The sequence below is a fragment of the Vigna unguiculata genome, chromosome 1 (assembly GCF_004118075.2).
Source record: "Vigna unguiculata cultivar IT97K-499-35 chromosome 1, ASM411807v1, whole genome shotgun sequence".
NCBI classification, from domain to species: domain Eukaryota; kingdom Viridiplantae; phylum Streptophyta; class Magnoliopsida; order Fabales; family Fabaceae; genus Vigna; species Vigna unguiculata.
In genome coordinates, this window is record NC_040279.1 from 26,793,665 (window position 1) to 26,846,251 (window position 52,587).

Consider the following 52,587-nt stretch of genomic DNA (forward strand, 5'->3'; position numbering starts at 1 on the left):
CAGGTTGGCTCACTTTGACATGTCTACACTCACCTTTAGATAATTGCCATGCCATGTGTCCATTTTGACACGCCAACAATGTATATTTATTTTATTTTATTTTATTTTATTTTGTTGTCCATATTGTATATTATAAATTATAAATTTTATAATTTTAAAGTAAAAAATATTGATGTTTAACGTTATAAATTATATAATTTAAAACATCTCGGGATAATACAATCCATAACTAAAATTAAAAAGTTATAAATTGAAAAATAAATTTAGAAATTTTAGATATATGCAGGCACAAGATGAATTATAGGGTGCAAAAAGAATTTGTCTCATAACAGGCCAAAGATCTCTTTTTAAGGCCCAAGGAAGCATGGAAGGCAGTACATAGCAAAGAAAGCAAGTTAATTTTAGTTGGGGGGACTTTTCCTGCACCCCTCGTATTTTCTAATATTTCAATTATACCCATGATGAAACTAATAGAAAATGATGATGTAAGATTTTTATCATGTTTTAATTATAGTAGATATTTTGAAAATATTTCAAAATATTAATTTTACACATTTTAGATCATATAAAATAGAAATTTTAATTTACATCTCAAATTATATAATTTATAATGTAAATTTATGTCTCAAATTATATTATCTGTAATATAAATTTACATGACAATCCAAAATATAAATTATATTTTGAATTGTACAATTTAAGTTCAAATTATATTATCTGTAATAAAAATTTATAAATTAAATTATACAATTGGTAATATAAATTTAAAAGATGCAAATTATATTTCAGATTATACTATCATAATGTAAATGTACATTCCAGATTCTAAGTAAATTTTACGTTTCATTATGTATATTCGTAGAATCCACCATAGTGTTTTATTTTAATGCATCCTCCTCTTCTGACGTCTTCATCTCTTCTCTGTCTCTTCCAATCCCTATTTCCATGGCTCTCATGGAGGAGAGCCACACTCACATGGCGCAAAGGTAGAAGAAGAACTAAAATTGGTATTTACTTGGTATCTACTGTAGTGGTTATTTTTCTATTCTTTTGACATTGTCTGGATTCCTATTGAGAGACCTAGAAGAAGTGGCACGCGTGTCATGCACACGTGAGTGAAGGTTAGTGGCGACACCATGAATGGTTTTTTGCCGCGCATCTTGGAATAAGGAAAGTAAGTGAAGCATGGAGTATTGGGGTGAAGCTCGTACAAGAAGAAGATGAAAGGCTTTTTTCTTTTTTTTTTTTTTTATTTCAAGGTTCCTTTGATCAGAAATTGGTAAAAAAGGATCTGTTAAGTTTTATTTTTTTTTTAAGTTGGTCGTCAAGTCTTTGTTGGGAAAGACGACTTTCATGCTGAGGTCGTCCTCTGTCCTTTCCCAGACTGTTTTGCTTTTTTTTTTTTTTTAAAGTAATGTTATTGGTTTTAAGAACGACCTATGTTTGATTGAAAAGTAAAGTTCTTGTAATATGATGACTTTATTTTTTATTTTTTTTTAACTTTTCGGTTTTAATCATTTTTAATTTTTTTAAAAATTTTTATTTTTCATTATTATTTTTTAAATATTTCAGATTATTTTTTCCTTTTTTTTAAGTTAACCGTTTTGATTTTTTGTTTTGTTTTTTGTTTTGAACTTTTTTTAATTTTTCAGTTTTCGTTATTTGTCTTTTTTTTAATTTATCGGTTATCAATGTGTTTTTGAATTTATAATTATTTTTTTTACAAATTTTTTAGTTATAAAAATTATATTGATTGTATTTGTAATTATTTTTATTCGTACAATAAATTAACTTAATAAAATAGATTAGATAATATAAAATTATATAATAAAATAAATTAAAATTGGATAAAGCAATAAATTACTGACGATAAGGACAATTTCCCTTATCATGTCCTTTATTTCTACAATATGAACATTTACTTCGTCTGTTGGAATTTGATTGATCCATTTCATTATGGATTCTATTAGTTGGTGGTCTTTCCCGTACCCTACGATGCATGTTTGGATCTGGAATGAAATTTGGTCCGATGTATGTGGACTAATATTCTTTATTCTTAACCGGATGAAATTGTACTTCATATGCTTTGTTGATGTTGTAGAGGCTATAAACTGGATGAATGTATGAGGTTAGATCTACATGGGAGAAAGAGCACACAACTATTACGTGATGACAAGGCAGTCGAAGAGCTTGAAAGTGACCACAATCACACCACCAATCATTTAATTTAACCGTAATAGACATTTGTAGGCAGTGATCATGTGGAGAAAACATCTCTTGAACTTCAAATTCATTATTTTCTCTTGAATATCGACGGGCTTGACACATTCCAACTTGTTGATTTTTTCTAATAATATCATTAATTTCCTCAGGATACTGGTGGCCTGCTCGTAACATGGAGTCTACCTTAACCCCTCTCTCAACAAACCATGTTGCGGTCCTTTCAAATGTTACTTTAATTAAAACACAAATTGGTAATGAACGAGCTTTTTTTAAAACAGAATTCATACATTCTGCTAGATTTGTTGTCATGTGTCCGAATCTACTACCCCCATCGTAGGCCTGAGTCCACTTTTGTAGTAATATTCTATCAATCTAAGCTGCCACTTCGGGTGAATGGGATTTCAATGCCGCCAATTTTGCATCCAATAAGGATTGTTTAACTTCGTAAGCTATCAGCAATTATATTAGTTAGTTTAATTTATGAATACCATTTTCGATAAAGAGATAATATGGTGAATGAAAAAAAAAATTATTACCCATATTCTTTAACCGGCTTTTCAACTCGTGATTCTTGAACTTTTTATTGAAGTTTGAAGCAATATGGTGTATGCAGTATACTGATTGCAGACCATTTGCTTTCCATTCCACTTCTTCAGATTATAGTGCTGCCAATATGCCTTTCCCCCTGTCCGTTATCAAATAGAGATTTGATTGTGGTGTCACGTACTCCCTTAAGAGTTGAAAAAACCAGATTAAGGCCTCCTTTGTTTCTCCTTCCACTATCGCGAAGGTCAAAGGGAATATATTACATGACCCATCTTGAGCGAGCGCTGTTAACAATGTTCCTTGATATCTACCTGTGAGAAATGTCCTATCTACTTGGAGAACAGGCTTGCAATAATTAAACCATTGGATGCATGGTCCAAAAGACCAAAATACTCGTTCCATAATATAGTAAGAACGATCAGGTTGACCATTGACAACTATAGGAGGTCCTGTGCATTGAATTATTGTGACGAGGTTACTTTCTTGTACAACTTGATACCATCGTGGAAGTTCATTGTAAGACTCTTCCCAATCTCCAAACTCCTTAGCAAGTGCCTTTTGCTTACCATTCCAAGCTTTGTCGTATGAAATTGAATATCCTAAATGATTTTTTATTTCGGTTATCAAACTTTTGATAGGTATGGAAGGGTTTTCCTTTACGGAGTTCATGACAATATAACCAATTTGGTTGGAATCAAGATAGACATGATCTGCAGGTTGCATGGTTGACAAACATGTGTGTGAAACGTCAATCTTCCTTATTTCCCATTTGAAACTACGCTTGCTATAAGAAGCTCGTAAACGCCATGGACAACCTTTTTTGTAGTTGATACATTGACATATATATATATATATATATATATATATATATATATATATATATATATATATATATATATATATATATATTTATCAGATTTGCTCTCAAGAACCACAAATCTAAAACCATTATCAATATGGTATTGCTTTATATATGACACTGTCGACTCCTTTGTGTCGAAACACATGTCGATACTTAGTTGTTGTTCACTCACTAGAATTGAAGTTTGAAAGGAAGTGTGACTTGAGGAGCCACTTTGACTTGATGACCCCAAGCCATTGTAGGGACTGTGTACTGGTTGGGTAGTTGGGCCCAAGAACTAGGTTGTGAATATTGCTGAGATTGATCCCACTGTGAGTATTGACAATTATTTGGAGCTGGTTCACCTATGGTATCCATCTCATCTTCACTAAACTTAGAAAGAATATCAAAATATTGACTAGAGGGATCAACCATTGTATTAAAGTTTCACCAAAGGAGAAAGAATAAAAATTATGGCTGAAAAAGTGTTGTGTACGAATGGATTTTCTCACATAAGTAGGTTATTTGGAATGGGTGTGCATCACAAATGTTTGGCACTTCAGCCATGACACCACCGTCTGCCTATTATCCAGGATCTTCATCATCAATGTCATTCTATCCTCCGCCAATTGTTAGGTTTATAAGGAGGGGGTATCACTGGGGAGATACAACACCAATGAGATCTGAGCCTAACCACATAACGTCTGCCTATTATCCAGGATCTTCATCATCAATGTCATTCTATCCTCCGCCAATTGTTAGGTTTATAAGGAGGGGGTATCACTGGGGAGATACAACACCAATGAGATCTGAGCCTAACCACATAAGACACTGACACCACTCTCAACCCAAAACCTTAAGGCAATGGGTTTATGGATCTTTATTCTTATATAGTGCTCTACTTTCTCATTTCTGGTCAATGTGGGACTTAGACTCACACTTGAATTTCTAACAATCTCCCCCTCAAGGGTGAGTCCCTTCAACCACATTGGTACACACGAGTACTCCTTTTCTGCCCTTTTCTGTACCGCCGTTATTCTTAACGGGACACGCTTTACCTAGAACCCTTACTTGGGACCTTTGCTAGGAAGACTTTCGATACTAGGACCATACTGCACTCGTCTGAGCCGGTTTTAACCATCGACTCTGATACCACTTGTCAGGTTTTATAGAGGGGGTATCACTGGGGAGATACAACACCAATGAGACCTGAGCCCAACCACATAAGACACTGACACCACTCTCAACCCAAAACCTTAAGGCAATAGGTTTATGGGTCTTTATTCTTATATAGTGCTCTACTTTCTCATTTCTGGTCAATGTGGGACTTAGACTCACACTTGGATTCCTAACACCAATGCCTTCTCAAACTCCCCAAACAACGGTTCACCATCCCTAATTTTCTCAAAGTCATCAACATGAAGATGATGATCATGATGAACCACACCAAGAACAACCACCAACACGACCAACCAGACCTAGAAGATGACCTCCATGTGGAACTAGAGGACACATATGATTTTCTACTAACTTAATTGTTATATTTTAATTATTAATCAATGTTAAAATATATTAATTTATGTTTATTTTTATTCTATTATTTTTTTACTCTTTATTCTTCCAATAAGTTTAAACTAAAAAATAATCAAAATTCATTTATTACGAAAAAAAAGTGAAGTCGTCATGTATGAGGACAACTTCACTTTTTCCTAATAGAGAAAACGTTCTTCCAGAGGACGACATCACCTTTTAAAAAATAAAAAAAAATAAAGAAACTGGTTGGGGGAAGGACGACTTCACCTTCAATGTCGTCCTCCTCCCTGACTTGACCCATTTTTGAAAAAAAAAAACAAATAACGAACCCATTTATACAAATTCGACTTCCCATGGACTCCAAAATACAAAAAAAGTCGATGAAAGGTGAAGCATGGAGCATTGGGGTAAGGATGGTGTAGGAGAAAGGAGATGAAGGGAAGGGGATAAATGCTCAAACGGTAATTTCAGGAAGCCTATGAAGGTGCATTAAGAAAACATGGGGTGCAGCAAGCAATCACTTTGAAGTTATGTTTACAAATCTTTTTATCTCCCAAAGATCACCGTAGAAGAACACTTTCCCTTGAACTTCTTATACAAGGAAACATCCTTAGGATTTGGAAGTCTAGCTTCTCTCATAAGCTTTGGAGAAATTGAAAACCTCTCCTTTATTATCTCCAACATAGTTCTTCTGTGTTCTTGAGTCATCATGTTTTTGTGTTGCTTTGATTACCTTGATTTTTGTCTTAGTGTCTTTTACACTCTTATGAGAAATTTTACATTTTGATTTTTGAATCTTCAAAGTTTGATTCCTTTTGTATGTTCAACATTCTTTTAGTTGTTATATTTTTTATTTTTAATTCAACGAAAATATCAAAACTGTGAGCTTTTCCTTTTGTTTCATGTGTTTTAGTTCATATTTTCTACTAGATCATTAACAAATTCTTAGTTAAGATGCTAATTGTTTGAATTTAATTGTTTTACAACAATGAAAAACACAATTGCTTATTGAACTTTAAAATTGAATTAGTAAAACAATTGAGTTGTTTTCTTGAACTACAAGCCAAAGACAAAGTCTATAAACAAAAGAAATCAAGCAAAAGAAAAGAAAAACAAATCAATTAATCAATGCTATTTTGCAAATATAAACATAAAACAATCATATGCTCTTTAATGAGAACTTTTTAGATTAAATTCGTGTTCAGTGACACATTTATTTAGTTTCAAATTAAATTTGTAATTTTATGTTGTGTTTGTGTTTCATTTTGTTTTGTTTTGTTACTCAATTCTAAAACCTTTCTTTGGGGATTTTCTTTTGAGTGTTGTCTTTCAAATCGCCTTTAATTTTAGTTTGTCATTTCTTTGAAAATCTTTGAAGCATTGTAATCTATATTTGCTCTGAGCTTACCAATTCTAATTGATCTATTGTTGACTTTATTTTTTCAAAAACTTTTATTGGAGTTGTTTTAGTTAACTATTATTTCTTTAATCACCTAAGTCAGAAAGTAACATATCGGGTGTTTGGAGCATCTCATTCAGTGACATGAGAATATATCAAAAGATAACATAAATTGTTGAGAAATTATAAAAAGAGTTGGTTGTTTGGATTTTTCTTGAAAATTGAAAAAACTAATTGGTTGTCGAAGTTCTAACAATTGTCGGAAAATAAATATGCACCAAATTTATTTTGTAATTTTTGTTTATAATTGTTTTCAATGGATTTGTTTCTATCACAACATTTTATTTTTCTAATATTTGTTCTAATTAGTTAGATGTTGAGAAATATTTGACATTACCCGATCTATCGAAGTGAATTTCCATAATAATCTATCACCTCGTATTGAGAGACATGCACATGCATAAATATGACAATAATAATCTTCTATCCATACAAAGTTCTCACACAACCCAATTAAAACATGTAGATTATAACCATAAGATAATATTCCATATATGCATATCAAAGAAAATTTTTTCACCAAATTTTGTTATATCTTCACAAATAAGATACAAAACATCTTTAAACAAGTTAAAAAATGTTGAAACCATTAAAACAGTTCAAACAACTAAAATAGTTAGGTCTCCTCATCCAGATACCATAGAGTTTAATCTAACTCCTTTTAATTTTCATCTGAACTCATGTCCCCCCCTTCAAATAACTCCTAAAGTTTCACTCTCTAACTCACTTGAAAATTATAGACTTGAATACCAAATTATTCAAATGCTTCAACTTACACCCAATTCGCTCTACTTATGAACAACGTTTAACCTAAAAAATCACTTTTATCTCCTATAAAATTTAAGATACAAAATAGTATGATAAATTGATTAAGATTTTAATAACAAATACCACCTCATATCTTACCCAAATAACTTATAAAAATATTAGTTATATATATATATATATATATATATATATATATATATATATATATATATATATATATATTACACTTACATATAATATTTTATATTTTAAAATATACTATATATTGTATTGTGTATACATATCATTAAAATATTATTTTAACTATACATATTATTAAAATATGTCTTTATCTCTTATCATATTCTAATAAAATTAATCTTTTAAATTATTACTAACGAACATATTTTTTAGTTAAAATATTTAATTTTAGTCATATGTTTTTTTAATTGTTATAATTTTTAAAATCTCACGTTATAAAAGACTAAGATAAGGCAAAGGATTTGAGAAAAATATAAATAAGTACTTTAAGCAACACTTTTAAAAAGTACTCTTAGAATAGTTTATGATTATAAAAAACTAGTTTTATCTAAACTTTTCGGTTTTAAAAAATTAATAAACTTAATAGGGTGTTTTAACTATTGGTAAGATCATAACACTCCTTATAGAAAACATTGAACTCATTATTTTAAAAATAGTGAAACATTTTAACCTTCACCGATTTGTTGACATATTGTACACCATGAAGCTAAAGTTATCAATCATGAAATTATGGTAATTAAATCATGATAGTTTGATGAGAACCAATTTGTCCATCGTCTACTGAAATTATTTCAAATAATAGTACTTAGTTTTGAAAGTATTGAAACCCTAAAACCCCTTAGGGTTTCTCGTTTTCCCTTTCTATAGCTGATTACTGATTTAATCAGGCCACAAATCATGTGACCCATGACATAAGTCAATTTTCTAGTTTTTACAAAATTAAACCTATTACTGTAAAACTGCCTAACAATTCTACTGTTATTGCTGAATTTGCTGGAACTAAAATTTTTTCAGAATCTTTCATCATTTTCAATGTGCTATACATTCCTGAATTTTCTTTCAATATAATATCTATTCAAACTCTCATAAAGGACTCAAATTGTAAACTAATTTTCTCTTGTGAGCAATGTCAGATACAGGACAATCATTCATACAAGATGATTGGGCATGCTAGCATGATAAGGGGGCTGTACTACCTTGATGAAAACACCTCTACTTCACGAGATCATGTTTTTGTTAATACTACTATGAATTACTCTAAGAAAGACATAAATGTATGGCATTACAGACTTGGACACCCATGTAATAATGCTCTAAGACAAATTTGTAGAGCTTTTCCTTATGTTCATGATTCTTGTAAAAACATATGTGACATATGCCATTATTCAAAGCAACATAGATTGCCTTTTCCTCACAATACTACTACTTCTGATAATTGTTTTGACTTGATTCATGTTGATATATGGGGTCCTATCTCTATTCCTTCCATACATGGGCATAAATGTTTTCTTACTGTTGTAGATGACTTATCTAGACATACTTAGGTTTTTCTCATGCATTCTAAGGGAGAAACCAGAAACCTTCTGTTAAATTTTGTCATCTACATTAAAAACCAGTTTAAGAAGGATATTAAGACTATCAGATCTGACAATGGTCCTGAATTTGAGTATGATGATCTTTATAATAAATATGGTATTATTCACCAAAGGAGTTGTGTTCATACTCCTCAGCAGAACTCTGTTGTTGAAAGAAAATATCAACATATTTTAAATGTTACTAGAAGCTTGCTTTTCCAGTCTAATATACCTAAATGTTATTGGTCTTATGCTGTTAATCATGTTGTTCATATAATAAATAGAATACCATCTACTGTTTTGAAAAATAAATCCCCCTATGAAATGCTTTATTCAAAATCTCCTACTTATCTTGATTTGAAAACCTTTGGATGTTTAAGTTTTGCCTCTACCCCTGATATAAATAGAAATAAACTTGATCCTAGGGCAAGAAAATGTGTTTTATTGGGTTTAAAAATGGAATAAAGGGATACATCCTGCTTGACTTAAAATCTAGAGAGATTTTTATAAGTAGAAATGCTTTGTTCTAAGAAACCATTTTTCCCTGCAGCTCTACGGAAACCACCATTGTTGAGAAAAATAATCACATGAATCAGGATTTTAGTTTCTTGAATGACTCCTATATCAATATCAGGTAGGACCATATTGCTCTTGATAATTCTGCAGGAGAAATTCAAGAAAATGACAGCATTACTGATGATGAAGAAGACATGACAACTGACAACTCCAATCTACAGCAGACTGAACCTGAACAGATTATGAACCAACCTGCCCAAGCTCAGGACAACCAAGACAATGCGACATATGAACAGAGTGACACAGAAGACAGCATTCAGGATTTGAGAAGATCCAGAAGAGACAGAAAGCTTCCTCACTATCTAAAGGACTACCAGGTTAATGGTTCCTTAACTATCAATAACTCCTGTCAGCTTAAGCCTACTAATCAAATTAAGGGCAACTACAAAACTGCTTATCCTATTGATTCTGTTGTTTCTTATGATGGTTTATCAAAGGAGCATCTTCACTACACTTTCACCATCACTGCCAACCATGAACCACAATCATATACTGAAGCTAGCAAAACTAAGGAATGGAGGGATGCTATGAACAGGGAAATACAAGCTCTAGAAAACAACAAAACCTGGTATCTCACCAATCTCCCAAATGGAAAGAAGCCCATAGGTTGCAAATGGGTTTTCAAAACCAAGTATAATTCTGATGGGAGTATTGAGAGGCATAAACCTAGATTGGTTGCGAAGGGATATTCCCAACAAGAGGGAATAGACTACTTTGATACTTTCTCTCCTGTGGCTAAACTCACAACTGTAAGGATTATTCTAGCCTTAGCAGCTGCTAAGGACTGGTGCATATATCAACTTGATGTTGATAACGCCTTTTTACATGGAGATTTGAATGAAGAAGTCTACATGACACCTCCACGAGGGCTGAACTTCCCAAACAAGGACAAGTTTGTCGACTAACTAAGTCCCTATATGGCCTCAAACAGGCCAGCCGTCAGTGGTTTGCTAAACTCTCCTCTTTCCTCTTAAACCTTGGTTTTGCTCAATCTAATTCTGACTACACTCTTTTTATACATAAAACTTCTAGCACTTTCACTACTTTGCTTGTGTATGTAGATGACATTATTCTAACAGGGAATTCTATGGAGATTATCAATAAGACCAAAAGTACCCTGCATCAGACCTTCAGAATCAAGGACTTGGGGAAACTAAAATATTTTTTGGGTTTTGAAATTTCAAGGACCAAGAAAGGGATCCATATGTGCCAAAGAAAGTATGCCCTGGACATACTAAATGAAACTGGAATGACTAACAGCAAACCCTGCCAAACCCCCCTCATGAGTGACACTAAACCTCTTTTTGCCACCAATAATACATCCTACAATGTTGATTCCTACAGGCGATTGATAGGGAAACTACTCTATCTCACAAACTCTAGACCTGACATCAACTACTTTGTCCATCTTCTCAGTCAATTTGTGCAAGCACCTACTGCTTACCACCACCAAGCTGCCCAGCATATCCTAAGATACATCAAGGCCGATCTTGGTCGAGGGTTGTTTTTCCCTAGAGACACTAGTCTACAAATTAAAGGCTTCAGTGATCCTGATTGGGCCACATGCCCTGAAACGAGACGCAGTATCACTGGTTACTGTGTATTCCTTGGAGAGTCCCTCATCTCATGGAAGTCCAAGAAACAGAGCACTGTTTCTCGATCATCTTCTGAAGTTGAGTACAGGGCTCTCGCAACTACCTCTTGTGAGATTCAGTGGATTAGCTATATTCTTCATGACCTCTGCATTCAACTTGATCCGCCTCCAGTGCTCTACTGTGATAATCAGGCCGCCAGACATATTGCTCAGAATCCCTCATTCCACGAACGAACGAAACACATTGACATTGACTATCATGTGATTCGCGAGCGCCTTCAGAACAACCTCTTCCGCCTTCTTCCTATCAGCTCTAGTGACCAGCTCGCCGATATTTTTACGAAAGCATTTCACCGTACCAACTTCAAACTCAACGTTCACAAGCTTGCACTAATGCAGTAAGGGCTTTTTGCCCCGATTATTTTCCTCATTTTGCCTCGGGTTCCTCGGGTCTGGAACCGAGGCATATTGGGACGAGACCTAAAGGCACCCCTTTTGGCCTCGGTCGTTACCCGAAGCCATAAAGTTCCTTTTATATGCCTTGGTTCTAAATGAACCGGAGCCATAGTGTTCCGTAACGCGTCGCTGACGAAACGCAGCAGCCACCACCATCTTCCTCACCATGACGTAACCGCGCCACCTGCAACGAACCATAACCACGGCCAACCTCCATGGAAGCCACCGCATCACGCTCAGCAGCACCACCGTGACCGCGAGTTTCGGCACCGCAATAGCAGCCTGCGTTCTGCAACAGCAACAACACTGTCTGGACCTGCAACCACCAAGGCAACACCTACAACGTTCACCATCAACACAGATCCACTGCCTGCACGCGAGCCAGATTCGAACGATCCTCAATGCTGCGCAGATCTACAACTGCGACCAACACCTCCATTGCAGCAGCGAGAGCAAGATGCATTCTCCGCAACGCTCCAACACTGATTTGCACCATTAACGCTCACGCATAACTTCATTGCGTCGCGACACACAACCTGCAACAACAACGTCAACGAGCCATGGAACAACCATGCCAGAGGGAGAAGAGAAAGGGTACTGTTGCAGATAAGGGGCACGGGGAAGAAGAAGAGAAAGGGGGCTCACGAATTTGGTGCCCTAATTAAACCATATGGCCTTGGTTATTAATTGAACCGAGTCATATAGCCCTATTTGGCACTGATAAAGACCCACCCGAGGCCAAAGAGGTAACAGCTAGTGGATTTTTGGCTTCGGGTCTGCGTAACCGAAGCATATGAGGCTCCTTTGGCACCGATTTTTGGCGAACCGAAGCATATATCTCTCTTTTGCTTCGGGTTAGGCTGAACCGAGGCATAAAAGTTGTCTGAAATTGCAAAAAATGCCACCGCGCCATTATATGCTTCGGTTCCTAGACAACCGAGGCATATAAGGCGAGGTAAAAATCAATTTCTGCACTAGTGTTGGGATGTTGAGCATCCACCATCCAGCTTGAGGGGAGGATATTGAAACCCTAAAACCCCTTAGGGTTTCTCGTTTTCCCTTTCTATAGTTGATTACTGATTTAATCAGTAATCTAGGGTTTCCTTTGTAAAAAACCCCATTTTCCCCTTTTCTATAAAAATCCGCTTGGATTTTTCCCTTCAATGTAACAATAAACAAAAACAGTAATAGAAAGCTTTGCTTACCTTCTCTTGCTCCTCTCACGAGCACTAGATCTGCCCCTCGCTGCAGATCCACTTTCTCTTTCGTCATCCACCATCTTCTCTTCCATTCCTTCCCCTCTCGCGCTCTCAACCATGGCCACTATCTTCTCTCTCACGGATATAATAAAAGGAATGGTTGTGGTACTTCAATAGAAAGTATGTTGATAGAACTTTAATTTTATCTTTGGAATAACCGTTTTGGGTTCTGTTTGAAGGGGTATTTTAGTAATCACAAAATCTATGTAGTCATGGTGTTATAGAGTCACCAAAATGAGATAATAATTTTCTATTTCTAGAACAGATTAGGAAAAAAATTGAAATTATCCAAACCAATATTCCAAAATTAATGCTAAATAATAAATAAAACAACTGGTTCTTGTTGAGAGTTGAACATAAGATCTTTCATTTACCAAGTGCTTTAACAAATTAAATTATATAGTTATTTGTTTATTTTTCTATCTTTAACTCATTTTAACACTACAAGAATGCGCGGTTTTAGCGTCGAAATTATGACGTCGGATCAGTGTAGGACGCAAAATACGACGGCCAGACCCACGCAAAATCGACGGTAACCAAAAAGTTATTTAGAAACAAAAATTATCTCTTCGTAGAAATGAAAAAAATATTAATTTTAGATTCTCGTCGGTTTGGCCGACGCAAATCAACCAATAAGTTGCGTCGGATGGCCCACGCATAACAAATTAAATTGTTTGCGTCGGCTGGCCCACGCATATACTACTGAGATAAAAAAAAATAAACTTTAAGTTAAAGTATAGGGGGAAAACATCAGATTTCACTTTTCCCCCTTCCGCTTTCCCCTTCCCTCGAGTCAGCCTCGACATTTCCCTTTTTCTCTCTGGCGTGCGTTTTCTTCCATGAGTGACGAAACTCCATCGAGGCAAGTGGGCGACAAGAACAATACTCCAATGAGGCTAGCTTCTTCAAAGACGCCACCTACTGCGAGGAGGCGAGGTTCTGTTACGATGCGAGCTGCTCTCACAAGACGAATGTTGTGACGAGCGTGGAGGTTTGGGCGAGAAAGGGTGCGCCGACGAGCTTCGTCGCAGATTTAGGGATTTTCGTAAGCACGGTTTACGGATTTTTGTTCGAACCCAACAGATTTTTGAAGCATCCAGGTTAGTTATTGTATTCTTGTTGATTGAACTTCACTACATTGTTGATTGAATCCCTATTGATTGAGTAATTTTTTGGTTATGAGATCCAAATTAGGTTTTTAGAATAAGCTTTTTAGGTGGACTTGTCTTCTGTGGATTTTAGACTTGTAGATTTTTGTGGGACTGTAATTTGATCTAATTAAAGTCACAATTTACTTAATTTTGTGTTTGCAATTTCGCTTCTAAATGATTCAAATGATACCCTGAATTATTGTTTGAAATGTGTCTGGATGCAGGTTTTGGTATTGTTGGATGCAGATTTTGCGATGTGCCTGGAAATAAACATTTGCGTGGGCTAAGCCCACGCCAACAATTATAAGGGAAATTGTTTGCGTCGGCTAAACCCACGCAAAGCCCTCTATTTTAGATATTTTATTTAAATCATTCGTGGGCTTGACCTACGCATAGGGAATCATTCGTGGGCTTAGCCCACGCAAAATTTTGAAAAATTTTCAGGTGTTCGTGGGCTTGACCCACGCATACGAACTTATTATTTTATTTTTTATATGTTTTCGTCGGTTGAGCCGACGATAAACAAGCAGCAAATGTTCGTCCCTATTTGGCCGACGCAAACGAGTTTTGCATCCAGGAGATGGGCGTGGTCCATGTTACCGTCGCTGGACCGACGAGATCATGCTCTTTTCGTCGGTTTTACACTAGTAAAGTCCGATTTTGGCCGACGAAAAAAACTTACATTCTTGAAGTGTAATTTATTCTACTAAAGTAAATTTCCTATAAAAAAAACTTGAGTAGATAACTAATAAACCAAAAAGGCAATGTATCTTTTTTTCCTAATGTTTGAAAGGAATATATGGGTGATTTTTCTTCATTTCCTATACTTACCATTAAAAACAAGTATTTTTTAATTCTATTCTTTTTTTTAGTGCCTTTGGAACCTCTATGTTTAGAGGGTTGTATATATTGTCCAACTTTTATATGACTGTTACTTATTTTGGTTCATTTGTTAAGTATTCTACTAAATGCCAATGAGACTTGGGATAAAATCTTGTTTTTTCTTTTTTTAATCAACAATATTATATTTATATATATTTATGCGAGACACTTGAGTTGAGATACCTCAACCTTAATGATCTTTAAAAATTAATAAAATGGCTAAAAAGAATGGTTGAGAGTGAGAATAATTTCTTTGACTTAGGGCTCATGTTCTTTATTTTTATGAGGTTTTATATTTCTCTTAAATTTCATTGTCTTTTTAGAATATAGCAACGAGAAACACTTAAATTATTTTTTGAATTAATTATTATTTTATTAGTTTAGTGTCACAATTTTATTTTTTAGATTCTAATGTATGAGCATTTTAGTTTGTGAATATGTTTCTGTCGGTAGTAGGTTTTAAAAGGTATTTTTTATTTAACATAAATTTTACAAGGAGTAGATGACCAGTCAAATAAATAAAAATAAATTTTTATTTTACGTGTATATTCATACTTAAGATTTTTAGAATATAACTAGTACAATATCAACAGTTTGTCCTACTTAATTAATGTTACATCAAATTTAACATTTTTATTTAAACATAAGATGACATATAAAATATTACAGGTGCAATATTTGAAATTTAATTTTTCCAGAGTTATTTATAAATTTTGACATTTTGTAGGTTTTTGTTACAGAATAAAATTTTCACTAACCTATAACAAAGGTGTTTAAATTTGTCTGGATATTTCTGAAAGAATTACAACTAAAATATTATTTTTATAGGAATTATGTTTATTACGAGTAAAAATATCATTTGAAAAAGCTTTTATATATATATATATATATCCAAAGGTTTTGTATATCTTTGGAATAAATATTATTTATTCATTTATAAAATAAAAGTAACTATTTCAAGTCTTGAAAAACAAAGAAAAAGTATTTTAAAGTATCAAAACAAAAATCAACAAATTTTATTAAGATAAAAACAAAAATGAATTTTTTTAAGAAGAAAAATATATTTTTTTATCGAGACTAAAATTATAAAAACTATTTTACAGATATAAAAAACATATCTGAACAAGAAATGGTATCCTTGTGTCATTAATAGGTTGGATGAAAAAAAAAAACTTTTTGAGAAAAAAAAAAGGAACTACACATACTTTAAAACAATATTATCTTTCATGATGATTTTCCTAATTATTTAGAACAGATCTTTAAAAGTTGTAAACATATTTGCTGAGTTCTAATTATCTGCCTTTTAAGATTTTATATACAAATAAGAAACGACAAACTTTCTTTATCCTAACTTGGTAAACAAACTGCACAAGTACAAATAAATAAATAAATAAATTAATTAATTAATAAAAAATAATGATATAATTAATTAAAGAATATTAATTATAGATTTTTTTTACAAACTTAATAATTAAAAAAATGAGGGATTAATTTATATTATTTATTAAAACTTAGTCAAAATAATAAAAGTTGTAGATATTAATACATAATTTAGTGGGTTTTAGTTATGATTTTATAATTTTCAGAAGATGTGTTAAAAGGAATGTTTCAAATAATGCACAAATCTGTAACCAGCTCTTCATACATTAATTAATTCCTTATTCTTGATAATAATACTTTATATTTTTTTATATATCAATATAAGACATTTTTATATTTTATACTATTCATTCTGTTGTCCATTCAAAATTGCCAACAACAGAATGTTTCTATATTATCAATAAATTAAACCTTTGTATATTGGGATTAAAGTTTACTTTGTAGTACTTATGCAATAAAGTTATTAGTTTGATATGTTACTTTGATGAGAAGGTGACAATAAATATATAATAATAAGAGATTTGTTACTGATAGTTGTATATTTTGTTAAAGTGTTATAAGTATTATAATTTTCTTAAACTATTTAAAGGATTTAAAGTTTTTCCTTCCTGGCATAATAGATAAGCATGATAATTTATTTTTCCTTTTATAGGTTTTTTTCTTGCTTATAAATATGGTCTATTTGTTAGACAATAATGTATCATCATATAATATTTGTTAAGAATGGCGTCTTGTTCTTCAAAAGCTTCATTACATGTCATGTTCTATTTCTTATTCGCCATTTATTTTCTTAGTTTTGAGCATTGCTGTGTTGATGCAAACTCAACCCTAATTGTTCATAATGCTACTACTGTTTCGTCAAAAACAATTCCAATTCCTGACACTTTCCTTGGAGTATTCGTTGAGGTACTTTTATATATATATAAAGATGGTCATGATTACACTTTCCTTGCATCTCTATGTTTTATTTTGTGAATTATGTCAACTACCTCTGTTTGATTTTTAGTTATATAATTACTTATGTAATCGCATACGAATTAAATTTTCTGTATAAGTTAATTATTATGTTTATTAACTTATATATAAACATATACAATTTTTAGTTTAAAACTGAATTTTTAACTATCAAGAAACTTTTAAATAAAAGATTAGTTATAACAAATCTAATACATACAAGAAAAAACCAATTGCATTTGAATTTCCTAAAAGTAACCAATTTCATTGAAATTATTTTTGCAGGAGATTAATCATGCTTGTGCCGGAGGACTGTGGGCAGAACTTGTTCGCAATAAAGGTTATTTCCTTAATTCTAAGTTTTCTTAATCTTGTTTTTTCATTCCATATCGAAGTAAATTAGATTTCAGTATATTTTAACCGATTTTTGAATTTTTCTGCTAATAATATTAGGATTTGAAGTTAGAGGCCCGAACAATACCTTGAATGTTTGGTCAATTATAGGAAATGAATCATTCATTTCTGTATCAATTAATGATAGCTCATGTTTTGAGCGTAATAAAGCTGCATTACAAATGGAGGTGCATTGTAATGATAAGAACCCTTGTCCAAGTGGTGGCGTTGGTATTTCTAACCCTGGTTACTGGGGCATGGTAAGCAAAATTATAATATATATTTCATATTCACACATGCACGTATTTTTCTTAAAAAATAAAAAATGATATATTAACAAACTCACATAACATTGTGCTTTTATTTCCATAAGAAATTGAGAAAATGTTAATAGTTTATTGTATGAATGAATTTTTGTCGTTCTAAAACTGCTCCTTTCGTGATCAGAATATCGAGCAAGGAAAAAGGTATAAGGTGGTGTATCATATTAAATCAGAAGGAGAGGAAGGAGACTTTAATTTTCAACTTTCATTCACAGGTGTTGGTGTTATAGAGGTCTCATCAAATATAACGTAAGTTGATATTTTCACATAATTAAAAGACATTGTTGAAATTATTGTCGGAGATCACACTTAAAATCAGTGGTACAAAAGATAATTCCAATCTTATTTTACAAAACTTATCGTATCATTCGTGATTGAATCGTTGAAAATAAAAGTGAAGTTAAAAATATTTGTTGTGATGGTTCAGGCAAGTTCCTGAAGATGGAAAATGGAGAAAGGTGGAGACAGAGGTGGAAGCAAAGGCTACGAATCACTATTCAAGTCTTCAAATAACGACAAGCAAGGGAGGGAGTTACCTGTTTGACCAAATCTCAGTCATGCCATTGGACACTTACATGGTTAGTAATTATTAATCTATTTTGTTTTATTCTTCTTTTTCTTCACATGAATTAAATATCTTCTCTTCAAACAGGGTCATGGCTTCCGAAAGGATCTTTTTCAAATGGTGGCAGATTTGAAACCAAAGTTTATGAGATTTCCTGGTATGTTCAGATTCTATGTGATTTAGATATATATCGAGGTAGCAATATATAAGATTCACTTAATAATTATAAAATGTAATTAACTCTGTTTATCCTTGTCCATTGCATTAATTAGGTGGCACCTACGTTGAAGGATATCATCTGCAAAACAAATATCAGTGGAAAGATACAATTGGAGCATGGGAAGAGAGACCAGGTCACAACAATGATATTTGGAACTATTGGAGTGACGATGGAATTGGTTATTTGGAATATCTCCAAGTGAGTATTTATTATTCTTGGAAAATAACATTTTGATAATTAAATTTTGAAAATTTTCTTCTACAACTTAATATCTTTTAAATAGTTTTGAAATATAAAAAAAAATAAAATAATGAAAAATTATTTAGAAAATGTTATTTGAGATTATAAGAGAATTGTCAAAATTTAGTTAAAAAATCAATTTTGATTGTTTTTTTAAAACTATGATTAAAATTTTCCTACTTTATTTAAATAAATATAATGATTTAATATTTGTTTTGCAGCTAGCAGAGGACCTTGGTGCATTGCCCATATGGGTGTTCAACGCTGGTATATTATATAGATGTTCTTCTTGCCATAGCTCAGATTCATTCCCAACAACATAAATTTTTTGATTTTATCTTTGTTTTCTAACTAATTGTGTTTCTGATTTAGGTTTCAGCCGTAATGAACAAATTAATCCATCAGATTTGGGACCTTACGTGCAAGTATAATTTTCTTCTGATACTCATTTCTTTTTGGTATTCTTGAAACTGTATATACAATTGAGTGCTCATGTTTTGAAATCTTTGTATTAAAAGGATGCCCTTGATGGCATTGAGTTCGCAAAAGGGTCTCCTGAATCAAAGTGGGGTTCTGTTAGAGCTGGATTGGGACATCCTAAACCATTTGATTTGAGATATGTTGCCATTGGAAATGAAGATTGTGAATTTTCCAATTATCAAGGTATCATTCTATGACCACATATATGTCACGATTCTAAATTTATTGATTTAACTACTAAAATTTTTTATACTTTTTTTTTTTCTTTTTTGCAGCAAATTACCTTAAGATACATGATGCTATAAGATCTGCCTACCCAGATATTAAACTCATCTCAAATTGTGATGCTTCTGTCACACCATTAAAGCATCCAGCTGATTTGTTTGATTTTCATGTAAATATTAATTCTTGAACTTTCATTTGTTGCTTCAAATATTTGTGTTTTTTCATTTGTCAACTTATACTTCTCAATGTTTTGTTTTTGTTAGACTTACACAACCTCCAAAGACTTATTTTCCATGTCTACTCAGTTCGATCGCACCGCACGATCTGGTCCAAAGGTTTGATCAATTTTTAGTTTTAATGAACTCTATATTCATTGTTGATTTATGCATAGTTTGATATACGTGAATATATATAATGAATATAGGCTTTTGTGAGTGAGTTTGCTGTATGGAGAAAAGACGCTGGAAATGGAAGTCTCCTGGCTGCTGTGGCTGAAGCTGCATTTCTTATTGGCCTTGAAAAGAACAGGTTTAGTTCTTTTTTTTTCTTTTAATGTTTTTTTTTTTTTTTACATTAACCATATTCTAACATGTTTTTTTTATGTTTCTGATGCAGTGATATTGTCGACATGGTTGCTTATGCACCACTTTTCTCAAATATAAACGATAGGAAGTAATTTTCTACCATTTACCACATTTTTTATCTACCCAGAAGATTTTATTGGCTGGAATGTATAAGATGAGGTTGATGAAATTATTGTGTGTGATTTTTCAGATGGATTCCCGATGCAATTGTGTTCGACTCTTATCAGATGTATGGAACACCCAGCTATTGGGTGCAAAAGCTTTTTGTTGAGTCTAGTGGAGCAACATTTCTCCCCTCAACACTCAACACTACTTCATCTAATCAACTTATTGCATCTGCAATTAGTTGGAAAGATTCTACAGAGAATAAAAATTACATAAGAATAAAGGTAAGATTCTGAAACAATATAAAAACATGTCTTTAATTAGATTAGCTTTGATAAAGAAATGTATGTTTGAGTTGTTGAATTTGATCTGCACAGGTAGTAAACTTCGGAAGAGGCACAGAGACGATTGACATAAGCATAGATGGGTTCCCAGTGGGACAACAATTTGGTTGTACAAAGACAGTGCTTACATCAGACAACGTAATGGATGAGAATTCCTTCGCACAACCTACCAAGGTACCTTTGCTTTTTTCTCAAAACTCTGTTGAATACAAAAGCTAACATCAATTACTGACATTTGTTAATGATTTTTTTTTTAATGTGATTTATAATTTATGTTGTTTTCATTTTAAACGCAGGTGGTGCCACAAACGAGTTCGGCGGTGAATGTTGAAAGCAAGATACAAGCAATTCTCTCACCCTTTTCGGTCACATCATTCGATTTCTTAATTTTATGAAGATAATTACGACATAGATTAAGTCCGTTCCAGCGGAGAGAGATTTTATGCCCTTTTTATATTATCAATAAATTGTAATATATGGCCTATTCCTTTCGTTTCAAATATTTACGATGCCTCATTTTATTTCAATCCTCTTCCCTCCTTTTCTTTATCTATTGTCTCGGGCTTTTAAATAAGAAAAATATCAGTTATTAAAGCACAATTGCATTGGATTAAGTTAATTGTCGATCCATTATTTGAATTTTTTACTGATTTTTTTTTATTGCTCTTTTGTTGTACTTTCAAATCAAAATATATCGATGATCATTAAATTTAAAATTTTAAAATATATTAAAATTATCTTTAAAGTATTAAAATAATATGTTTTTAATATTCAGTAAAAAAACTCAACAGATATATTGGAATCTAATATACATTCAAACGAATGTTATTTTTTAATAGTTTCATCGGTTTAGAATTGTCAAAAAGTTAAGTGTCATAATTACTTAAAATATTATATCAGATTTTGTTTTATCTTTGTTTTCACAATTTTTATACAATGAACTATCTTAATTTATTTTTAATTATTATATTATGATAATCAAATTATTATTGTCATTGGTTTAATAAGTTATTACTTTTTTTTCATAATTTTGATTGAGAAATAGAAGTTTGAAGTTTCAAGAAGAAGGAAGTCAATTATGGGAGGTTTCGTTTAACAAGAACTTATGCATCTAAAGGTCTAATCCTTATTAACTTTTATAAAGAGTTTAAATAGTAACATACATCGAACAATCATGATAAGAAAATGTTTTATTAGCAACCAATTGTAATGATTAAAAATTATTAATCACTTTAGTGACCATTTTAGATACAAATTTATAAAGTATAAAATTATTAATTACTGAAATAGTAACTATTATGAATAAAAAATTATAATTGATCATTAAATTGGTCTTTAAAATTAGCTATCATTGTTTTGGCTATTAAAGAAGATTGGTCACTAAAAATTAGCTCCCTCGATTTTGGCTACCAAAATGAATTAGGTTCTAAATTGGTCTCTAATTAATTAATGACTAATTTAGTGACCAATTATAATTATTTATTTATAAAAGTAACTATTTTAGTAACCGATAATTTTTTATTTTTTAAACTAGTATCTAAATTTGTTACTATAGTGACCAACAACTTTTGATAACTAAAATTAGTTAATAATGAAGCATACATTTTCTTGTAGTGAAGCTAGTAAGATAGATATATGTATTATTACATGAAGTTTGTAATGCATGTCTTGTGTGAGCTATAGCTTATCATATCATTAGCTCAATGAACTTTTACACATTGAGATATCTTTTGTAACCAAAATCGTAATCATAAAGGTATTCTAGAGATAAAATCAATCTGATTGATAAATTTGTAATATCATATACGTTTTGAATGACTAATGAAAGGATTTTTTTATATAAAAAGTTTATATTTTACAATACTTATATCAGAACATAAAAAAAAAACATAAGAAATTTGTTGTGATTTATAATATAATCATGCTTTTATTATTGTATGTTTTTGAATTGTTTTCTTATGAAGCGAAGATAGAGTTACAAAATATGTAAATTTTTCTTTAAAGATTCCATTCAAATAACACAACGCATGATCTACATGTTTGATATTGAATATTGAAGAAAATCCAAGAAAAATAAGATTAAGCATCGATTATCTTCGACAACCTAAATAAAGGATTCAAACTAAAAGTTGAAACACACATAAGCGCTTTATATTTTTCTAGTGTTCATAAGTTGCTAAGTATTATTTTGTGGTTGAGTTAAGTCTTTGCGTTTATTCAAAACGTGAAGTAACTTAATGACTTTAAATTATATTTTATATTAGCACTAGTGCAGAATGGGCTTTTTAACTCGCCTTATAGGCCTCGGTTACAGCGGGACCGAAGCCTATAAGGAGGCGGTGGCATTTTTGAAATTTTTCTCAGCATTTTGCCTCGGGTCCCAAATCAACCGAAGCATATAACCAGTTTTATGCTTCGGTTCTCAACCAACCGAAGCCTATAACCCATCTGTGGCCCCCAGATTTACAAAATTGCCACTGACAGCACACACTTTGGCCTCGGGTGTCAAAGGACCGAGGCCTATAACGGAAGATTTGGCTTCGGGTGGCGAAGAACCGAGGCCTATCGTTCTTTCTGCCTCGGGTGTTTACAGAACCGAGGCCATATCCTTTATTTATGTTCCCAAATCGCGCGAACCCTCACTGTTCATCATCTTCTCTCTCGCGAAGGGATCCCCCACCGTGCCCTCCGTCAGGCGACCTCTCCATCGCCGATTGCGCCTCCGTCCACGAAGTTTAGGTCGTCGGTCTTGCTCCGCCACCGAACAACAGGCGAAAAGGAGGCAGCCACCGTCGCGCCACCGTCGAAAAGGAAGCAACCACCGTCGCACCACAGTCCAGCCCTCGTTGCGGCCTCCGTCGCGCCACCGTCGCTCCTCTGTTGCGGCCTCCTGCGCGCCACCGCTGCCTCTGGTTGTGCGTACGTCGCGCCCTCCGTCGTGCATTCGTCGCCCCACTTCGCCACGGTTCCCCACAGCCACCACTTGGCGACAAACATTGCACTGCTGCTCCGTGTGACTGCTCCGGCGAGTATCTTGCGCCTCATTCGCCATTTCCAACCACCGTTGCACCGCCAATTCTGTCCGGGGTAAATTCAAAACGCGTTATTTTTTCTTTCGTTTTGTATATTTTTTTATGATTTAGGTAATTGTTTTGCATTTTGATGACATTTTTGGTTGATTTTTGCGTTTTTCTTTTGCTATTTTTACGGTCTCTTATTTATTTTATTACCTCTTATAGCTCTTGAAGACCTCAGTATCGTGGGTGTGCATCATCTTCCATTGTCATTCAATTTTCACACTCCCAGGTTCTTAATTCTATTATTTTGTAAGATTTTGTTGTTTATTATGTATTAGTAATATGTTATATATATATATATATATATATATATATATATATATATATATATATATATATATATATATATATATATGTGTGTGTGTGTGGTTTATTATTTACTTAAATATTTGTTTGATTTGTGAGTTAGCCTTAGTTTCCCGTTTGAGATTCAATACGAAAATTATGTATTGTTCCCGAGTTTTTATGTTGAAAAAACTACCTTTTTTTTTTAAAATTAGATATAAGGGGATACAATACTAATAATTTAAATGTATTGAATCTTGAATTGTCCGATTGGATAATTTAAGAAGATTAATCACTTTCTAGTAATTTATTAGTGCATATATATATATATATATATTTTAAAATAAAGATCTTAAAATTCATGAATATTTGTCAATTGTGTTTTGTATTGATCTTCGGGTGCATATTTGATTGTGGTTTATAATCACTTTCATTTCGTGTATCCTGAAGGCCAATGCGAAATGCTGGCAAAATTTCGTGAAATTTAAGATTTGTATTTTAAAAGTAATATGTACCAATAAAATAAAGAAAGTGAATCTTCTTAAATGGGATAGGGTCACACCTTCATTACGACATGAGCATTGATTCAAAGATTACTGAAATTAATCACACAATTTCAGTATGGATCGAGATTGGATTAATTTACCACGTATTAGCACTGAGTATGAGAATGGAGTAGAGGAATTTATAAAATTTGCGCAACGTTATGAGGGGAGAAGTGATGATGAGGTGAAGTTCAGATGTCCTTGTGTCAATTGTTTGAATGGAAGAAAATTGAATGCAACTCAAGTTAGGGAACATCTTATTTGTGATGGTTTCCTTAGAAGTTATACAATATGGACATGGCACGGCGAATTAATACACATTCCAACTGTTTCTCGGACTGAATATCTTGCTAATTCTTCCATGAAAGAGCGACAGGAAGAGCGACGGGAAGAGCGATGGGAAGAGCAATTTGAAGAGCAAGTAGAAGTAGAAGAAGACAATATGGAGGACATGATACGGGATGTTGGTGCAGAAGCTTTTGCACAAGCGCATGTGTATGAGACGATGTCTGCTGATGCGGAAACTCCGTTGTATGTTGGTTCAACTAAGTTCACGCGAATATCAGCGGTTTTAAGACTTGTGAATTTGAAAGCGACCAACAGTTGGACAGATAAAAGCTTCACAAAATTGCTCGTGCTCTTGAATGAAATGCTTCCCGAAGGAAATACTCTACCCACTCGAAACTATGACGCCAAGAAAATTCTTTGTCCGATGGGTATGGAGTATAAAAGGATACACGCATGTCCTAATGATTGCATATTATACAGAAAAGAATTTGAAGATTTGAAAAAATGTCCAAAGTGTGGGTCATCACGGTACAAGCAGAAAAGAAACAGTGAAGATAATGGTCAAATAGAGAAGGAAGGATCTGCTTTGAAAGTAGTCTGGTACCTTCCAATCGTGCCCAGACTTAAGCGTTTGTTTGCAAATCCTAAAGACGCTAAAAACCTTAGATGGCATGCAACTGAGAGAAGATGTGACGGACTATGGGGCTGAATGATCTATATGGGTTTATAGACCCCCAACTCACCCATGAAGGCAACAAGTTTGATGACATCCAAGCATATGTGACCAAATGCTTTCAACGTGGAAAAGAAATTTATTTTGTCCCTTATGTTGCTGGGTAAGTCATTTTTGTTAACTTATGAATATAATCAGTCATTTTAATGCATACCAATGAATTTATTTTCTTATCAGGCGTCATTGGCAGTTACTTGTGGTTTCCCTAAGGGAGAACCTTGCTGTGTGGTTTTGCTCTTTGCATCGCCCTCCCCCCAACCATCTTAGACAAGTGATAGATTGGTAAGAACCTCAATATCAATCTTATGAATATGACATGTTATATAAAAATATCCTAACTTATTCCCTATATCATAGTTCAATTGCTGCACATAACATGTTGTTAGGGAGATCAACGGCTAAGGCAAAAGGTCTTGTATGGTGTTCTCTCCAGGTTTGATATTCCTATCCATATCTTCATGATTATTTACTTGATTTTCTTCCTTAATTAATTGTAACGTTGTTAATATAATGTAGTGTAATAGACAAACCGGCTCATATGAGTGCGGTTATTATATAATGCAATGGATGACAACCACTGTGCATGCTCGTATTACAACAAATTGGAAAACGGTAATATATATTTGAATTAAAATGAATACTTTGCAATATTTCCTTTTTATATACTAACTTAACTTAATCTATTATTTTGTAGACATTCAAGAGTCCTGCAGCAATTCCCGCAAAGTCCATCAAGTTTGGTAGGATAGCATGTGCCAAATATATAATTGAAATGTACAATACTATTGATTAGAACATGTATCTTGATTGTAAATGATTTGTAATTGTCTTTTAAATGAATTTGAATTGTGGATGTGTTTTAAAATATTTTGTTCTGGTCTATTCTGGTCTGTGCTGGGTGCTGAACAAAATTTGTAGGTTTAAATGTGGGAATAACACCAAAACAGAAACTGCATTTAAAAAAAAAACAGCATATAAGGCCTCGGTTCATACCAAAACCGAAGCAAAAAGCGTGCTTTTGGCCTCGGGTGCAACCAAAACCGAGGCCAAAAGGGTATCGAATTTAAAAAAAAAAAAAAAGCCCATATGGCCTCGGGTGCAAGCAAAACCGAGGCCAAAAGGGTATTGAATTTAAAAAAAAAAAGCCCATATGGCCTCGGGTGCAGTGAAAACCGAGGCAAAAGGCAGGGTCTATGGCCTCGGGTGCAGTGAAAACCGAGGCAGAAGGGGTCTCTGTGGCTTCGGTTCTTAACCGAGGCCAAAAGCTATGCTCTTTTGGCCTCGCCCCAATATGCTTCGATTCCCGAACCGGTGCAGAATATTAAAAACAACCGCTGCCAAAGGCCCTTCCTGCACTGGTGTAGAGTTCTTTGTTACTTGTTTTGAGGACGTAGTCATAGAAGGAGTTATTAGCCTAACCTTATTCTGGTTTGGTTATGTTCTGTTAGCTTAGTTGGTTTAGTTAGGTTTTCTGCTTCCTTTATATTCCCTTTTTGTAATTGTACCTTTTCTGATCAATCAATTAAAGAGTTTTCTTGTTTATGTAATATGGTATCAATAGAACAATAACTCTCTCTCTTTCTCTCTCTCTTCGTTTCTCTTTCTAGGTTTTCCTTTTCTCCGCTCTTTGTCCTTCTTTTTGTTCTTGTGCTTTTCTATGGGTTCCACTGTCTGTAACACCCCAATTTTATTGGATGTCAGATGAGTTATAAAAGAATATATACTTTTAGCAAAACGATTATTTTTGCACCGTACTAAAGAAAAACTTAGAATTTGGATTTATTAAATATCATAATTCAAAACTTCGATTGTCAAAACCTGTTCAAATACCAACGACAAATAAAATAAATTACACATCTTTAATATTTAATTTAAATAATTTAATAAAAACTAATGAAATCCCGAGTTCACCCCTTTCTCTCGTCAATCTACTCCATGCCCGAATCATCTGTATGGTCACCCGCTCCCATATCACACATACGTCATACGATCATCACACAAATAACAAACACATACACAACAAATAGGAGTAAGCTAACTATAAACAAGGATATATAAACAAAATTTAGGAAAATAAGACATTTCGAATAATATTAAACTTTGCAACCAAGTACTATACTTAAGCACCATAATCACAATCAACAAAATTTGCATTACCCCAAATATGACAACATTCAAAATTATGAATACCCCTGTTATCCCCACAAAATGAGTTAGATTTCAAGAACTTTTATAATTTATATATATATATATATATATATATATATATATATATATATATATATAATAAAATGTACTTTAATTATTTATAATATCAAAACCATATTATTTATATTACATTTCAATCAACACCTTTAAATTTCCAATCTAATATAAATTGGAATTGTAATTATAAAATATAATTACGTAACCACTCACGTAAAAAAAAACAAATAGATACCATTATGAATTATGGAAGGATATAAGTAGCACGCATCCCAATGACACCATAATAATACTTTAATGCACCTTAAACCTCTAGTGGGACCCATACGTATAAAAAAAAACCTATTAAACAAAAACAACCTTCTGAATACCATGGAATCCTATACCCCTCACGTGAAATAATTAAAGTTGGTTGTACCACACATTTAAAAACACCCACCATGTACCATAATATAAACACTCCAGTGTTGCACCATTTCAAAACCAAAGGACTCATTATGCAACTGGCGTAACCTAATCGTGTGGACTTAAGCATTGGCATCACACTCACATTAATCAAAAACGACCAAAGAATTTTTGAAACCAAAATGATGAAGTTCTGAAACCATTTTACATGAATTATGTGATTGGGTAATGAAACAAAATGCATGAGTCACACACTGCACCATAAAATACAAAGAGTAACTCTCTATGCATGCTATGGGTTTTTAAATGCTCATGCAACAAAGCTTCAAAGAAGAGTTGAAAAGATGAAACCCCAAACAAAACCTGTTGCATCCCAAAGTCATAAGAGAGGAAAACTAAGTCTCATGCACTACAAACAAACCACTCATGGCCCTATCATTCACCAACATCATGCTCACACAACATAAAACACGAGCTTGGGTTGATCATGCAAGGAGAACCCACCTCTACGTAAATTAGAGTGGATAAACATCCACTTTCTTGTTGCATATCGTAGCCCACCAATCACCAAGATTAAAACACAATTAGAGAGCAAAGGAACAGAACCCACAACAGGTACAATATCCATCATTACACCCGTTACCCATTCAACACCCAGAAAACTCTTAACAATACCACGCGTAGCAAGGAAACATATAATATTCTAGAATCTATGACAAGCATAAAACACAACACAGATCAAGGTCAAGCTTCCCCTACCTCATGAAGTAGTTCTTCCAACACTTCTCTCTTGTTGACTCACTTCTCTTCTCTACAGCTTCCCACGATTCCTTCTCTTGCCACTCTCTTTTTCTCTCTTTCTACACACTCAAAAACCCTAAAAAATGTTTCCTCTGCCGTCGTCACTCCACTCTTTAAGATAACCTTAACCTTCAAAAGTGTTTTTTTTTCTTTATGCTTATGGTCTCCCCAATTAACTAAAGATTTAGGATTTAAAAGACCCAAAGGTTCGGTGTTCCCTATTTTCATGTGGTAGCAGTGAGAAAATAATAATAATAAAAAGGGTTAAATATGTTTTTGGTCCCTTAACTTTCAGTGAATTTTGGAATTAGTCCATTTTGAAACTTTGGACCAATTTAGTCCTCCATCTTTTGAAATGCGTGAATTTAGTCCTTTTAATCAAATTTTGTTAAGTTTATTTGACATTTCAAGTGCGTTTCATAATAGTATTTGATTTAACATTAAAGCAAAAATGTGTCAAACAGTATAAACAACTCAAATACAATTCTGAAATGCGTACGAAACATCCAATAAACCTACCAAAATTTGATTAAAAGGACTAAATCCACATATTTCGAAAGATCAATGACTAAATTGGTCCAAAGTTTCAAAATGGACTAATTCCAAAATTTACTAAAAGTTAAGGGACCAAAAACATATTTAACCCTAATAAAAATTAAAAACAGCCACATGACCCAAACCCAAAAATAATAATTTAATTAAATCCCTAAAAAAATACTAATTTGATTAAATTAAAACAATTAAATCTGAACTAATTATGTCTTTAATGGCTAATCAACTCCCATAAATCCCCTTGTCTATGTCCAGATTCATAGAACTTATCCCCAACTTTTCATCTACTCAAATTTGTCCCTAAGGCAAAAATATAATATTTTATAATTTTATTCTAGCCAAGGTTCAAACCTACAACCTTCACATTACAAAGTATAATGCACAACCATTCAACCAATTCATATTTCATGATAATTCCTATACTTCTAGGATTATATTATCACTGCATATGGTCCCGCATATTATTAAAATAATAAAACAATTAAATTCACACACTAATAGTATCCATAAAACTCGAACCCAAATCTTCTCATAATAGTCAAGTACTTTCAACCACTTGAGCAAATACTATTCCTTATTTTCTCTCTCCACATTAATTAACTTAGGTATTTCCGCCCTTGTATTTATTAAATAAATATTTATTTATTTATTTAATTTTCCCGGATCTTACATTGTCGACACCAACAATTCATTCACCACTGTTAAAGAACCCCATCAAGATCCTACCCATCCCCTTTTCTTACACCATTCGTAAAGACCTGACCTTCTTCTTACTTCTTAATCCTTAGATAACACAAATTACATCACTTGGAGTCATGTGATAAGGGTTGCTCTCTCAGTCAAGAACAAACTTTCACTCATCAATGGAACCCTACCCCCACCATCGGACAATGATCCTTCTTTCCCAGCTTGTTCTAGGGGAAATAGTGCCGCCATCTCGTAGTTATACAACTTAGTTTCGAAAGAGATTGTACAAGCATCCTCTTCACTTCCACCGCTCATGAGATATGGAAAGATCTTCAAACTCGATTCTCTCGCAAAAACGGCCCTCGCATTTTTCAACTCCGATGTCATGTCCTGTCCTTACAACAAGTTTCTGATAGCGTGAGTACCTATTATCCAATAAAGATAGGTTTGATTTAGTTAGGTTTTCTGCTTCCTTTATATTCCTTTTTTGTAACAATACCTTTTGCTATCAATGAAGTATAGAGTTTTCTTGTTTCTGTTATAGGAGATTAAGACAAGACAAAAAATGAGTGATTTGTGTATTCATTGTAACAAAAATTTTATTTGTGTAGTTAGTGTCATAATTCATTTAATTCTTGAATCTCTTAAGTTATATTAAGGGATAATGAGAAAGTATCTTATATGTTTAGATGAACTGGAATAAAATTATTCTTTGTTGTTTTTGCATTGTTTATTCACTAGATGATCTAGAACTGGCCATTGTTAATTGTTTGAATTTCCATGAGTAGTTTAGGGCTTTCCAACATATCATGGTTAAAAATAATCGATATTTCCAAGTTTTTCAAGATTTCTAGTGTGGTGTAGAATGATATATGTTGTTAGCTCAAACTAAGATTAATGATGATAATTCTGTTAGAAATATACCATTTGTGTGGGAGTATACGAATGTTATTTTTGGATGGTATTTATATAGTATAAGACGAGAAGAGGTCACCTATTCAAGACAATATAATCATAGAATAACTACTCAATGGAATGTCACGTTTAAGACAGTATAAAACACTAATCAATATTAAGACATCTTGTACCTACTAATCCAGACCCCTCTAGGTAATGGGCTATTAGAGTACCGTAAATAAGACATTATTTACAAGGTACACATTATTTATTGATTATATTATCTTATTTATGCTCTGACGTATTATTGATTTGAATGTTGAAGTATCTTTGTAAGTACCCTAACTCATCACTTATATATGTAAAGAAGAAGAATGAGACATTACAAGAAAATGTTAAATTATTGACAAGATTTATCAGCAGAAAAAAAAACATCAATAATTTTGATTTATCAATGAATTTTACTGATGAATCTTAGAATTTTAATTATCGATAAAATATTTTTTAATAATGAAAATCTATCAATAAAATTTGTCGATAATATTTTTCAATAAATTATAATTTTTATTACTAACAAAAATATATGTCAGTAACAATTTATAATATTTACTATCAACGAATATTTTTGTTGCTAAATTTTGTCGATAAAATGAGTACCAAAGTTTTCGCGTTGGACTTTGATCGTTTCATGGTAAAATTATTCGGTAAATCCATCGATAATGGATTGTTTTTAAAGTTTGTCGATAATTGAATTTCTAAAAATATATTGTTAATTTACTTTTTATAAAATAGGTTGGTAAATTCATCGATAATCGTACTTTTTAAAATTTGTGAGTAAATCTATCAATAAACTGGACATCAATTATCCTACAAAATCTAACTATGTATTTGTTATAAATTAATTAGAAATGCTTAAAAGGAAAATGAGAAGAAGAAAGAGGAGGTGGATAAAAAAGAGAGGAAGTAGAGAAGAAGGAAGATGCGAAAAGAAGGTGATAATGACAATTGTGTAGGTGATACTGTGGAGGTGATATCGACAGACAACGACAATCATGAATGCAATGAAAGCAATTTTTGACGGAATTTCATTATTATAAAAGACTTTGTCTACTGATAGTTTTTTTTTTAGTGTACATCCAATTACAATTCTTTATTTTCATTTATGCTCAATGTTGCAATTTCTATCTGTTTAACTAAAAAAGTTGTGGTACCAATTACTTTAGAGGGTGAGAATAATGTATTTGTGATGTAAGGTTGGAATTGGTGCTTACTATATGTCAGATAATGTTATTATTTCTGCATGTTGCTTTGTATGCAAAGTTTTACTTTCAAATATATGTTTGTGCTTGCTGAGCTGGGATTTCTTGCATTTGTAACATGAGGCAAATTGATTTAGTTTCATGCTTCTCTGTCGCTTTTGTTGGACATTATATTTGTAGTAACAAATCAGAATATACTTTATATGACTTGGATAGAAGGTTTAATTAGTCAACAAAGCATTTTGCTAATTTTGGATTACGATTAGGACTACCATGGTGTTTTTGTTGTAGTTATGAGAACTTTATTTGTTATAGTTTGAAACATGTATTAGTTGGTTCATTAAGTTATTTAAAATTATTGTTTTATCTAAATCTGATGGAATTTTGAACACTTGCATAGTGAAAACAGACCTGGATTTGCTTGGATCCATGATGATAGGTAAAAAACAGTTTCTCTCTTTGCAATAATGAAATATACTTTCATTTGGTTATTTGCTAATCATAAGCTTTTTTTGTTTAACATGAATGTTATCGTTCTTATTTAAAATTTAAAGTGATCAAATTTCCACTGTCCTTGTTTAGAAGTTATGAATGAACTCCTATATGATTTTACTTAATTGTGTAAATTTTCTACGACTATATATATGTACTTGTTTGTTTACACGGTGAAAGGAGAATTCTTTATAATGCTTGATTTTTTGTTTTTTTTTTCTCCGAGAGCTACTACTACCTTGCTTCTAGTATTAGTTTCTTGACAAATTTTACCCATAAACAAAAAACATTTAAGTATTCAAAGCAATAATCATTACAATAAAACATAACTTAACCAACCAAATTATGATGGTTTAGTTGATTGTAACACGATACAAAAGATTAATTTTTTTTTTTTTAATTAAAAATAAAAATTATTTGTAACTTAGCAAATAATTATGTTATTGTGAAATTAATATTGGTTCAGCCGACACTAATAAGAATTAGTATCAGTATAGTCTGACACTAATAAAATTTGCTTTTGGATGTTAATAAAATTGATTTAGTATATCTAAACCAATGCGGGTTATTTTGTTTTTAAAATATTTGTGTTAGGCTAATAGAGTATGTTTAACGTTAAACGTTAAAGTTCACCGTGATACTAACTATTTTTAAGTTTTTTAATAAGTAAAATTATTTTCATTAGTGTTAGACTAACATCGATTTAGTCAAAACTAAGTAAAATAAATATTAAAATAAATAAGACTATTCTTCAAATAACTAAATATTGAAAATAAATATAATTATTTTTGACCAAGTTATCTTAATCTTATTTATTTCTAATATATTTATTTAAATTATGGTTCACTAATTAAGTGATAATTAATTTATATGTTATGAATGTTTACCAGTGATATATTTAAACCTTATATCTATTATTACAAAGTATATACTAGTACTAGAGGTAATTTTAGGTTTAGAATTTGTTGAGCTGAAAAAGGATGGTAGAGAAAAATGTAAAGGGTGCAGAAGGTATCATCATCATCCTATTTATTGTAAACCAGTAGATGCGTCCATCGTGATTGAGATTAAACCTTAGAAAGGAAAATACTCAAAATGTTGGACGAATGTGATGAACAAATGATGATGGAAAAACAATTTTGTAGTAAAAGAGTATAACAAAATTCCAAATCTTTTTTGTTCCTTTAAATGTGTCATTTTGTTTGGTAGATGTCCATTTTCAATTACATAAACCTTTAGCTTAATCGTGTATGTAAGGTGGGTTCTCCCAAATGGCCATGCCTACAGTGACTACTAGACCAACTCACATGCATACAAGACCACAATTTGTGAAAACGATGTCTGAGATTAGACAAAAACTGTTCTTGTTATCTTCTTCACGCTGTTTCAGACATGGAACCCTACACTGGTTGGCATGTATAAAATTGTTATTCATTCAGAATCATATATCATTGATGCTTAACTGGCAAGATGTACCATTTGTAAGTTTAGTCACAAGAATGAGTAGTCACAAGCATTTATCAAACACTTTGAAGTATATCAGCATCTTATTATTTTCCTGAGTTCATAGGAAAACACTCTGTTCACCTTTTTTAAACTACATCACAGTTTTAATCATGAATTTTAATCCAACTGTTAACCATTTTTAGGTATTGATCTCAAGTATTTAGATGCATCTCATGGTGCACTGTTGTACTGCTAAAGAAGAGGTTATTGAACTCAAAAATTTAACATTTTGAGCTTCATTTTGGAGTGAATAAGAAAAGGAATCATTTGAAAATAAATTTCAAGGTACTCGGCATAATGAGTACCTTGAAACTTTGTTCAAACAGATCTTCAAAAATTAAACAATTCACTTTTTTTTGACTGATTATGTACACCTTACACGACTTTGAAATTATATATATAAATATAAAAGGTAACATGTAGCATGTGACCTGTTTTTGTTTTATACACTTTTGAGATTACATACAATAGAAGTTACTCATAACAGTGACAAAAATTGAAAGGTGACCTGAAAAAATGAAGAAGAGGACAGAAGACAGAGCAAGAGATCAGAAAAATGGAAAATGTGACTATAAACTAAACAAAATTCTGTGTAACTATTTCTTTATGTTAAATAGACTAAACATTTAGTGTGTGTGTCACCATTTCGATGGATGTTCATTCTAATTTATGAATAACAAATATTTGAGGTTTGTCAGTGTTATACATACCCCTGAAATTTAAGCTTAATTCTAATTTGGTTGCAATATTTTATAAAATCCGTAATTGTGATTCTAAGTTTTTTTTAAACAGTTTAAATCTCTTATCTAATTATCTGTAACTTTGGATTTTAATTTTTTAACACAATTTTGATTATTTAAGTTTTAAATATTCACAACCATATGAAAAAATTCAGCTTCATCATCCATTGTTTTTGGGTCTATCAGAAAGAGAATGGAGAGAAACTTGACACCAGTAACTTCAAAAATGACAGTAATTGCAGTGGGAGGGACACCATCAGCTTACTCAATATAAGTAAAAACTCAAAAAAGTTAAATATCAAAATTACAATTAGTCTAAATTTGATTAGAAAACAATAGACATACCATTTAAACTTAACTTAAAATGTGTTGTTTTCATTCTTTTAGTTTTGGAAATGTATTTGGCTTTGTGTAAACGTCGGAATGATTTACATCAGAGATGAGAATAGATGCAATTTGGTGAGGAGATTCTTCAACCCAATACATTTCATCTAATGAAAAAGTAAGGGTTGGTAAGCTATGTGCTGCAGAATTGCAAATTAACTCTGTTTGAGAGTTTGCATGGATTGAGAGAAAGATGCCATTATCAGTGACAGCTCCTTTCTATCCAATTTTTATTTTATCAAGTCATATCAAATATGAAGTGGGTACTCCAACCAAATAACAAAAAGTTGGGAGATGTTGACCAGGTATTTGTATAAAGTCCTCATATTACCTACATGTACTTTGTGTAGATGCATGTTGATTTTTGGACAAAAATTTTAAATGTGGGTTGTTCATATTCGATCTATACAACCTACACTCTGAGCTGGTTTTACTTGTGGATTCTGCAGACTATGTAGTCACCAAATCTAATAATACAATTTTCATTATTTTCATTGGTTATATTTTATTTATGAATTGAGCAAATTATTGTTATGTAAGTAGATGTCAAAGATCATATAGCTGTATCCAGGCCAATTCGTATTACCCGCACTATATATACAGGTTTTTTATAGAAATGTTTTGCTTGTAAAACTCTGGTATAAGACAAACAATATGTCTCATGTGAAAATGTGATATAGATGAACTCAAAACAAAACCAATCAAGAACATAACTAAAAGAATGAATAAAAGTAGTATTTTCTATTACATTTCATACCTTTTCCTTTTAGGTAGTTTGGAGGAGCATATTTGTTAGGAATGTTCATTCCCTATATAATGTGACTTGTTAGACAAAAATCTTCACCACCACAAAATTTGTCACCAAACCTTTGCCAAAATGGTGTTTTTTTCTCTCAGGCCTTGGTTTGGTGTTATGCTCTATTCCCTCCTCATTCATTTTCTTTCGTTTCAACATTGCTGTGCTGATGCGAACTCAACACTGGTTGTAAATGCTTCCTTTGGTAAGGGGAATCCAAGGAGAATTCCTCAAAGTTTTCATGGAGTGTTCTTTGAGGTATGCAACCTTCCTTCTCCTCACAAGCCAATTATTCTTACTCCTAATAACATGGATGGTGGTGTTTCTTTCTTCTTAGTGTAGTTTAAGCTATTTTCCAAGCATAAACACATCATATTTCCCTTCCTACCAAGATCTGCCAATGACCCCCTTAAAATTTGACAGTTATCTGAAAGACTTGGTTTACGGCAAGACCTTTGATGCTAAACAGGTTTTTAGATAATGTACAATAAACTGTATGATATCAAGATATTGTATGATAAAGGCTACTCGTTTAACTTCATTGCAGACATGCATGACAATTTTTGGCTCTCATCATGAAAACCTGACTTTAAAATTGTTTGTGGATTGCAACAGACCAATCTCATTTATCATCCAAATAGAAAGAAAAAAAAGTAAAAAAAAAAAAAAACTAATCTCATTTCAATTTTTATAAATTCATCAGTTTCTTTGAATTTAATTTTCAGGAGATAAATCATGCTGGTGCTGGGGGACTGTGGGCAGAACTTGTAAGCAATAGAGGTTATTTCCAAATCTATAAACTTTTCTTTAGATTTCAGTATCTTTTTACGTATTTTTCTATTATTTTTCTTTAGGCTTTGAAGCTGGAGGACCAGACAACACCTTAAATATTTATCCTTGGTCAGTTATTGGAAATGAGTCATCCATTTCTGTATCAATAAACCATACCTCTTGCTTTGAGCGTAATAAAGCTGCATTACAAATGAAGGTGTATTGTGGGGGTCTCAAACCTTGCCCATATGGTGCCGTTGGTATCTCTAATCCTGGCTACTGGGGCATGGTAAGAAAAATCATATGTACTTCTCATTCACACACACATTATAACTTTTTTCATCATATTTTACTTCTGTTTGTGTTATGTAAGTTTAAATCTTTAACATATATAATAATGACAATGAAAAAGGCTCATATAAATCACACTGTGTTTACATGGAGTAGCTTTTTTATGTTCAGAATTTGGAGCAAGGAAAGAGGTACAAGGTGGTCTACCATGTTAAATCAGAAACAAAGTTTGATTTTCAACTTTCATTCACGGGTGTTGATGTTAAGACAGTGGCATCAAATACCAGGTAAATTCCTTTTTGTTTAGAAGACATTGTAGAGATTCTATAGCCTATGCTCAATAAGCCATAAATCCACATTTCGTATTGATTAAAATGACTCATACATGGTCCTTGACAGGCATGTTTTTGGAGATAAAAAATGGAAAAAGGTGGAGACAATAGTGGAAGCAAAACATACTAATCACTATTCATGTCTTCAAATAACCACAACCAGTGAAGGGACTTTCTTGTTAGACCAGGTGTCAGCTATGCCATTGGACACTATTATGGTTAGTAGAATAAACAATCACAACTTATAAATCAATAAATGAAGCTATTCATTACTTTAAGTTCATAGATTTAATGTTTATGTCATCATTTTAGTGCTTATTATTCTATAAAATTTCACCCTAAATTCTGGTATTTCGTCTAGTAATGTATGAGTAACTAAGCTTGGTACCTGACCATTTTGTTGTTACTGTATTATTGTTTTTCCTTTAAATCCTTTTTCTCTCGAAACAGGGCCATGGCTTCAGAAAGGACCTTTTTCAAATGGTGGCAGATTTGAAACCTAAATTTCTCAGATTTCCTGGTATGTCCAAACTGTATGATTAAGGTTTGCTATACAACTTCATATTGTTGTTGGGTACCTAAAGCTGAATTCTTACCTAAGTAACTCAATTGAGTATATTGATAAATCAACTTATGGATAATTATAAGTAATATAAAAAAGTTGTATCATGGTGAAAGATCTATACAAGGTGAAGTTATTCCCTCTCTATATTATTTCATATTCAAAGTGATATCATTAGGATTCATATCTTGAACCAACTAGTTCAAAGACACATGTGTCAACAAATATTGGTTTCTTCTCAACTCTTAGAACGGAATAATATTTCATTTTTCTAAACTTTGTGTAAAATAAAATCTATTAAGACCTAACACTATTTGTCAATATTACTGCATTAGGTGGTACGTATGTTGAAGGTGTTCATCTGCAAAACAGATATCAGTGGAAAGATACAATAGGACCATGGGAAGAGAGACCTGGACATTTCGATGATATTTGGAACTATTGGAGCGATGATGGAATTGGTTATTTTGAATATCTTCAAGTGAGTATATATCATTCTCTAACAACTATGATTAAATTTTCCCTACTTTAGTTGAATAAATATAATGACTCAATATTTCTTGAACAGCTAGCAGAGGACCTTGGTGCATTTCCCATATGGGTGTTCAACGCTGGTATATTATATAGATGTTCTTCTTGCATTAGTTCAAATTCAATCCCAACAACCACCACTATTTGAATTAATTTGTCTTTGTTTTCTATTTATTTGAATGTCTTATTCATAGGTATCAGCGTTCGTGAAGAAATTAATGCATCAGCCCTAGCTCCTTATGTGCAAGTACAGCTTTTTTTGTCTGCCCTTTTCTTCTTAGCATTTATGAATTTATATACACACACATATTTATTATTATTATGGAATTTTTGAATCAAAAGGATGCCCTGGATGGCATTGAATTTGCAAGAGGCTCTCCTGAATCAAAATGGGGTTCTGTTAGAGCTGCAATGGGACATCCTAAACCATTTGACTTGAGATATGTTGCTGTTGGAAATGAAGATTGTTGGCATTTTAATTATCAAGGTATGCAGTTTAATTGCTTTTCATTCTCTTTTGAGCACACACTTGTAAGCCATTCATGAAACTTCCTGTATGTTAATTGTAAAAACTTGTTTTCTATGACTCAACGCCTTTGATATTTGCAGAAATATAAAGATTGATGTATTAAACTATTAACACTTTTTTCTTATTTTATTCTAGGAAACTACCTTAAGTTTTATGAGGCTATAAGATCTGCCAACCCAGATATTCAAATTATCTCAAATTGTGATGCTTCTACTGCACCATTAAAGCATCCAGCTGATTTATTTGAGTTTCATGTAAAGATAACATTCTCACATTGTTTCTTGAACTTTTATTTTGTTGATTTTACTTTAGCAAGTGTATTGATGTTCTTTTATTTGGTTTTCAAATTATCATCCTTCTTACGTTTTACTTTTATTAGATTTATACAGACTCCAATGACATGTTTTCTAAGTCCACTCAGTTCGATCACACATCACGAGCTGGTCCAAAGGTTTGATTAATCTTGATTTTTAATGAACACCCTTCTAATTCATTACTTATGGATTGTTAAGTTATGCATTGTCTGTTATGTGAGTACTCAATATATATGGTTTTACAGGCTTTTGTGAGTGAGTATGCTGTGTGGAAAGAAGATGCTGCAAATGGAAGTCTTTTGGCTGCTATAGCTGAAGCTGCATTTCTTATTGGACTGGAGAAGAACAGGTACTCTATAGCCTTTTTTTTCATTGTATATTGGTTCCGTTTTATGAAGGTTTTTTAACATTAACCATACAAAGTTTTTCATTTATATTATTTTTCTGATGCAGTGATATTGTCCAGATGGTTTCTTATGCGCCACTTTTCTCGAACATAAATGACAGGAGGTGATTTTCTCGTACTTTTTTTCTGTGAAATCTTCTAAACTTAAGGCACTTCGAAAATTTCTTGTGATAAACTATTTGTAGACTCCAACATGATTCTCAGTAACATGAGACTGTGTAAATGTGTCATTACAGATGGATTCCCGATGCAATTGTGTTTGACTCTTATCAGCTCTATGGAACTCCTAGCTATTGGGTTCAGAAACTTTTTATTGAGTCCACTGGAGCAACATTTCTTGACTCAACACTCTTTACATCTTCATCTAATAAACTTATTGCATCTGCAATTATTTGGGAAAATTCTGCAGAGAAGAAAAACTACCTAAGAATAAAGGTAAGAGGTGCCCTTTTCGACTAAATTGAAACTGATATTGCTATATCCAAAATGTCCTTGAACGTGAAAGACTACAAGCATATCTTTGATTAGATTAACACCAACTGATTTTCTTATCTTTGATCAGCATTTCTATTTGCTGAAGCTGCTTTTCACTAGCACTATATTCACTAGGAGTTATTGATTTTTATTTTGTACAGGTAGTAAACTTTGGAAGCGCCTCAGAGAGCCTTGGCATTTATATAAATGGGTTGAATTCAAATGTGCAACAATTTGGTTCTACAAAAACAGTTCTTACATCAACCAACTTAATGGATGAAAATTCCTTCTTGGACCCCAAGAAGGTACTATTTGGCTTATTAGTACTTGCTATATTCATTACATAGTTATCAGGCCATGTAAACTAATTCATGTCATTTATCATTTGTTACCTTCATCTTAAACACAGGTGGTGCCACTAACAAGTTCACTAGAGAATGCTGACAAGTACATGAATGTTACACTCTCTTCCTATTCAGTGACATCACTAGATTTGCTAATATGATCAGAAGCTAGTCACAGCATAGGAATAGTTTCACTAAAACAAAATGAAGACAATATTTTTTATAATATTATCAAGATATGTGATATATTGTCAAAGAGTGGCAAATGTTATGTGGCCTTTCCTTTCTCCCAAGTTGTGCTGCATTGGACCTGATATTCATGGAAGAGTTGAACTAGTGGAAATTTATCTGGAATGTTAGACATAAATTAAACCTGGAAACCTAAACTTGTTGGTATGAACAAAAAATATATACAGATAGCGATTGAAAGTAGAACTTCATCCATATGTCAATGATGCTTAACTGCCAAATGATGTACCATATATAGTTGAAATCAATGTTCTGAGGTATTTGTTTAGACATGAGAATTTATCAAATCTATGATATTGTTTATTGGCTACTTGTTAGTATCTGCAACTTTCTTTTTTTTTTTTGTGATAAAAAAAAATACTTCGTTCACCATCTTTAAACTACCTGATAACCCTATGGCATATTGGTGAATATTTTTCTTTTTCTTTTTTTTTTTTAATTTACATGTTCACCATAGTTTGACGAAAACTTATTTGAACAAAAAGAAAAGGAAATCCTTAAAAAGATGTTGGGCATGAGGATTTTTGCATAAATACTTTTAAGATAGAGAAATAGAAAAACATAATATGAACTTTATAATAAAGTAAAATTATATATATATATATATATATATATATATATATATATATATATATATATATATATATATATATATATATATGTTTGTGAGACTTTTAAATGATTACGTAATCACTAATGTTTAATTTTCGTTGTTTTTGAAATATATATATAAATATATGTTATATATTATTCTGTCATTCTAAAAATAAAATAAAATAATTCTGATAACGCATCAGCATAAAAGAATATTAAGCTCTTTAATAAGCAAATGGATACTTAGATTCGTCACTACTATAAAGAAAAAAATAGACCGAGTATAAAGTCCAATATCTGAATGAGTGTGCACAAAATAACTAATAAAAGTAACATCTTCCACAACTTGTCCTACAATAACTCAATTTCATTCAAATACTCATGAGATTCGGATCTTTAGTGTGTTGATCAGAATAATATATTAGAATGTTCTTTATTTGATTTTTTTTCTGATAAATTCAAGGCAAAAAGAGAAAATCAAGGCAACAGATTCTGTTGGCCTATATATTTGTGTTACTGTGACACTGAATGTGTAACAAACCAAAAAAAGAAGCTATGATTTTTCCAAAGGCTTGCTGCAGTTTTCTTTGGATATACCTTCTTACAGGGGCATGTTTTTCTGTTCTGACATGTTATGCTAACCAGGCTTCAACTCTGGTTGTAGATGCTTCTGATTCATCTGAAAGGCCAATTCCTGACACTCTTTTCGGAATATTTTTTGAGGTGGGGGTGCTAATGTCACAAACTAGAGGGTTATTCAAATTTCTAAATAGAGTTTCCTTTCACAGTTGCTGTTATATAATATTGAAATTGGTATCTTTTTATGGTGAAATAGTTCCAAAGTATCTAAATTTTGATTCTGCAGGAGATCAATCATGCTGGTGCTGGTGGATTGTGGGCAGAGCTTGTGAACAACAGAGGTCAATACTTTCAATATCCTCCAAAATATTTTTTCATATGATTTCTCCAAAAATTCTAATGAAAAGTAAATAGTTGTGTAACAAAATTACTAAGTACTGCAGTTTTTTTAGTTGTGGTGATTGAGTTTATACATTCACATATTAATTTGTGATTCAGGTTTTGAAGCTGGGGGAACTAAAAGTTCATCAAATATTGCACCCTGGACTAGAGTTGGGAAAGAACAAAACATTGTCCTACAAACTGAACTTAACTCTTGCTTTGAACAAAACAAGGTTGCATTGAAAATGGATGTGCAGTGTGACAATTCTGATGGTGTTGGTGTCTCTAACCCGGGTTTTTGGGGCATGGTGAGAATAATAAATGATGTGTCTCATATGAACTTCTACTTCCATGTTCCTTTATATGACGGTGACTTCTGTTTCCAAGAAACAAACATTTTTGTTATGAAGTTAACTTGTCTTTTTAGCCAGAATTGAAAAAGATTTGCATGTTTAACCATGTAGTCTTGTTTCAGAATATTGTGAAAGGGAAGAAATACAAAGTTGTGTTCTTTGTTAAATCAAATGGACCACTACAGATGACAGTATCATTCAGAGAAACTAAAGGTGGAAGGATATTGGCTTCTAGCAATATCATGTGAGAACTTTGTTTCATTATTGTAGGGAGATTCAATGCTCAAAGTCCCATTAGAAGTAGCTTTTGTCTATGAACATGATACTAACACATTAAACTTTAGTGCTTCTGCATCAGAAGTTTCAAAATGGAAAAGAATCGAGACTATGCTAGAAGCTGGTGCATCAAGTTCCTACTCAAGTTTGTATTTAACAACAACCAAAAAAGGGGTTATATGGTTGGATCAAGTGTCTGCTATGCCTGTGGACACGTATAAGGTCTGTTTTCCTTCATGTCTCTACTCCTTCAACAAAAAATGAATTCAGATTTTCTATTTGTTTTTTTTTTTATTCTTCTCTTCTGAACATTAAAAATACACTGATATTTTAAAAATCTTTTCAATATATTTTAAAACATCAAAACCAGTATTGATATATTTGGAAGTTATAACAAAGAAACAATAAAGACAAACACAACCGAGAATCCAAATTCATCGCAGTTACTTTATTATTAAGTTCTTAACTTTAAGGCCAAACTTTCATTGCTGGCAATACTAAATTTCATTGCTTTTATATTTTAAAATGGTAAATGTTCAAACTTGTGTTGGCACAGGGACATGGTTTCCGAAGTGACTTGATTAACATGATAATAGACTTGAAACCAGCTTTTTTAAGATTTCCAGGTATGCAGAAACTGAAGTTAAAGACTCTCAAACATTTTATCATTTTTTTTTTACATGATGTGTGTCTTTTTTCCAAATTCCCCCTCTGATTTGTCTTCAAACATTCTTCACACAAATTCCAAAATTAATGCAAATTTTTGTCTTGCAAGAGGTGGCTGTTTTGTTGAAGGAGAAACATTAAAAAATGCATTTCGGTGGAAAACTAGTGTCGGACCCTGGGAACAGAGACCTGGGCATTTTAACGATGTTTGGAATTATTGGACAGATGATGCATTGGGCTATTTTGAGGGCCTTCAAGTAAGTCAATTTATTGTACAAACAAGAGAGGAAATTTTTTAAAATAGTTTTTTTTTTTTCATAAGAGTGTCTTTTGAATTATTTCACTTTGTATAATTTGAAAGTCACTTAAAAAAAAAAAAAACTGATTTTTTTTTTTTGTGTAGCTAGCAGAGGACATTGGTGCAAGCCCATTGTGGGTATTTAACAATGGTATTTTCACATTATAACTATATACTATGTTTGATTTATGGTTTCTATGTAGCATTTCTAAATATGTATTTTTGTGTATGTTCAATTTAATAATACAGGCATCAGCCATAGCGATGAAATTGATACAAAGGACATTGCACCTTTTGTGCAAGTACATTTTCTTCTTCTTGTTACCTTTTTTTTTTTTTTTCCTTTTTGATACAATGGATTAAAAAAACTTTTTTTGTTTAACCCTTAAATTGTAGGAAGCCCTAGATGGTATTGAGTTTGCAGTAGGTGCAGCTACTTCAAAATGGGGTTCCCTTAGGGCATCTATGGGGCACCCTAAACCATTTGACCTAAAATATGTTGGTGTTGGAAATGAAGACTGTGACAAGAAAAACTACCAAGGCATGCTCTCACTTTCTTTTTTATTTTTGTTTAGCCTTTTCAGTAAACTTTCAATCTCTATGTGTTTCGTATTTTTTGTTTTAAATATTATTAAATATTTTCATTCATTTTCTTTGTCAATATCATACGTTTATAAGTATAAATATAAATGTTATTTTGTGATATATTTTAATTTTCTTTTTTCAATTATGATTTTTAATTTATTTATAATAAGTACAAAACTATTAGTCTTTAATTTTTTATTGGTTATATTTACATTAAAATCTTGTTTTTATAAAATATTCAAATTGAAATTAAAAAATTACAAAAGACTTTTTAGATTTATTTTTTTTAATTTATGTGAACTAGCCCACGAAGTCATAAGCTCAAATATTCTATAAAACGAAATATGCGAAGTTTCTAGATATTGATTATAATGTAACATGAATATGGATTAAGTTAGTAAACCTTTTAAGAATTATTTTTGGTGATTTCTAATTAATTAATGCTCTTTAAAATTTATGTTAATTTAGTACAAAAATAACAAATCTTTACTTACATCTTTTAATAACTGATTGAAATAGATTACAAATAGTAAATTTTGATTGGTTTTAATTACGGATGAGAAATTAACTTCTCATGCAGGTGGGTGGTGAAATAAAAACAGTTTGGAGTGTTTCAACCCATTACAACCACAAAAACACACACACACACACACACATATATATATATATATATATATATATATATATATATATATATATATATATATATATATATATATATAATATGACCAGTGAAAACTTTAACCCTTCTAAATGTTAACGTGGTCAACGATATTTCTCCAAAAAAAGAATATTTTACTCCCATCTTTCATTGTACTTATATTTAGCGAAAATTTATATGTCAAATTTCGATCAAGGTCTATATTTGATGGAGCTCTCAAACTAAATTGAAACCTGTGAGTTAACATGGTTTACTTAGAATTCAATTCACTTAGATTGAATTCGTAATGAGTCCCGTTAGTGAGTCAACTCGTAGATAAAGTGTTACACAAGTATTTTTTTAATATGTTGGACTTTGTATTTGGGTTCGGTTGGATTGTTTTTTTTTTTTAGTCAATACGTTGGTAAGTTTTATTTTTGTGATTTTGATTTGTATTTTGAGTTTAATATCCTTTTGAATGTATTTGGATTGTATTAAAGTTTATTTAGATTTTAACATAATTATACTTTTTTTTGGGACTGAAGATAAAAAGTTATATATTTGTTTAATTAAGTGAGTTAATTCATTTAACCCACCAATTTGTGGTATGTCAGGTCGAGTTCCAAGTTTTTCGACTCACTAATAAGTAAGTCAAATTGGGTTGACTCACTAAATGGTCAATCCGTGATGAGTTGGGTCAGACTGAACCAAGTCATCCGTTTTGACAGGTCTAATATTTGATTAGTACTCCATCTTAAAATTTACATAATTATAATTATTTTTATATTATTTAAAATCGGAAAAGAAGAAAAATGATATCTTTCTAACATTAAATTTTGTATCATATCTTATTTTTCATTTGCAAAAGAAATATATATAATAAACATGTAGATGTTTATGAGTGAGGATAGGAGTTTTACATTAGGACTAGAATAGACATCATGAATGTCGCACCCCTCTGAAGTTGTCATCTCCATTCTAATTTTCATTTAAAAATGTTAAGAGTTTGTCTAATTGTTTTCTATTTTGAATATTTCAATGACTGAAAATTAAAATGTTAAAGGGTTTATGTGATTTTTTATTTTATTTTTGTTAGGAAACTACCTAGCTTTCTACAAGGCAATAAAAGCTGCTTATCCAAAGATGCAAATAATTTCAAATTGTGATGCTTCATCCAAACCGTTAAATCACCCAGCCGATATGTATGATTATCACGTAATATTCTATCTCTTGCAAATAACATTCATAGTTCTATAAAACAATAATATCACTATTTATCCTTTCTCATATACTCTAACTCTCATTCCAGACTTATCCTAATCAATCTCAAAGCATGTTTAACAACGCAGGTGTGTTTGATAAGACACCACGAAATGGTCCAAAGGTTTTAATAATTCTCACTTATAACTCTTCTTTTCTATCGTATTAGGCTTAATTAATATCTCTTTTAATTCATCTTATCGTATTTATACCATTCAGGCTTTTGTGAGTGAGTATGCTCTAATTGGAGAACAAGCTAAGTATGGAACCCTTTTGGGAGCTGTGTCTGAAGCTGGATTCCTTATTGGATTAGAAAGAAACAGGTTAATCAACTCTACCTTAATTTATACTTAAGAAATTTTTATTATTTTTATAAAAAAAAAAACAAATTTCTGCCTAAGTTTTTCTAAAACATATATATTTTTTATGATTCAATTACTTGGTTGTTTCATAAGTGTCACTAATTTCATTCATACCCATATTTTATGCAGTGATCATGTGAAGATGGCCAGCTATGCACCACTTTTTGTGAATGCAAATGACAGAAAGTATATCCATAACCTTTTTTTTTCCTCTTTTCTCATAAATTTCCAATGGAAAATATATAAATTAAGTGAAATGTGGATTTTTTTTTTTTTATATTTAGGTGGAACCCCGATGCAATTGTTTTTAATTCCCATGAGGTTTATGGAACTCCTAGCTATTGGGTGCAGTTTATGTTTAGAGAGTCAAATGGAGCAAAACTTCTCAAATCACAACTTCAAACACCTTACCCTAATTCACTTGCTGCATCTGCGATTCTTTGGAAAAATTCTCAAGACCAAAAAACTTACTTCAAAATAAAGGTACTCTATATGCTTCTTGCCTTTTAATCATTTATTTGTTTTCTCATACACCGTGAAAATTTATCATAATTTCTTCAACTAATTATTACAAAGGTTAAACTATAAAAAAAAAAAGTACACAAGTTGTGATCTAGAAGTGTTATATTTGGTATTGAAAAAGTTATGTTCCATAAATATAAAGAAAATAATATGATCACTTTCATTTTTTGGCTCTAATTTTTTTTTTGTTTTTTGACGTGACTTAGTATGAATCATTGATTAACGTATTACAGTAGTTTCTTTTGAAAGAAGATAATGCACATTAAACCACAGAGTAAAGAATGGTTTGTCAAAGAATGTGAGTCATAATATAATTTTTCTAAATATAATTATAATATTTTATACTGAAATGGTGTTTAGTATAAATAACTTCATTTAATATTAAAGAGTGGACTTTAAACATAATTTAATCTTATAAAATCAGCTTGTAAAGTAAAATTTGCATCTATTTATATACTATTTTTTTTAATAAAGTTGTCCTTAGAACAACTTTAATTCAAAAGAAAAACAGAATCCATGTTTAGTGAGAAAAAAATAGAAATTGTGTTTGGTAAACACTAACTTAACTAAAAAAACCAAGTAATTGTCTATTCTGATTATACCAAATTGGTAATTTTTTTATAAATTTTTTTTATTGGAACATCTTGGACAAATTTTATGTGAGATATGTCACCTTATAGTAAATTTATTGGAAATGTTTTATTAATTAATAGGTTGTTATACAATCATCCACAATTTTTTTTTCACTTTTTAAGTATGAGTTGTCTAAAATGTATTGATTTACAATAGAATATAAATGTTGAAATTTTATCTTATAAAATAATTTTCATCATCACCTTAATGCAATTGGCTTGTTTTAGGTTGCAAACCTGGGAAAGAGCTCAATAAATCTCAAGATTTCTTTCAAAGGAATTAAGAGTTCAAAGGCAGCAAAGGCAACAAAGACAGTGCTCACATCTGCAAATGCATTTGATGAGAACAGCTTTGCACACCCGAAAAAGGTAAATTTTTTTTTTTATTATCTTATATACCCACCAATTAGGGTTGTATAAGGATCTAATATCTATTATTTTATGTTTGTTTTATACACAGATAGTGCCAAAAAGAAATCCACTTAAGAGTGCTAGCACAGAGATAAATGACACACTTCCTCCATTTTCATTGACAGTATTTGATTTATTGAAAAGCAATGTTTAGAAGACAATATTAATGAGGAATGACACAACTATAGCTCTTAATTTTAGTGTACACGTCCAATTATAGCTTGCTACCACTAAATTTTAGTATGTATATTCCTTTCTCTTAAACTAGTCATTATTAGTATACCGACCCAATCATCAAATTATAATAAAAAAATAACGTATATTTTCAAATAAATCTTATATTAGGTAACGAACAAATTTTATTAAAAAAAAACTTATTCATTTTTAAAGAGTGAAGTTATACTTTCTAAAGATTTTATCCTCAATTATTTATTGATACATTAAACGTTTTCTATGACATTTAGAATAGATTTTTTTATGACGATTCAAAACCTGTAATAGATATAGTCGATATACAAAGTGAAAATTTTCTATGTCGATTATGGACCTGACATAGAAAATTCACTTTTTATGCTAATTCTATACTCACCCACAATAGAAAGTTCACTTTTTGTATCATATGGAAAATAACCAACATAGAAAATTAGAAAAATCTATCATGTTTAACATATAGTCACTTTTTATGATGGATGTGCACTCAACAGTCATAAAAAGTGTCATTTTTGTATGACTGTTATAGTCACAACCAACATAGAAAATGTCATTTTTTAAACTATAATGACAATAAATGTCATAAAAAGTGTTTTTTTTTATTTACATTATTTGTATCCTTACTCATGTAACAAAACTTGCATAATTATAATTAAAAAAAAATTCAAATACTATCTTAATAATGTAATTCAATTCATAATCATTTAATAATTACATATAAACTTATTAAAATTAAGATGTTGATAATTTCAACATCATTTACAATAAATATTCAAAAAATAAATAAATAATAAATTAAATAACATTAGTATACACCAATTTAATTAATTATAACACGTAAAAAAGACAAATGCGTAATTAAAATAAGTAAGATCAATGCATAAGGAACAAATACAATCATTAAAAAGCTCCAGCTCTTTGTAGAATGAATAAGTCAGAGATCTTACAAATTTTGTCACTTATCATGCATTTAAATGAAAACTCATTCCAAAATTTCAAAACATAAATTAATGTAATAAATTAGAATTTAACCAATATCCTAGCCTAACTTTAATAATAAATCTTAGATGAACTCTAAATATTATAACAATTTAACAAAATCAGGTAAATTACTTACCCTTGTCTATCTGAAAATTATGTCAAAAAGTGTTGCAACGAATAACCTGCGCAAGAAACAAATCAATAGAGGAAACAAAGAAACCTAGGTGACTCATGTTTATTTGTAATTTTTTAAATAAGGTCTTTAACTATTTATGGTCTAACAATCTCTATTTTTATGATGACATAAAACATACAATTATTTGAAAGGTAAACATATCAAAAATTTTCTCAAAAAGCATACCAATTATACAAACAAAAAAATATATATAAGATAATCAAAGAAAATAATAAAATTACTATTGGATGAGACTTCTATACACCTCATTTTATTAAAAGCATATTGTACACCTAGATGATGTGTTTTTACAATAAAATTGTAATTTTGAAGAAAAGAATAAGGTAAATTAAATGAATTAATGAAAATCATATAATCATTAAAATCATAGTTAAGCAGATAGAAGAAGACGAAGTCTCATAGAGGAAGACTTTGTATTTAAAAGAGTGGAATAAAGAATTTTCTTCCTTCCTCTTAATCTTGTATAAGAGAAATTTTCTAATGTTAAAAAAGATGTAGATGCATGTGTAACTATATATTTCCTTTTGTAAAAATGATGGAAGCATGAGTAGGCTAGCAATCGGGCCTCATCTAGTTTTGGGTGGTCAAGACCGAAAATCACATGGTCAACCTCAGCTAAGGCACATTAAGATACAACCAAGAATACCTTCATTGAGAAGATGATTCCATCATGAATTCTCCCATTTAAATGAACACTTGCCTTTTTTTTACTTGGCTTGCTCATCATCTTCATCTTTTTATTTTTCCTTTTCCTTCATCTCCTTTAAAGGACTAAATTCTTATTACTTTTAGTCATCCTTATACTTCACCTCCCTCCCTTTAAATGTTAGAAACAAAACAATTAGTTAACAAGAATGAGTTTTGTTTAGTCATCATGAGCTTATGTTTCAACTTGACAACCTCCTAAGTTAGCTCAACCTTGTTTGGTTTAAGGTGAATAACAATTGTTACTATACAAGAACCATAATGGGATTAGAAGAAAGTTGAGGGACACTTTGGTCAAGCCAAAATGGAACAACTTAAGATTAAAAGATGGAATTATAGGATCTTTGATAAACTTGAACACCTTAAAATGGGGATGATGAATATAAAAGGTAAAGCTCAAAGGGGTGATCACGAAATGCTTATGAGGTGGGACGAAACTAGAGTGTTTACAAGGATGAGTTTAGTGATGGTGGAGCAAAACCCTTCATCTTACTTTTCAAAACAAAAAGATGTCTCTAGTCATCTTGTGTTTGAGATCATCTAACACTTATGTTTTGTCCTATTTCTCATAGTAGGTAATTTTACATTCAATGCTCCATACAATTGTTCCATGACATCAAACTCAATTCAAATCAAGTTAAAATTTGCTTTCAATTGTTGAACCCTTATGCATATTAAAGGATTTATTTTTCATGCTTAAGTAGTAAGATGATGATGTATGTTAAATGTCATTAATTATATATATATATATATATATATATATATATATATATATATATATATATATATATATATATATATATATATATATATATATATATATATATATATATATATATGTTGGGAATAGTTCAAGTGTGAGTCAAAAAGTCCCACATTGGATAGAATAGACAAAGTTAAACACTATATAAGAATAAAGACCCATAACAACATTGCCTTGAGGTTTTGGTGTAAAAGTGGTGTCTGAGGTCTTATATGTGTAAGACTAATATCATATAACTATATAGAACCACAATCTCTCAATGTCTATAACCATAACCCTTATATATATATATATATATATATATATATATATATATATATATCCAACAGTGAGGAATGTTGAGAATATTACTTAATATCTTTTTTTATTTAAATTAGTTTTTAGAAAATATTTCAGGTTTAGAGATATATTTCAGTTTTAGGAAATTAGTTATTATTTTATATTAAGAGTGAGATATTGTAATTATTTTATACTTGATATTTGTTATATTTTGCTCTATATATAGGGTATATCAATAAAATACAAAAACATGTTCCTCCGTATAACATATCATATATATCTCTCATATATTTCATATCTCTCATATTTTCAAAAGCTCTAAAAATCTCAACAATATATATATATATATATATATATATATATATATATATATATATATATATGTGTGTGTGTGTGTGTGTGTGTGTGTGTGTGTGTGTGTGTGTAGGATGTCATTCATTCATGTGTGTGGCTCGGTGTGTTATTTTTTATGAGTATGTTGTGAGGGATATGAGATTGATTGGATCCATTGACTGAGATATTAAGCATGAAAGTTAAAGAAATGAGATATTTTATCAATTGTGTGTTATAATAGGTTAGGTGTTAGTTTTCCATAGGACATGATTACTAGAAGTCTTTGAAAAGGCGTAGAGTGATAAATTACACTTTTTATTACAATTGTGATTGAGGAATATAATACTTTGATGACAATGCTTCAATTTACATTATGTATTATGGATGTTGTTAAGGATTTAGATATCTTA

General features: G+C 31.4%; 3 protein-coding genes across 5 annotated transcripts; all 3 read left to right on the plus strand.

The window, feature by feature from the left end:
• The first annotated feature begins 16,986 nt into the window (after nt 1-16,986).
• Nucleotides 16,987-21,249, plus strand: LOC114190462 (alpha-L-arabinofuranosidase 1-like). Its single transcript, XM_028079359.1, has 17 exons — nt 16,987-17,169; nt 17,503-17,557; nt 17,671-17,870; nt 18,058-18,182; nt 18,361-18,511; nt 18,586-18,655; nt 18,771-18,916; nt 19,180-19,225; nt 19,331-19,383; nt 19,477-19,621; nt 19,714-19,832; nt 19,927-19,998; nt 20,088-20,191; nt 20,279-20,335; nt 20,438-20,636; nt 20,730-20,870; nt 20,993-21,249. Exons 1-17 carry the CDS (start codon nt 16,987-16,989, stop codon nt 21,089-21,091), a joined length of 1,965 nt encoding a protein of 654 aa, XP_027935160.1. The 3' UTR covers nt 21,092-21,249.
• A 14,323-nt stretch (nt 21,250-35,572) lies between these two features.
• On the plus strand, nt 35,573-41,461 carry LOC114187996 (alpha-L-arabinofuranosidase 1-like). Of its 3 annotated transcripts, XM_028076577.1 has the most exons (18): nt 35,573-35,857; nt 36,450-36,606; nt 37,074-37,128; nt 37,203-37,408; nt 37,582-37,697; nt 37,810-37,960; nt 38,193-38,262; nt 38,640-38,785; nt 38,873-38,918; nt 39,030-39,082; nt 39,178-39,322; nt 39,500-39,618; nt 39,744-39,815; nt 39,924-40,027; nt 40,132-40,188; nt 40,321-40,519; nt 40,720-40,863; nt 40,968-41,461. In XM_028076577.1, exons 1-18 carry the CDS (start codon nt 35,847-35,849, stop codon nt 41,061-41,063), a joined length of 1,947 nt encoding a protein of 648 aa, XP_027932378.1. In that variant the 5' UTR covers nt 35,573-35,846; the 3' UTR covers nt 41,064-41,461. The 3 variants fall into 3 exon arrangements, with proteins under 3 accessions (XP_027932378.1, XP_027932455.1, XP_027932300.1); XM_028076654.1 differs by lacking the exon at nt 36,450-36,606; XM_028076499.1 differs by lacking the exon at nt 35,573-35,857 and having other exon boundaries at nt 35,898-36,606.
• Nucleotides 41,462-42,297: 836 nt separating this feature from the next.
• On the plus strand, nt 42,298-48,912 carry LOC114195067 (alpha-L-arabinofuranosidase 1-like). The gene is made up of 17 exons (XM_028085464.1): nt 42,298-42,468; nt 42,611-42,665; nt 42,823-43,013; nt 43,181-43,302; nt 43,403-43,556; nt 43,891-43,960; nt 44,112-44,257; nt 44,404-44,449; nt 44,548-44,600; nt 44,695-44,839; nt 46,620-46,738; nt 46,833-46,907; nt 47,003-47,106; nt 47,275-47,331; nt 47,430-47,628; nt 48,528-48,668; nt 48,760-48,912. Exons 1-17 carry the CDS (start codon nt 42,301-42,303, stop codon nt 48,862-48,864), a joined length of 1,950 nt encoding a protein of 649 aa, XP_027941265.1. The 5' UTR covers nt 42,298-42,300; the 3' UTR covers nt 48,865-48,912.
• The last annotated feature ends 3,675 nt before the right edge of the window (nt 48,913-52,587 follow it).

What these genes read in the sequence shown, in the direction of transcription:
- LOC114190462 (XM_028079359.1), top strand. Translation starts at nt 16,987, where the DNA reads ATGGCGTCTTGTTCTTCAAAAGCTTCATTACATGTCATGTTCTATTTC. An exon ending in GAGGTCTCATCAAATATAAC is followed by an intron (nt 18,183 to 18,360) that starts GTAAGTTGATAT and finishes GTGATGGTTCAG; the next exon opens with GCAAGTTCCTGAAGATGGAA. An exon ending in TGCCATTGGACACTTACATG is followed by an intron (nt 18,512 to 18,585) that starts GTTAGTAATTAT and finishes CTCTTCAAACAG; the next exon opens with GGTCATGGCTTCCGAAAGGA.
- LOC114187996 (XM_028076499.1), top strand. Translation starts at nt 36,430, where the DNA reads ATGGTGTTTTTTTCTCTCAGGCCTTGGTTTGGTGTTATGCTCTATTCC. An exon ending in ACAGTGGCATCAAATACCAG is followed by an intron (nt 37,698 to 37,809) that starts GTAAATTCCTTT and finishes GGTCCTTGACAG; the next exon opens with GCATGTTTTTGGAGATAAAA. An exon ending in CATATGGGTGTTCAACGCTG is followed by an intron (nt 38,919 to 39,029) that starts GTATATTATATA and finishes TCTTATTCATAG; the next exon opens with GTATCAGCGTTCGTGAAGAA.
- LOC114195067 (XM_028085464.1), top strand. Translation starts at nt 42,301, where the DNA reads ATGATTTTTCCAAAGGCTTGCTGCAGTTTTCTTTGGATATACCTTCTT. An exon ending in ACATTGCACCTTTTGTGCAA is followed by an intron (nt 44,601 to 44,694) that starts GTACATTTTCTT and finishes CTTAAATTGTAG; the next exon opens with GAAGCCCTAGATGGTATTGA. An exon ending in AAACTTACTTCAAAATAAAG is followed by an intron (nt 47,629 to 48,527) that starts GTACTCTATATG and finishes GGCTTGTTTTAG; the next exon opens with GTTGCAAACCTGGGAAAGAG.